The 72,089-nt window shown below is 35.4% G+C and overlaps 1 protein-coding gene and 1 pseudogene across 1 annotated transcript; one reads left to right on the top strand and one right to left on the bottom strand.

The window, feature by feature from the left end:
* Positions 1 to 16,893: 16,893 nt before the first annotated feature.
* On the top strand, positions 16,894 to 17,981 carry LOC145116815 (protein LURP-one-related 12-like). Its single transcript, XM_079053130.1, has 2 exons — positions 16,894 to 17,298; positions 17,385 to 17,981. Exons 1-2 carry the CDS (start codon positions 17,038 to 17,040, stop codon positions 17,781 to 17,783), a joined length of 660 nt encoding a protein of 219 aa, XP_078909256.1. The 5' UTR covers positions 16,894 to 17,037; the 3' UTR covers positions 17,784 to 17,981.
* Positions 17,982 to 21,859: 3,878 nt separating this feature from the next.
* Positions 21,860 to 28,169, bottom strand: LOC145113454 (serine decarboxylase-like; annotated as a pseudogene).
* Between the last annotated feature and the right edge of the window lie 43,920 nt (positions 28,170 to 72,089).

The raw sequence follows: 72,089 nt of genomic DNA on the forward strand, positions 1-72,089 counted from the left end.
CAAAAATGTATAGGGATCTAAAACCCTATTACTGGTGGCCGACGATGAAGCTTGATGTTGCTAAGTATGTGGCCGAGTGTGTAACATGTGCTAGGGTTAAGGCACAACATCAGAAACCGTATGGGAGTTTAGAACCTTTACCTATACCCATGGGTAAATGGGAAGACATCACCATGGATTTTGTGACTAAACTACCCAGAACAAGGAACGGTCACGACATGATTTGGGTGGTCGTTGATCGCTTCACTAAGAGTGCGCATTTCATAGCAGCCAACGAGAAATAGTCTATGGATAAACTTGCGAATTCTTACGTGAAGGAAATTATGAGGCTTCACGGTGTTCCGTTAACGATTGTATCCGATCGTGACAGCCGTTTTACCTCAAGGTTTTGGAGGAGTCTACAAGAGGAATTGGGTACCAAGTTGTGTTTGAGTACAGCTTACCATCTGCAAACCGATGGTCAAAGTGAACGAACAATTCAAACATTGGAGGATATGCTGAGAGCATGTACCCTGGAATTCCAAGGTAACTGGGATGAACACTTACCTCTAGTAGAATTTTCCTATAATAATAGTTTCCACTCAAGCATCAAGATGGCACCTTATCACGCTTTCTATGGAGAAAAGTGTCGAATGTCGTCATGTTGGCTGGAAGCTGGGGAAAAGCAGTTTATGGGACCTGAAATAGTCCATCAGACTGCTGAAAAGTTGAAAGTGATTAGAGAAAGGATGTTGGCAGCTCAAGATCGACAAAAGAGCTATGCTGACAAGAAAAGACAATCGATATCATTTGAAGTTGGAGATTCGGTTTTACTTAAAGTCTCGTCGTGGAAGGGACTTATAAGATTTGGTAGAAGGGGAAAGTTGAGTCCAAGGTTTATTGGACCGTTTAAAGTTCTTCAGAGGATTGGGAATCAAGCTTACAAGCTAGAATTACCAGAAGAACTAGAGGGTATTCATAATACCTTTCATGTGTGTAATTTGAGGAAGTTTACGGGAGATGTGCCCGACATAATTCCAATTTCTGAATTAAGGTTGGATGAAAACAAGAGGTTAATTGAAGAACCTGAGGCAATCGTTGACCGTAAGACTAAAAAGTTGTGACGCAAGATGGTCGATTTAGTGCTTGTGCATTGGAAATATACAAATGGGCCAAATCTCACCTGAGAAACGGAGAGTGACATGATGAGTCGCTACCCGTATTTGTTTACTGATGTGTGATTCCGGGGACGGAATCATTCTAAGGGGGAGAGAATTGTAACGCCCGTGTTTCTAGGCTAGGCATTAATATTGACATAATAGTCTAGGTTAACCTTTGTAACTCATTTTGAAAAAATAAAAAGGAATTATGTGAATATTATGTGTTTTATGCTTAATTATTAGGGTTTAATTAATTAAGAGTAAAAATGAGCGTCGAAAATAAATATTAGATAAAGCCGATATATATTAAGGAAGTTGTAGTGGTCGTGACAAGGATTACGGATATATAAAGAATACCGAAATCCGAGTTATAACGAAGAAGTTATGACCTGTCGAAGTTTCGCGACAAAACCGGCACGGTGCCGAATGTCGTAAAAAGTGAGTTTTTGATAAACTACTTTTTAGCCTTAGTGATCTAAACAAAAGTCGTAGTGTTCGTTAAACCAAGAGTGTGTATAAAAAGAACGCCCAAATCTGACTTCGTATGAGGAAGTTATGATTTTTCTAAGTTTCAGCTTAGCAATAGAGAGCTAAAAACTCGAATTTTAGATCGAGTGATTTTTAGCCGACATAACCTAAACGAGAATCGAAGGTCTCGTCAATAGTAGCACAAAGGTAAAAAGACAGACGAAAACGGACGTCGGATGAAGAAGTTATGATTTTTTAACGGATTTCCTATCCCGGTCTGTTAAAAATATTAATATAAAAATTAAATTCAAAGTTAGCCGACGAAGTCTAAACGAAAGTGGTAGCGTAACTTTACCTACGCATGCATATAAAGAACGTCAAAAACGGAGTCCGTATGCGAAAGTTATGGATTTTAGAAGTTTTGGCACAAAAATCGAGAAAAATTCCCAAATCCGAGAAATTTCACAAGGTGGACTTCGGTCACGTCACCTTTGCTGCATGCGTGCCACGTGTCCGAAATTGCTGTGTCATCAGAAGTGTGTCCGAACCGGAGAGCCATCCGAAGTGGTCCAATAAGAATCCGACGCGTGTCCTTTCTCGCGTGTCCGACCTTCGCACGGTGTGCCACGACTCCGAGCCTCGGACCTAGACCTCGGTCCAATCAGAGGCCAACAGCTCACCCCTCACACGTGTGAGCCATCTGCATGCCTTCGCCTCCTGCTGCCACCTGCCCTCGCTGCTGACTCAACCTTCTTAGCCGACCTTCGGACTCGCCTATAAATAGAAGGCTTGCGAGCCTTCCCGGGTAGTTTTGGAGATTTTGCCCTTTTCACCCCTTTTTCAATATTTTTACTATTTTGACATCCCCCGAGCCCCGATATCAATCATAGCACCCAAAACACGTCCCGAAGTGCCCGAGAAGCCCGAGAAAATTATCTTTTCGGTTTCGAAGTCCGACCCTCGCAGAACCCGGTTTCTCAATAAAACTCCCGGTTTTATTAGAAACGATCGTTTTAGGAAATGAAGTGCTGCCCGATTATCATTAAATCATGTGAGTGTGTAGTTACTTTCACCTTACACATAAATATGAAGTATTTTATATAAAATACGTGCTGTGTGAATATATATTGTTTGTTTATTTGAGATGGATGTTGAAGGAATGATTTATACAGGTTTTTAAATAATTTAAACTGTATATGTATTTTTATCTACAAAAATGTTGGGTAAAACATGGGTAGATGAAATAGTGGGTGTGTGATGAAAGGTGAGTTGGATAAACTAGATGATCAGTGATATAGATCATGAGTTGAGGGTGAGTGGTGAAATATGAGAAAAGCCCTTACCCAAACGTTGGCCCCCGTCATTCAGCAGAGTATCGATGACAACCATGGATTATTCTAGATGATCTGTGGAACACTAGCAGGCTCACAACCTGTGGGTGTGTGAACTATATGTTCATCAGTTGTACTCTAAAAACCCATTGACATGTATTACAGGGGGGATTCCCATGAATAATATTGTCGATAAATAAGAGCTATGGACTTAGCACATGTTGAATAAACCTTGGCAGCTATGAACTTAGTGCCTGTTGTATAAACCTTGGCGACGATGTGACTTCATGCCTATTCCTTAGGATGAGTCCTTAGGAATGAGTGATAGTTGAATCTTAGGGTAAATCCTTAAGAAATAAATAAGATAATGGGGTTGGGGTAATTTGGTTTATTGATTGATGTTTAAGTATAATAAATTTATTTATTGTGGGTTGAAAACCCTATATGCTCACCAGACTTCCAAGCCTGACCCACTCAGCTTTTTATATTACAGGTAGTGGACCCCGAGCATAGTCGGATGATGATAATGAGAGATTTTTGGATTATAGGCCAGTAGTTGTAAATAACTGTTGTAAGGCTTATAATGTCTTGTTTATGCTTTTGATCTGTATCGGAACATGACATCCCGAGGTTTTGATATAAAAGGAAATTATATATTTCTTAAAGAAAGGTTTTGATAAACTTTTATCATGTTTTGTTTTGGGGACCAATTCCGCAACATCTTTTAAAAGGATTTCTCTGATTTTATTTTAAAAAGCATAAATTAAATCGGTCTTTTCTGGCCGAGAAATTAGGGGATGTCACATCAAGTTAGAGACTTGATTCCCATAAAATGTAGCAAATGGAGTGTAGCTTCTAGATCTGCTCCCTCCCTATTGAGCCTTATATCTTCTTCTTCCTCCACAAGCTTCAAAAGTGCACAAAGATCACTCAAAATGGCTCACACACTCAAGGAAAGCTCTAGGGTTTCGTGGATTAGGGTTTGGGACAAGGAGGCTCTAAATGTAATATCCCAAAAATACCAGCTAAAAATTTCATTTTTAAATTAGGTTAATACATAAAAACATCGTTACAAAACATTCATAATATTAATTCATGTCTGAAAACCGGTAACATCATAGTAAAATATTCAGAGTACATCCCAGAAAATCCATAGTACGGAAACAAGAGTGTGTGTGATATGCCGCTACCGCGCCGGCTCCTTTCCCCTAGCTGAAGAGGTACCTGAAAACAAAACTATAAAACGTAAGCACGAAGCTTAGTGAGTTCCCCCAACGAAAAACTCTAAGTAAAGTTTAAGGTTCCTAAACTTTCTAGGATCCTAAGCGTAAATCATTTGGTTATCAGAATTCAAGTATACTAAAAATAATTCACTAAGAAAATTTTGTCTCAGGATTGTTTGCAGGAACCAAGTTTTCCGGGATCCTGATTATTTAAGGATCCTAATATCGTAACAGTCATGTAGAAAAATCAAGAGAGAGATATAAAAGGAAAACACAACCATTGCATTCAAAAGGAGTTGCACACCAACCCAACCAAAAGATTAATTGTTTTATATTACTGATAAAAAACAAAAACTACCTAAACTAATTTCTTGCTGGCCTAGACCTTAGTCTGGTCATCATCGGCCGCACCCTTCTTCTCCCCACCTTCGGTCAGCCGCAATATAGGATCCTGATTGGTGGTAGTAGGCTTGCCAGTCAATTTGGCCAGTGCCTCGCGCCAACCGTCCACATCCCAGGAACCTACATGCTCCACATCCTCCACAAGATGGATCTTGGCCTTCCAAACAGCCACCGCAACACTGACCTTTGCATCAGAGATCACTTCCTCCATCTCGAGCAGGTGATCCTCCTCCTTCTCCGCCTTCTCCTTGTTGAGCAAATCCACTCTCCTCAACAGATCTTCGTTGGTCGCTTTCCACATCATCTCCTGTCCCTGAAGGGCTTGTTCAGCCCTCTCCACTCCGATCCTTAGATCATCAGAAACATGATCAGAGACCTAAAACAAAGACACAGTGGGTCAGAAAAAGGTAGAATAAAAAATAGAACAAGAATAGAACCAACACTTACAGCTTGGGAGTCGTCAACCTGGATGTCCTCCAAAGGTACCACCGCTGAGTCGTCCACCAGGCACTTCCGCAGCTGGGAGACGTGGAAAGTGTTGTGGATCTGACTGAGTTCGGCTGGCAGATCCAGCCGGTATGCCACCTTGCCCACTCGGGCTGCAACCCTAAACGGTCCAATATACCTGGGACCCAACTTGCCCCGCTTCCTGAATCGGATGACGCCCTTCCAAGGCGACACTTTCAGGAGAACCATATCCCCAACCTGGAACTCCAAGTCTGATCGGCGCCTATCGGCATAACTCTTCTGCCGACTCTGAGCAGTCTGAAGCCTGCTCCGGACCTGCTGAATCTTCTCTGTCGTCTTGAGCACTACTTCGGTGCTCCCCATGACTCTCTGTCCAACCTCGCCCCAACATATCGGGGTCCTGCACTTCCTCCCGTACAACATCTCGAAGGGAGGACAGTCAATACTCGCGTGATAGCTGTTATTGTATGAAAACTCGGCTAAAGGAAGATAGGTATCCCAGCTACCACTGAAGTCTAAAACACACGCCCGCAGCATGTCCTCCAGAGTCTGGATGGTCCGCTCGCTCTGGCCATCCGTCTGCGGGTGGAAGGCTGTACTAAAATGCAGACGAGTGCCCAGGTCGTCATGAAACTTCTTCCAGAACCTGGAAGTGAACCGCACATCCCTATCCGAAATCACTAAAAATGGCACCCCATGCCGTGCCACTACCTCTCTGATGTAGATATCGGCCAATTTCTCGGCCGAGATGCTCTCCTGAATCGGGATAAAGTGGGCGCTCTTGGTCAACCGATCGACGATGACCCATATCGAATCCACTCCCCGCGCGGTCCTAGGAAGCTTGGTGATGAAATCCATCATGATGTCTTCCCATTTCCACAGCGGGATATCCAACGGCTGCATCTTGCCGTGCGGTCTCTGGTGTTTGGCCTTGACCTTCCTGCAGGTCAGGCACCGCTCAACGTACCATGCTACATCCCGCTTCATGCAGGGCCACCAATAGTCCAGACGAAGATCCCTATACATCTTCGTTGCCCCTGGATGAATGGAGAATCGGGATTTGTGCGCCTCCTCCATCAGAACCTGGCGCACGCCTCCGAGGTATGGAACCCACACCCTGCGGTGTAATGTCAATAATCCCCTGCTGTCATGGTCGAAGGAGGAAACTTGTCCCACAATCCGCTCACTCTTCCGATGTTCCTCCTTCATAGCCTCCTGCTGAGCCTCCCGGATCCGCTCCAGAAGCGGAGTCACCACCGTCATCCTCAAACAGATATCCCTGATCGGTGCTGCCTTGCGGCTAAGCGCATCGGCCACGACATTGGCCTTCCCTGGGTGGTAGAGGATCTCACAATCGTAATCCTTTACCACATCAAGCCACCGACGCTGCCTCATATTCAGATTTGGCTGGTCCGTGAGGTACCTCAAACTCTTGTGGTCCGTGTAAATCGTACAACGAACCCCATAGTGGTAATGACGCCAAATCTTGAGGGCGAACACAACGGCCCCCAACTCCAAATCATGCGTCGGGTAGTTCGCCTCGTGAGGCTTCAGCTGCCTCGACGCGTAGGCGATGACATGCCCTCTCTGCATCAATATTGCGCCCAAACCTGAGGTGGACGCATCGCAGTATACAACAAAATCCTCCATGCCCTATGGCAAGGCTAAGATTGGCGCCTCGCACAATCTCTGTCTCAGTGTCTCGAATGCTGCCTGCTGCTCAGGCCCCCAACGAAAGACCACGGCCTTCCTCGTTAACCTGGTCAGGGGTAGTGCTATCTTGGAGAAATCCTGGATGAATCTCCGATAGTAGCCAGCCAATCCCAGGAAACTCCGAATCTCAGATGGAGATTTCGGAACCTCCCATCTCATCACGGCCTCACCTTGGTCGGATCCACCGAAATCCCGTTCTGGTTGACAAGGTGCCCCGTCTTGTCGTACTTGTAGCAGCCTGACGATCCTAACCTGCATGGTCCCTCATGCGACTTGCCGCATTTCCTGCAGCGGCTACGACTCGGTGGGCCTTTTGGGCCCGGATCTGATCCCTTGGGCTTCTTCCCCGAAGCCCCAGTCATCTGTCCCTCCTCAGCCTTTCTCTTCAGAATGTGACCCAGATCAATCTCCCTCTCCCTTGCCCTGGCAATCATGGACTCCAGGGTAGGGCAAGCTGAAAAACTGACATGCTCCCAGATGTCGGCTCGGAGCATGTCGTGGTAGCGGGTCCTCCTCATGTCCTCATCACCCGCGTACTGAGGTACCAGTAACGCCCTCTCCCGGAACTTGGCGGTGATCTCCGCCACTGTCTCTGTCGTCTGTCTCATATCCAAGAACTCCCGTGCCAACTGCTGGAGCTCCACCGCAGGCGCGAACTCCGTCCTGAATCGTGTCACAAAGTCCGGCCATGTCATAGCCTCAATGGTCGCGGCTCCCAAAGAGTCACAAACTGACTCCTACCAATCTCTAGCTCTGTCACGTAGACACCCTGCTGCAAATCGTACCTTCGACCCCTCGGGGCAGAAGCTGATCAGCTGTGCAGACTCAAGGTCTGCAATCCATCGTCTGGCAGCAATGGGGTCCTTCGCCCCATGGAAATCTGATGCACCACTGCCCCTGAAGTCCTTAAAGGACAGTGTGCGTGGTCCTGACTGGCTAGCCGCCATATCACTCCTGAACGCCCTGAGACGATCCTCCATCAACTCTACAATACCCTCCTTGATCGACCCGAAGATGATGGGAGTCGACTCAAGGATGCCCCTGGTAATCTCTGACGCGATGAACTCGCGTAGACCCCCATCAACTGGTTCGGACCCTAAACCCGAACCCGATCCTGATCCTGAGCCTCCCGCTCCCTGTCGTGTGGTCACCATACTGCAAAACATAGCATAACCACCATCAAACTATATTCCACTAACGAGGCTCACATACATATCACAAGTCCCCGGTCTCGTCTCGGCCCTTTTTGAATCGAGTACGGATCCTCCGCTTTCAGTAGTACGAGCCCATACTACCTTCCACGTCTATCCGTACTTTCCTCAAGAATTGCCTCAACTCAGCCAAGTCCTTTCTACTAATACTGCGGTTCTCGTGTTACTCTCGCCCTAGGCTTGCCCTAAGTAATCGCCATCCCACTCTCTGCCATCAGCTGCACAAGAAGTCCCTGCTTTCTTTCCCTAACTAGCTCGCGAATATTATTACATATTACTCAGACTAGATAATTCTTCGAATGAGAGGTCCTACCCTACAACGGTTGGACTCAGACAAGAGCTGCGAAGCAGGGCTAGACCCAACCTTCTGAAATTATTTAGTCATTGCAATATGTAACGTAACATATTCGTTTACTAGTTAGTGAGAGACAACTAGAACTCCTAAAAGCACATAGCAAGCAACATTCGTGCATTGAGTACACATAATCAAGTATATACTATTATGGCTATCATACTGACTGATCTGTACAAGCATGCAATTCTCATAAAGCTGGAACACATAAAGCAGGCACATAAGGCATCATTCCTAGATCCTTAGTCCTATTCTAGCATGTTGTTCTACTGAAACTGGAACTGATAATCATAACAATAACTTGTATGGGTACTTTGGGGAAAACTTACTTGAGCTCGGCCGGTCGCGCACATCACACACCTTGTTCTTTCTTTCTCGAAACTCTTTTACTTAGTCTTTAGAAAAATCATTTCTTTATAAAAATCTTTTAATCCCTCGATTTGAGTCCAGACACCCCCGAAGGTGTGTCTGAATCCCTCAAACCAGGGCTCTGATACCAACTTGTAACATCCCAAAAATACCAGCTAAAAATTTCATTTTTAAATTAGGTTAATACATAAAAACATCGTTACAAAACATTCATAATATTAATTCATGTCTGAAAACCGGTAACATCATAGTAAAATATTCAGAGTACATCCCAGAAAATCCATAGTGCGGAAACAAGAGTGTGTGTGATATGCCGCTACCGCGCCGGCTCCTTTCCCCTAGCTGAAGAGGTACCTGAAAAAAAAACTATAAAACATAAGCACGAAGCTTAGTGAGTTCCCCCAACGAACCTCATACCATACAATCACATAGCATACATGTCTGCTGGGCATTTCTGGGTGCCCGACCTTCCCCTTCGGTCCTGTCGACCGGATACTGCCTAGCATATCTGGGTGTTGGCCTACCCCTTCGGTCCTGTTGACCGGATCGGGGACTGTTTCACCCCCTACTACTACTACCACATAATAACATATCACATAACCCATACATCATAATCTGCTAGCACATAAAGCATATCAGATAGTAACAAACCTAGATGATTATCACACAGACAGTCATCTATCACACGACTCCTACTAGTGGGCCGGCATTGTGGCCTTAGACCCACTTTTACTGGAAGGTAACTCACCTCGAGGGTAGCTGCTAAAAACCCGCTCAACCTACGCCTGGCTGCCGCACCGGTAACCCTCTGGCTATAAATCTGTAATCATGGATTAGGTACTCATAAATACCCCTTAGGTCAAATGACTGGTCAAAGTCAACTTCTTGGTCAAAGTCAACTCTCTGATTGACTGGACTCGCCGAGTCCATATAGCGACTCGCCGAGTCCTTCTACGTCTAGCCCGACTCTGACTCATCGCGTCCCTGTTCCCACTCACTGAGTCAGCCTGACTCGCTAAACGGGGACAACTAACAAACCCGCGACTGGACTCGCCGAGTCCAAGGGGGGACTCGCCGAGTCCGACGAACAGATCTCACAATTCGCTCCAATCTTCCATCAGAACATCAACCTTGGAGATTTGGAGATTCTGGGACTATAGCTACACGTTAAATTGCTAATTCCACGTGCGACTACGAAGGGTTGGACCTCCTACACTTAAACCCTTCTTATCCTAGTGACAGTTCATATGACTCGCCGAGTTTGAAGAACAACTCGCCGAGTTCAAGGCTATATTCAAGGGACTCCCCGAGTTTGAAGAACGACTCGCCGAGTACCAGGAAATCTTCATAGGACTCGCCGAGTTGTTCATCCAACTCGTCGAGTCTAAGGCCATCTTCATGGAACTCGCCGAGTGCACTTTGGCACTCGCCGAGTTCCCTTCGACTCTTCACCCAATCTGGCCAAATCTGAGACATGCAACTGATCCAACTCATGGGTCTCAGTTCCTAGGGTCTGGTTATCACATATACACACGAAATCTGGGGGTTTTAAGGCTTGAAGATCAACCATTGGGGACAAAAAGGAACCTAAGAGCTAATGAGCAAAGTGAGGGTTTTATTACCTGATTTGATGCCTTCCCCAGAGTAGATTTCGGATCTACCTTCACTTCTGGAACACTCCAACTTCCTCCTTCTTCTTCTAAGCTCCAAAACCTTCTTTGGAAGATCAAAATCACTCAAGAACACTAAAGGAGCTAGGGTTGTTCTCTACTGCTCTCTGGGAGGAAAATGGGACGAAATGAGTGTTTTAGAATGGGTAAAATAGGGTGCAATGTCTGAAAATAGAGTTTCATCCAGACAGGTGGACTCGCCGAGTCCATATGTCGACTCGCCGAGTTCCCAGCTTAAATCCCGTGTCCACCTCGCTGCTACTCGGCGAGTCGGGACGCAGACTCGCCGAGTTCATGGCAAAAATTTAAGAAAATACTTAAATAAAATCGTACCAGGAATCCGGTGTTACACTAAATGAGGCCAAGGGGTGGGGATTAAGATGCTTAAATAGGGTGCAAAACCCCCGGAATTAGGGTTTCGCTCTGCCAGGCCTACTCGCCGAGTCCAGAGCTCTTGAATCGTCGAGTAGGTGGTTGAATCCCGCGTCTAAGACTAACTTCTACTCGACGAGTCTGGGGCTTCCAACTCGTCGAGTAGCCTTTCAAACAAGAATAGTTTGTAAATAAATGTGTACGAGAGTCCAGGCGTTACATTATCATCAGAAGTCAATAGCGATCCTAAGTTCTTTTCTAAGTTGAGATTTATCCTCAGTAAATTCTAAGGTTGAAGAGCTTATGAAGCTTAAAGAAAAAACTTGAAGACAATCAGGTACCATCTATCCTTATTCTCGGAAAACTCTAAGTAAAGTTTAAGGTTCCTAAACTTTCTAGGATCCTAAGCGAAAATCATTTGGTTATCAGAATTCAAGTATACTAAAAATAATTCACTAAGAAAATTTTGTCTCAGGATTGTTTGCAGGAACCAAGTTTTCCGGGATCCTGATTATTTAAGGATCCTAATATCGTAACAGTCATGTAGAAAATCAAGAGAGAGATATAAAAGGAAAACACAACCATTGCATTCAAAAGGAGTTGCACACCAACCCAACCAAAAGATTAATTGTTTTATATTACTGATAAAAAACAAAAACTACCTAAACTAATTTCTTGCAGGCCTAGACCTTAGTCTGGTCATCATCGGCCGCACCCTTCTTCTCCCCTCCTTCGGTCAGCCGCAATATAGGATCCTGATTGGTGGTAGTAGGCTTGCCAGTCAATTTGGCCAGTGCCTCGCGCCAACCGTCCACATCCCAGGAACCTACATGCTCCACATCCTCCACAAGATGGATCTTGGCCTTCCAAACAGCCACCGCAACACTGACCTTTGCATCAGAGATCACTTCCTCCATCTCGAGCAGGTGATCCTCCTCCTTCTCCGCCTTCTGCTTGTTGAGCAAATCCACTCTCCTCAACAGATCTTCGTTGGTCGCTTTCCACATCATCTCCTGTCCCTGAAGGGCTTGTTCAGCCCTCTCCACTCGGATCCTTAGATCATCAGAAACATGATCAGAGACCTAAAACAAAGACACAGTGGGTCAGAAAAAGGTAGAATAAAAAATAGAACAAGAATAGAACCAACACTTACAGCTTGGGAGAAAGAGACCAATTTCGGAGCGCTTCCTCAGCCTTAAGGCTCTCCAAAGATAGACCAGCAGACTCAACGGTTTTCCTTTTCCGGGATCTCAGGGTCTACCCTATCAAGTGAATGGTCAATCTTTTTGGAGGAAGAGAAGATGAGCTCTTCTCCTTTTTCACCATCAGATGATCCTTCGACATGGTTGTGTCAAGATCAGCGAGTGTGAAGCGAGCACTGGAGCGAGTGGCTTTGGATCCTATATAAATATATAACGGAAAACTATTAATAACCTTCATCACAAGCGAAAGGAATCAAGGACCCTTGCCTGTCGACATGAGGTCAGTGGCAGAAGAGCTTTCTTGCAGAGTGGCTTGATCAAATTGAAAGGATCTCTCAGCTTCAGACAGGGCTAAGAACTTCTCGATCTTCTCTTCATATCTCTCAGCAACAGGGACGAGCTCTTCGATTTTGAAAGCTGCAAAAAAGCAAACAAAATAAGAAGATGTGAATTCTAGGATCCTTATATTAATATAAAAGAATCCTACCCTTCTTGACCCAGGCATCCGACAGGATATCCCCACTAGGAACAGAGTCACGTTTCACAAAAAGGTACTTTTATTTCCAAGCTCCGTCATTATGTTTGGTTTTCAGGGCCAGAGGAGATCTGTGGGTTTTGACTTTAAGGAGAAAGTGAGAATTCCCAAAGGTTGTGAGATCATACATGCAGGCCAGTTTAGGAAGACCTATATCAAGGCCTTTTGACTGATTTACTTGGTCAATCCAGTATAGGATCCTCCAAACAATCAGCATGGCCTGAATATATGAGATCCCAGTCACCCTAAAGAATTCGGAGACAATCCCAGGGAAAGGGAATTTCAAACCCAGGGAGAAGGGGTATTCGTGGAAACATACCCAGGCAGGAGAAACAAAGTCAGGTTGGATGAGGGGTCGAAGGGCATAAAAATGGCTTTAGGAGGGAAGGCTCCATTGAGTCTCAAAGACTCAACATCATCATAGCCGAAGGAACACGTCTCCTCGTAGGAGAGAATCCCTTGGTCGGTGAAGTCATCTTCAGGGAGAGCTAAGATGTTTTTGCGCGAAATGGCCGTTTTTCTAACCATGATGGAAGAAGTAAAAACGTGGAAGAAAAAGAGATAATTACCTTCTAATAAATCACCGGTAATCGAAAGGCAGAACAAGTAAAGAAAAGAAAATTGAGACGAGTAAAGAATTGTGGAACTTATCACATCTATTTATAGTGAGGATTTGAGGCTGATTTGACCATTAACGACTAGTTATCCACCCGTTGGATTTCAAAATTACCTAGTCGTTAAGGGTTAATCTTGAAAATTACTTTTCTCTCTCCTTTTTACCTCTTTAATTTAAGTTATCCCTTTAATATTCTCGAAATTAACTCCTATATTTTCAGGAATAACTTGGGGGCAATTGTTAGGGCCAGGATCCTCAAAGCATTCAGGATCCTCAAACCTCATCAGATATTCATGATCCTCAACTATCTCAGGATCCCGACTATTACCATTATTATTATTTACTAACATTTATAACGGTTATATTTCGTTCTTAACAAACACATGTGCAAAAATAGTCAAGAGAAGACTTATTCTCAACAAAGTTTCGTCTCAACTATGTTAAAGACCCGGAATACCAAGTCAAACAACGTTCACAAAACTGGTCATAGAGGATCCCGATAATATCGAACATCTTGTTAGCTAGCTTAGACTATAAATTGACACATGTATCTCACACACGACACATACTGCTAACTCCGAGCTTACTCTACGGATTTTTTCACTTGTTCTTACTGAAATACTCTCTGTAATCACCATTTTATATTGATAAAATCATCAAGGCAGGCGATCATTATCACCTCCCAAGGTTTTATGTCGGAGATCCTAGCAAGGATCAAGGGATTTCGTTGTAAACAATCGTTTCATTCTCTTTACCTTTTTCTATTGCACAATTCGAATATCACAACCTCTCATTCAATTTAGTTGATTGAAACTTGTGTAATTTTTAACCAAAACACTTGGTATGTACAAAACCCTCTAGCTGACTCATGTAGACGATCTCAGATAGTTTCTCATTAAGGAAAGAGGTTTCAACATCCATCTGCCAAATTTCATAATCATGAAATGCAGCTATAGCAAGCATAATCCTGATAGACTTTACCTTAGCTACTGGTGAAAAGGTCTCATCATAGTCAATCCCTTGGGTTTGAGTAAAGCCCTTTCCAACTAGCCTAGTTTTATAGGTGTGTACCTTCCCATCCATGTTAGTCTTCTTCTTGAAGATCCATTTGCACCGACTATCTTTTGACCAGGCACATGATCAACCAAGTTCCATACCTGGTTATCATACATGGACTGAATCTCACTGTCCATTGCCTCCTTCCATTTAGCAGCCTCAGGTCCTGCCATTGATTCCTTGTGGTTAGCAGGTTCATCCAAATTTACCAGTGTACGATCACTGACAAACATGTCACCATATGCAGTAATATGGAAACTATAGAATTCAAGTGGCATGCTAACCCTACTGGAACGACGAAGGGGTAATGAGTTGTCAATTGGCTCAACTGGAACCTCTTCCTCACGTTGAGTGCTAGTGTTGTCTGAGGTTCTTTCGTTGGATGATTCTTGAATTTCCTCAAGATCAATAGCACTCCCATTGTCATCTTTGAATATGAGCTCTCTCTCGTGAAAGACACCTCTTCAAGCTACGAATACCATGTTCTCACTAGGTCTTTAGAACAAGTATCCAAAGGAATTCTGTGGGTAGCCAATTAAATAACACTGCTCGACTCTGGGTTCAAGTTTTTCATACGTATCTCGTCTTACGAGTGCTTCACAACCCCATACCTTGATATGTGCGAGCGATGGAGCTTTCCCTGTCCACATATCATAAGGTGTTTTGGCAACCTTCTTTGTTGGAAGAAGATTCACAATATGGATGGCTGTCTCTAAGGCATACCCCCATAAATGAATAAGAAGAGAAGCTTGACTCATCATGGAACGAACCATATCTAGTAAGGTTCGATTACGCCTCTCAGCTACACCATTGATTTGTGGTGTTCTGGGAGGTTTCAATTATTAAACGATTCCACATTCCTTGAGATAATTGTGGAACTCGATACTAAGATACTCACCACCTCTGTCAAATTTGAGCATCTTTATCTTCCCGCCTAATTGATTTTCGACCTCGTGCTTAAACTCTTTGAACTTTTCAAAGGTTTCATATTTATGTTTGATTAAGTATATATAACCATATCTGCTATAATCATCTGTAAATATCATGTAGTATCGATTAACATCTGTTATGGGGCCACACACATCCGTATGGATTAGGTCCAACAATCCTTCACCTCTTTCACATCTTCCAGTGAAAAGTGATTTTTTCATCTTGTCCAAGAGACAAGATTCGCATTATTCATCTATCCTAAGATCAAATGATTCCAACACTCCATCCTTTTGGATTTGGGCGATGCGTTTCTTGTTTATGTGCACAAGACGACAATGCCACAAACATGCTTTGTCCATGCCACTGGACGAATCAATATGAAATACATTATTACATAGGTTATCAACACAAGTCACAGTTTCATACACGCCATTACAAGGTAAAGCTTTAAACATAAAAACATCATTATTATAAGCAGAAATAGAACCAACTTCATTATCAAATGAATATCTAAAACCTTGTCTGAATAGTTCATGAAATGAAATAATGTTTCGCGTCTTATCTCTTATCTGACCAATAACAACAATTAATCAAATTAAACCTAACACCACTACTAAGCACAAGCCCATATGTTCCAATTAGGTTTTTCATTTCTTAGATTTTTTTATAATTCCGCTTCTAGATAAACTTTATCTCCATCTCCATGAAAATCAATTCACGACAGCTTGTAATTAAATCCGTTGGAACTTATGTTTGGAATTAATGACATTTTTTATCTTCAAACAATGATATTTTAAAAATATCGAATTATTGCATATATTCCCTATAATAATGAATTACTTACTTTTTCTTTACTTGAATTCCCATACTTTTAAAAATCCTTCAGCTGATGTCGACCTCTTCAACTAAATGTGATGTTAGATGTTACTTTTTGGTTGTTTATATTGTTATTAAAAAATGTTTTAATGATTTTTAATGAAATCATTATTTTAAAAGAAATTTAAATTAATTTTGTTAAAAATCTGTAGTTTTATCAAGTTCTATGGGGAAACTCATGAAAAAGTTAATATTGCAGGAATTAAGCAATATTTTCTATTATACATATTAAGATCTCTAATCCAAATCCTACATCGAATAAAAAAAAAACTAATTTTCTCCAATCCATGGTCGCTTTGTCTTCCTCACCAGCAGACAACAACAACAACAAACCCCTTTATGCAACGAAGTTTGATGAAGAAATATCTAAAGTCAATACGATTGATATGGAAAAAAGGAAGCTAGATCATTGCATTTGCAATTTGAGAAAAAAAAAAAGTCTTCGGCATGAGAAGAAGAGGGGACAAATATAACAGTTTGAGGGGTGTTCTACAGTAAAACACTGCATTTCTCTATTTCTCTATGTTGCAACTATATGAAGAAAATGAGAGACTTAATGAGGTTTTGGGTAGAGTGATGCTGTGATGAGAAAAAAGAAAAACTGCAAGTTGCAAATTATTGGAAACTTTTTTCTTAATTATAATTATTTAAATTAATGTCTTTTTCAAAACATTTTCACACGGGTTTATCCCTTAATTAAAAGTATTTAAAAAATCATTATCTTTTTTTTCCTGCTAAATTAGATAAACAACTTAAGTGGACTTGCTAATTTTTTTTTTTTTAAATTATTGAAAAATCACGTAAAGCGTGTCTAAAAAATCTCAATTTTTTTTTAGCTCACTTATGCGTCCCCTGTGTCGGGTGTGGGGTGAGCTGTGTTACGACTTTGACACCGTCATTTGTATGTGAGATTCGGAAAGTCGCTTAAATATCAATCTTTCATATTCCCGTTTCAATACCAACGTTCCTCTCTCTCTCTCTCTCTCTCTCTCTCTCTCTCTCTGGGTTGCATCTTCTACTCCACTGTAGCCCCATTTTCCTTATTTTACGTGGTCCAAATCAACGAAAAGATATCAAATTTTTGAATCTGTAGCTCCAAAAGTCATGTTCCGCACCAGAGTCAGCGATTCCAAAGAAATGAACACCGGCAGGGTTATCGTTGAAAAAGGATTTGTATACGAAAAGGAAACGCATCTGACAGTTATGAAAACCTCTCTGTTCTTCGCCGGCGATGGCTTCGCCGTTTACGATTCCAACGGCCAAGTCGTCTTCCGTGTTGACTCATACGGTCCAGACAATCGTGACGCAGGTGAACTCGTTCTCATGGATTCCTCCGGTCGTTGCCTCCTCACCGTTCGCCGGAAGGTATGTTACATGTTAATTGTGTGCTGTTGCTCCGATTAGATTTACTTTCCATATGTCAAGGATTTCACTAACCTATTGATTGACAGAGACCAAGTCTACATCAACGGTGGGAGGGTTTTATAGGTGAGAGGATGGAAGGTGATAAGCCGATATTCAGCGTGAAGAGATCTTCGATCATCGGGAAGTCAAACATGACGGTGGAGATGTTCGGCGATCGATCGGAGGAGTACCATATCGAAGGATGCTTCTCTCAGAGGAACTGCACGATATATGATTCGGCGAAGGAAACAATGGCGGAGATTAGACGCAAAGGGGATGCTTCGACAAATGTAATGCTTGGAAAGGACGTATTCTCGCTCACACTGAAACCAGGTTTCGATGGTGCGTTTGCAATGGGATTGGTTCTGGTTCTTGATCAGATCAACGGTGATGATGGAGGTGTTGATTTAGACCCTACCGCTGAAGAATGCAGTTTGTCTTCTTAGTTAAATTTTATTTAATGTTAAAATGGAAATAAAGTTTGAATTTCTCAAGTATATTGGTGGTTTTGAAAAAATTGGTACCATTAAATATCAACGGCGTGGATAGGGGTCGCAACGGGTGGGTGTAGCTGATTCTACCTCACTTCTCGCCTCATTCCACGTTATAGTAGTGTCCAAAATTAAATTATAGTTTTTTACATACAGTTTTGATGTGGTAAAGTTGTGGGCCGGTTATAAAATATGTGGTTGTCAATCCTTATTAAATTATATCTTTTGTAGGGTTAATTCAAAAGAAATACATAAATGCTTCTAGAATTTCTTTAAATTACATAACATATTTTATCACGTCTCTAAAGGGTGTGCGATATGGACTACCATATATGATCTATGTCATAAAAAGGTCCAAATATATTAACGTATATATAAGTTTAAATTTAATGTACACATGAGTTTTGATGAAAAAAACGATGCTAAAATACATGGTGAAGCTAAAATGCTGGCAAATAATGAGCTTGGTAAATTTGTGTTTTTAGTACCAATAGTCATTTGGTATCAAATACAAACTTGGTCAACAAACAGTTACAATTAAAGGATATGTATCGATCTCAATGTTGCTAATAAAGAAATAACTATCTTGATTGAGTTCTTCAAGGAGTTTAGAAAAAATAGGGTTTTCTAAAACGATTGATGATGTTAAGAAACTTTTGATTAAAATGAATATTGATCTAGTGTTCCCTCGAAAGAGTCTTGTTCATAAGAAAAAACAATTTGATAAGAATTCTAGTAACCAGGATGGTGTACCTTCAGCCGAGAAGAATTTTAAAGTTAGTTATATATATATATATATATATATATATATATATATATATATATATATATATATATTATTGATTAAGCGAAAGTTTCCTTTAAAACAATATTTGAACAATACAAAGAGTATGAAAAGAGTGTTAGTTTTTGTTTCTAAAAAATTTGAAGGAATTTGATGCCAAATGTCTTAACTTGTGTTGTAGTCGTCCGGACGCCGCACTTAGATATGATGAACCATTGATGTCAATTAACTTTATTTGGAGTTAAGCTTCTTTACTGGCTGAAACTACAAGCCCACAATCTTTTAAAATATATATAAAAAAAATTGATTGTTTTCTAATACAATTATTGCATACAGTCTTTGTGGCAATTACAGTAACAATGACATAGAGAAAAAAGTTTCTTAAAGCTGAAGTTGTTAAAGTCATACTTACATTCTAAAATATCGTAATAAATACTTAACGGATCGATCGACAACAATAATTCTTGAGAATGGTATATAGGAGAGTATTGATTCTTAAAACTTGGTAACCAACTTTGCTTCAAAAAATGTTATGAGAGGCTTGTGATTTATGTAACTATGAAAGATTATATATCGTATTATCGATTTTTTTATCGAATTTATCAATTTATCGTAGCACGAATTTTTTTTGTTTATATATAAAAAGATATATTTATGACCCATTTTATTTTTTGCATAAGGTCCTTAAAATCAATAAGACGGTTATGTAGTTTAGCTACAATGAGTTTAATAAAATTGAGATTTTCTAATACATGTCGTAAAGGCACAAATAAGAAATATTAACTATGAAAAATATTACCGTAATTAAACGTGAGATACGTTAATTTTATGTAATATTTCTCAATTAAAAGTGTGAAATACATTAATTATGAAAAATATTTCGTATAATTATTGTATTTCACATTTAACTATGGTAATATTTTACAAAATTAATGTTTTTTATAGTTGACCTTAAAACACATATTAGAAACTCTAAAGTAATATTTCATCATTACGTATATCACTGTACGTAATGTTATCATAATATTGAGAAATTTCACGTTCGAATATGAACAAATATGTTACTCCCTCCGTCCCAAAATAATAGTCCACAGATAAAAAACATACAGTTTAAGAAAACATTAATTACCATTAACTTTATTAAATGAAATGACAGTTTTACTCTTCTGTTGCATTTAATTTTATGGTAGTTGCATTTAATTTTATAGTAACTTAACTAATAATGAGGGGTATTATGGTAAAAGACATATTTATTTTTAGAATTAGACAATTATTTTGGGACAAACCAAAAAGGAAACATGGACTATTAATATGTGACGGAGGGAGTATTATATAAATTGTTAAAAAATATTTCTTTTTATTTCCCTTTTATATAATAGGAGCATGGAAAGTTCAACGTCAACGCTAATTAATGTTGAAATCTAGAGTATGGTCGCATCCTGAAATAAAGTATACGTATAAAATCCAGAGTATTATTTAAAGAATATTCATTAAGATCATACATTATGTAACGTGTTACATGAGGTATATATATATATATATATATATATATATATATATATATATATATATATATATATATATATATATATATATATATATATATATATATATATATATATATATATATATATATATATATATATATATATATATATAACCCGTAGCAACCACGGTTATAAAATAAATTAAACTTTCATATCAAAAAATCAAAATTATTAATTAATTATTTTAAATAAATTATTACTTAAGAGATATTTTTTTAGTTATATAAAATTATAATCGTTGATTTAAATAAATACGTGAAATTATATCATTTTATAATATGTATTAATTTTATTTTATTTTTCAATCTAATGTTATTAATTTAATATAATTAGAGTGAGAAAATTTAAAATTTGAAATTTGAAATGAAGAATCAATTATTAAATTAATGTAATTAGAATGGAAAAAATTAAAATTTGAAATGTATAATCAATTATTAATTTAATGTAATTAGATTGGAAATTTAAAATTTGAAATTTGAAATTGATAATTAGTAGGTTGACAAGTGGCATGATAAGTGATATATAACATTAATGAGGAGTTCTAATTGTATGACACTTGTCAATAGTAGATTAAACATATTCTTTTATTAAACTAGGAAGATATATATATATATATATATATATATATATATATATATATATATATATATATATATATATATATATATATATATATATATATATATATATGGTGAGGTTCAATAGAGAACCATAATTAACCAAGGAACCAATGAACCAATCTTTTTTTCAATTTTTAGAACTTATTTTTTATCAAAAAAAAAAACTAAAAATACAGAAATTCATAACTTTTTATCCTTTTTCTAATGATATCAAATTCGAAAAAAAAAATCGTCAAATTCACAATGTGAATCTTTGAAAATTCACAATGTAAATCTAAATTCACATGGTAAATTCGAAAAATATATTTAACATTCACAATGTTATGTTATGAATTTAGATATTTTTAGTTTTTTTTCGATAAAGAATAAGATCTAAAACTTGAAAAAAAAATTGGTTCCTTGGAGAACCAATAATTATGGTTCTCTATTGAACTTTTCCATATATATATATATATATATATATATATATATATATATATATATATATATATATATATATATATATATATATATATATATATATATAGGGTTACGTTATTTTGTTTTATTAACTATTGTGTGCTATAGAATGCATAGATCTGGACCAACGGATGAAATTAATCAATAGACATGATTTGAAAGTGTATGATACTACAATGGGATAACATGTACCATATAATCACACAAATTTTAGCAAAAGGGTATTTTGGACATTTAACTATATTTATAAAAGGAAATTTTCGGATTTAGTGATAATAAATTCTCCTAATTTTAAAAATCTGATTTTTTTTAATTAAATCAATTTTAATTCTAACGTAATTTGTAAACATAACGGATTTTATTCTGTCAGGATATTTTTTGTTAGAATGATGTTCTTTTAGAATTTTATTCTATTAGAATATTATTGAAGAATAACAAAATTCTTGATTCTGAGGTTGAATAATAACAACATTCTAATATATTCTTATACATCTGAACTTAAACACAAATTCATACATATTCTTACAGACTAAAAGTCTTATACATTTTAATATAATTATACATATTCTAAAAGAATATCAACAAAATTGAATAAATTTTTTAAAATATAACAACATTCTGCTAGAATACTCTTGTTCTCCATGTTTTCTTCATTTTCCACATCAATGGTAGCCCATCAAAATCTAAATCCAAAAAAAAAACATAATAAACTTTAAAATATTATAACTTTCAGTATATTCTAAAAGAATAAAACTATAAATTCTAATAGAATGTGTTAGACATTAAAGACTTTTAATTTATTCTAACAGAATGGCATTGGACACCCGACAAATTTGTGACCCGAAACACTCACGGATCCAATCGATTTCTTGAAAGATACCTTTGGTGCCTGATTGTACACGAAAAAATACATACACATTATGAAACTTATACAAAAAGATTGTTCCCTTTTTCGGACTGAATGAACTGAATAGACTATATATACTTACAAGTTTAACAAAAGGCATCATTAGTCCAATCAAAACCCCATCACAGTGGATATAAAATCGGTCATGTGTGAATCTGGTTTCTTCAAGGGTCTTTATGACCAGATCAAGATCATCCAAAGCTCCTTTCACTGTTGTTCCTGTAAATTCGTTTGAAAAAAAAAGTTAAATAACAGGATAGACAAGCTTTTTAGGACTATTTCACAATCCATTCAATACATTCTTGCTGCTTTAAAAATGGAATAATGTGATTCGGATGAAGCATACAAAATCCCATCAGGAAACACTTCTCTCCTGTTACATTTACATAATATATAAAATATTGAAGTTTTAAAAATCCAAGAAATGAGCTAAAAGCCTAAATTCATACAAATTACCCGACTAGTATGCCATGAAGATTGCCCTCTGTACCACAATTTGTAATGTAACCCCAATATTCGTTCTTTTCCAACTCCCATAAACGAGCAAACCAGTCTAATACACCAACCACAAACTACCTGGAATGGACACCATAATTGCTCTCGATGAATGGGTCCCCAAGGTTGTTAATGGAGAAATGTTACAACTGAGACAACGCAGCATAATCGAAATCCAGATTATAAGGATACCCTATTAAAAAAAGTACAACTTTCAGGAGCAAATTTGACATCAATTGTGTAGCCAAATTGGGGTTTTGAATATAGAACAAGATCATAAACATAAAGTTAGATTAAATAAGAGGCAAAAAGATTGTTAACCAAATGATGTTTTGTCCTTTCGAGCAAGGATTTTCTATATCTGGCCAACACGCTGGCCATATAAGCTTTTCTTTCTCTAGTAACCTCATCATCGACATCAGGCTCTGTTACCTCAAGGCAAGTAGTGTGCACATTTCTTCCAAGAATTATTTCTCTCGATTTATCTTTCCCATTAATCGATTTTACACCGTTTATGTGGGAAGCATCATCAGCAATCAGCGGCGGAGGATCATTGACCAACGTGATGGAACCGGTGGAAGAAAGGGAAATAAGCCACAATCGATTGCAGTGGGGTTGGACATTAGTCGACGATCGGAGAAGACAATAGGAGAAGTAAGGTGGCTAGGTTTAGAAGAGGAGGATGACGAATAAAGGGATCTCTCGGTGATTTTGTAGTGTTTATTAACAGAATTTCCATATTTAAAGATTATTAATGATTTTAATTATTTACCATATTTATCATAAATAAGATTACTATTATACCCTTTTATGATTTATTATTGAATTTATTTTTTCTTAATTCTGATTGGTTGTTAGAGGCACAAAATACTTGTTGGAAACATTTGAACATATCTCTTTCTCTCTCTCTCTTTATATATATATATATATATATATATATATATATATATATATATATATATATATACAAGGTATAAAACCCGTATAATACACGGGTTGATTAAAAAAAAGTATATATCAAAGTGTAAACAATAAATATTTATTAAAATACAATTTTTAAATAAGGGATGAACAACATATTAATTACAATTATTATCATATTTATTACATTTAATACTTTACATATATATAAGTATAAGTATTATGTGGCTTTAATTTTAAAATTTGAAAAATCTAGAAATTGACATGTGAATATTATTTTATTTTAAAAATATCACAAAATGACAAGTGTTAAAATTTATGAGAGATTGACATGTGGCAAAATTAATCTTCATTTATTATAGTAGATACATATATATATATATATATATATATATATATATATATATATATATATATATGTAGAGGTTCATTTGAGACCATGTTAATTTTGTAATAATGGGGACGCGATCCTAACCATTTATTTTGGAGATAAAAAATAAAATATATATATAAATTGCAAAATAAAAGGAAAAATCCAAAATTTCTTTTTTTAAATATTATTTTCGTTATATAATTTATCCAAAAAAAATTTTTAAAAATAAAATAAAATAAAATAAAATAAAAAAAAAACACCGTTTTTTCGAAATATGAATGAAATATTCTAATAGAATATTACACTGTAAATAATCAAATCGAATTTTTAGAATGTTATATTATTCTAATATTCTACTAAAATTGATAGATATGTTAAAATATTTTAATATTTTACTTGAATTGTTAGATTTATTAAAATATTATAATATTCTATTAGAATTTTTTGAATATTTATAATTTAATATTCTAGTTGAATATTCAAACATTCTAAAAATTCGATTTGAATATTTACAGTATAATATTCTATTAGAATATTTCACGTATCTTTTGACAAAAACGACAATTTTTATTTATTTATTTATTTTTATATTTTTTGATAAAATAAATGACGAAAATAATATTTAAAAAAATTCAAAATTTTCATTTATTTTGCATTTTAAAAATATTTTTTTTTATCTCCAAAATGAATGGTTAGGATTGCGTCCCCATGTCTCACAAAATATGATGATCTTATGTGAACCTAACCCTATATATATATATATATATATATATATATATATATATATATATATATATATATATATATATATATATATATATAAGTTCAATTGAGAAAATAAAAAAGGTTGAGAATGAGGGAATCATTCTCAGCCACTCATTTATTTTTGCCGCAAAAGCCTCCGTTGTACCAGCATAAATGGATAAGGAATACACATGTATTTCCAACAAAACATGTTTCCTTAAACTATGCTAATCATTACCTTAATATATACAAAAACATAGTTTTTTTTTCCTTTTTTTAATTTTTAAGAAGCTATTTTTATCGAAAAATGATTCTAACTTTACCAAAATTCATGATTTTTTATTCTCTACAAATAGACATCCATATTGATATACTTTTTAGATAAAATAATTTTTTTTTATAAAATAATTTTTTTTATAAAAATGCATCAGATTTTTGCTACAGTACATTCGTTATTCACTTATGAATAAAAATATATAATTATTTTTTTTTACAGTTTAAGTATCATTTATAGTACTTATTCATATACGAATAACAAATTAACTGTAACAAAAATCTGATAAATGTTTTATTCATATATGAATATAAAATATGACGACAACTAATACACGTTTTATTCATATATAAATATAATATATGACGAAAGATGATGTAAAAAATATATTTTAAATAAGAAAACTATATGACGTGTCATATTCATATATGAACGATACTTAAACTATAAAAAAAAAACATACATTTTATTCATAAGTGAATAACGAATGTACTGTAATAAAAATCTGATCAGATTTTTATTCACTTATAAATAACGAGAGCTGAAACACTAAAAAAAATAAATTTTTTATTTTATCTTAAAACTATATCAATATGGATGTCTATTTATAGAGAATAAAAAATTATGAATTTTGATATATTTAAAATAATTTTTCGATAAAAATGGCTTTCTAAAAATCAAAAAAACAAAAAAATAGTATGTTTTTGTGTATATTAAGGTAATGATTAGCATAGTTTAAGGAAACATGTTTGGTTGGAAAACACATATTTATCCGTTATCCATTTCTGCCGGTACGTCTAAATGTTTTGCGGCAAAATAAATGTGTGGCTGAGAATGATTCCCTCATTCTCAACCTTTTTTTTCTCAATTGAACTCTCCTCTCTCTCTCTCTCTCTCTCTCTCTCTCTCTATATATATATATATATATATATATATATATATATATATATATATATATGTAAAAGTTCAAATGAGAACCCCCTAAAAGGTAAGAACCATTTAAGAACCATTTTAATAAAGGGCATTTTTATCAAAAACTCTTTCTATATTCTGACTTCTCTAACATTATAACTATCAGACAAAAAAACAACTAATCTGATGCACTTGCACTCTCTCATTAAGCTTCATGAACTCAAAGTCTAACACCACTTCTGCCACCTACCTCCACCACTTACCTCCGCCACCTACCTCCGCCACCGCATTTTTGTACCACCGTCGCTACCAGGTCATTAGATTTCAAGCATCCTGTTAGGTGCATTTTGTGCACCTTTTTGCACACCTTTTAGTCCCTTTTTATTCATCTATTTAGCATAGTTATTCTTCATTTTTATTGCATTTCATCATATTCATGTTAGTCTCTAGAACAACCTTATTTGGACACTTTCATGTTCTTTTCAGGTAAATCGGAGGTTAGAACGCGCTTTGGGAGGTGACGGGAAGCATTGGTGAAGATTTCGGGATGATCGGACGAAGAACGGAAAAGTTGGAAAAATCGAGTTTGGATTCGGAGTCAGAGGGGTACACGGGGCGTGTTGGATTTACATTGAAAAGTGGGCACGGGGCGTGTCTGATCAAGAAGAAGTTGTTGACCATGCTGAACACGGGCCGTGTCAGTTTAGTGCAAATCAACACGGGCCGTGTTGACTGCTGAACACGACCCGTGTTAGTTTAGCCTATTTTGACACAGGTCGTGTTCGACCCAAAAACTAACTTTTGGCAGTTTTTCCTATCTTTCATATTACGGGATGAGGGTCATTTTTACATACACACAACATATCAGAGGACATTTTGAGAAGGGATTTCGAAGGTTTTTGCAAGGGTTTGATCAGTAATCATTTGGAAACATTATTTCTAGTATTTGTAAGTTGTAATTGCACATTATTTCCATCTTTTAAACTTGTGATCTTGTTCTAGCCATGTGTGGCTAGAACCCTAGTTTCTCCAATTTCATGTTTTGACTTCTTGGTAGTGACTTCAATCATATGACCTGATGTTTGTTCTTAATTTCTACCTAGTGAATTTGATTTAGCTTTAATCGAATGTTTGATTCTAACTGTGATTCTTATTGTCCATTTGAATTAGGGTTAGGGCATTCAAGTTATCTCTTTTACAAAATCCGTAATTGTTTTGTGAAATTGAACAAGTAACAAGCATTAAATTGATCTCTATTGAATGAATTTAGTGTAAATCTTATTCATACACTTTTACACTCCCGAGCTTGTAAGGAGTATTGGGTGTTGTTGGGAACATTCACATAAAGCTTCATGCAATCTTTTAATCTAACTCTAAGAGCTTGTTTAGATTAGGTTAGTAAGGTTAGGGTTAATCAAAGAGCTTGTTTTGGTTAATTAATGTGGTGAATAGGAAGTGTTAGAGCTTGTTAACACTTTCAAGTACCAACTTAGATAGAACTGAACGAATATTGTGTCATCTTTGAATCACATTGCAAAGTTGTCATACATGAAGTTGGAGCCCTTACAAATTCTGAATTTAATTCACTCATTTAGCTGATTACTTGTGTTTTTAATTTGTTTGTTTAATCATTGCATTCAACCCCCCCCCCCTCTTTAATCCTTTGTGAACAAGTACCTTGCGCAAAGAGGTATAAACCGATTGTCCCGTGTCTCTGTGGATCGATCCTACTTGCCTTGTACTACCTTTTAGTGAAATATAGTAGTGTTATTTTGGAGTATATCGTACCCATTTGTTTGTTGGGTCTGACACACCTAACAATTGGCGTCGTTGCCGGGGACACGGTGTTACTAATTGTTTATGCCCAGATTTTTGTGAGCAGGTACATTTCTATAAAAAAAAATAAGTGTCGCTCAGAAATGAATACTCCTTACATTGAAGACCAACTTTCTGAGCTAACTCAGTTAGTTATGATGATTGGAAATGACCAAAGTGCGCAACCCACACCTATTCATTGCAATTTTTGCACTCAAAAAGGACATCATTCTGATATGTGTCCATATCTACAAGGAGAATGGGAAGAAGTGCAAGAAACGGGAAGCTACTACTGGCCAAACCAATGGAGTTATGATCAACCTCAACATGATCAATGGTGGGAAAGGAACCAAGCTTGGGGAAATAACCAATGCCAAAACGCATCCCAAGTTTGGGGAAATGACCAATACCAACTAACTCCACAGTTCCAATAACCATATCCTGCACCTCCCCAACAACCTGAAACGTCGGGCATGTCCTTGGAAGACATTGTCAAAAGCATTGCCACTACCACCCAAATCTTCCAAGAAACAAAAAAAGCTAGCCTCAAAAGCTTAGAGCAACAAATTTGAAAAACTTACTCAATCTGTGAGTAAAATGGAAGCTCAGAGCGAATTACCATCGCAGACTGATGAGGACCCAATGACTATCGTTTCTACCGTTACCTTGAACGATATGAAAATTGTTGATGACCCAAGATTGCAATTTGATGACGAGGAAGAAGAGGAAGAAGTAGAAGTGGAGGAGGATGTCAAGGAAACTATAGAGGATGTGTTGGAGGTTGAAAAAAAAGAGGTTGAGCCACCCACTACCAATGAGAAACTCCTTTCACCGGTAGACCAACCACAAGAGCCGAAAACGACAAATTTGTTGGACCCTTCAAGGGATATGTACCCCGAGAAGGAAGACACCCAACCGGTCATCAAATCGACCACTTTATCAAAGAAGGAAGATTTAACCACCTTACTGGACAAGTACAAGAAAGGGGTCGGCTGGACGATTGTTGTCATTAAGGGTCTAAGTCCAACATGGTTCCCACGCAAAAATAAAGTCAAGTATAAGATAAATGTTCCATTGAAGGAGGTGGCGAGAAGGTTGATGTGTTGGAAAGGCCCACATACTTAGAATGAAGCATATTCCGGGGCCAAGTCGAGCCAACGACTTAAAACAACGGGCGGCTAACCAGGAGGCAAACCGGGGGTATTTTTGTCTTTTCCTTCAAAACATTTCTGTTTCTTTGAAGTTTTTAGTTTTTAATTTTCCAAATGTGTTGCAACATGTTTTTATGACAAGAAAATGAATCTCGGGCTCCAAAAATATTTCACGGATAGCTTGGGGAAGATGAAGAGGAGGTTCTCACCACAATTGCATAGGTTCCAAGAACGATTTGGTAAATTCTTTCCATATATTTAATCGTTCATATTTTGCTTAAAAATCAAATTGGTGTGCATTTGTGACTATTTTGGACTCTTACCCGACCCGACTACCATCCCACACCACCTTTCGGTGATTAGGTTGTTTCACCCTCTCCGAGCATCGGGGACGATGCTTATCTTTGAGCTTGGGGAGGGGTAGAGTTGTACAATAGGTTCATCCATGCATTAAAAAAAATTTAACCTTCTTAGTTTCATTTTTTTCTCTCTTGCATTTTGCATTTACAAAACCCAAAAATATTTTTAGTTCATATTTTTGCATTCCATCATTTTCATGCATTATAAAAAAAATTACGAGATGAAGACAAACTTTACATTCGATAGCTCCATGAAGTGGGAAAACGAGAAATCAAATGAAAAACAAAATACCCAAAGCGACCGGATAGTTACCAGAAGTGTAGAATCAACTGTCATAACTAGGGGGCCCAAACACCGTAATTCAAGACCCCAACCTTAGATAATAATAAAAAATTTGCATACTGAAACGTTTTGTGGGCGGTAATAACAGCTTTAGGATAATTTGCTTCTGAATGTTTAAAAAGAATCTTTATCGACAACTCTGGACCTACAGAACACGGACCTATTTGTTGACACGCGTTACCCTTGCGGTAACAGAGAGCTTAAGTATCAGATCCACACAATCAAGAAAGAAGAACGGGTGCAACTGTAACATCTAGCACTCAAATCAGAATTTCAAGTACTCAAACAAAGAAATTACCAGAAATTCAAAAGTTGATTGAAGAATTCAAAGCTCAAAATGAAGATACAAATCCAAGTTCAATCAAAATCAAAAGCCATCTCAAAGTCAAATCGGGAGAATGAAGAACTGTGTGATATGATACTTGTGGCTCTCGAAAAAGTGAAAGCATAGGAGCTGGGGCCCTTCGGGTGGGCTCACTGTTTCAGCAAAAGCTGATTCGCCGTGACGGGTTCTTAAGGATGCGTCGATTCTGATTCTTGGCCATCTAGTCTTAAGAAAATGAGATTCCAGACCGTGATATGTGGAAGGTAGCAGGATGGTCACCTAGGTATTAATGATTGGAGCACCATTGATGTAAAGTTTGATCATATTTATATATATTTATAAAAAATAAATAATTTACTTGTCTTCTTAATTTTTTTTTCTTTTGTTCATTTTGTTTCTTAAGTATCTTTTGTACATATGTTTCTTTTTCATAGTTTTCATTGCATGCATTCATTCTTAGCTTTTAGGATCTTTCTGTCCCCGTTTGTTCTATATTTCATTTTGCCATCTAGAAATCGTCCTGTTTGTCCGGTTCTTGTTCTTTCTTGAGGACAAGAAAGGTCTAAGCTTGGGGAGATTTGTTAGGTGCATTTTGTGCACCTTTTTGCACACCTTTTAGTCCCTTTTTATGCATCTATTTAGCATAGTTATTCTTCATTTTTATTGCATTTCATCATATTCATGTTAGTCTCTAGAACAACCTTATTTGGACACTTTCATGTTCTTTTCAGGTAAACCGGAGGTTAGAACGCGCTTTGGGAGGTGCCGGGAAGCATTGGTGAAGATTTCGGGATGATCGGACGAAGAACGGAAAAGTTGGAAAAATCAAGTTTGGATTCGGAGCCAGAGGGGTACACGGGGCGTGTTGGATTTGCACTGAAAAGTGGGCACAGGGCGTGTTTGACCAAGAAGAAGCTGTTGAACATGCTGAACACGGGCCGTGTCAGTTTAGTGCAAATCAACACGAGCCGTGTTGACTGCTGAACACGACCCGTGTTAGTTTAGCCTATTTCGACACGGGCCGTGTTCGACCCAAAAACCAACTTTTGGCAGTTTTTTCTATCTTTCATATTACGGGATAATGGTCATTTTTACATACACACAACATATCAGAGGACATTTTGAGAAGGGATTTCGAAGGTTTTTGCAAGGTTTTGATCAGTAATCATTTGGAAACATTATTTCTAGTATTTGTAAGTTGTAATTGCACATTATTTCCATCTTTTAAACTTGTGATCTTGTTCTAGCCATGTGTGGCTAGAACCCTAGTTTCTCCAATTTCATGTTTTGACTTCTTGGTAGTAACTTCAATCATATGACCTGATGTTTGTTCTTAATTTCTATCTATTGAATTTGATTTAGCTTTAATCGAATGTTTGATTCTAACTGTGATTCTTATTGGCCATTTGAATTAGGGTTAGGTCATTCAAGTTATCTCTTTTACAAAATCCGTAATTGTTTTGTGAAATTGAACAAGTAACAAGCATGAAATTGATCTCTATTGAATGAATTTAGTGTAAATCTTATTCATACACTTTTACACTCCCGAGCTTGTGAGGAGTATTGGGTGTTGTTGGGAACATTCACATAAAGCTTCATGCATTCTTTTAATCTAACTCTAAGAGCTTGTTTAGATTAGGTTAGTAAGGTTAGGGTTAATCAAAGAGCTTGTTTTGGTTAATTAATGTGGTGAATGGGAAGTGTTAGAGCTTGTTAGCACTTTCAAGTACCAACTTAGATAGAACTGAACGAATATTGTGTCATCTTTGAATCACATTGCTAAGTTGTCATACATGAAGTTGGAGCCCTTACAAATTCTGAATTTAATTCACTCATTTAGCTGATTACTTGTGTTTTTAATTTGTTTGTTTAATCATTGCATTCAAAACCCCCCCTCTTTAATCCTTTGTGAACAAGTACCTTGCGCAAATAGGTATTAGACAGATTGTCTCGTGTCTCTGTGGATCGACCCTACTTGCCTTGTACTACCTTTTAGTGCAATATAGTAGTGTTCTTAGGAGAATATCCTACCCCTATTATTTGTTGGGTTTGACATGCCTAACACATCCAGATTTACCAACTCATCATATATATTCAAATCTGGTTGGATTTTCACCGGAAGCCTCAAGATCCGCCATCAACGACCACTGTCACCTTCATCTCAGTGTTTTGAATGTGTTTTCGTACCACACTACTACCGTAAACCACCAGTGTTTGCAAGATCTGATCTCTTCCTCCATCGTCGCTCATAACCACAACCTTCTTTCACCATCGATGATGACCGCCACCAGCCTCTATCATACCAGATATGTGTAGATCCGGTCTGATTTGCATAAATCTGATTAGATCTGACATTTTGAGCGATTTCATAAAGTTTTTTGTTTTCCGGTGAGCTTCCTCACACCAGATGGTCGGAAAAGTCACCAGTCGCCATCAAATTCTCGGATCTAAAGACAAATATGCAATGATTTCTCGGATCTGGTCATATCTGATGTATTTGGTGCATGTTCAGATGCTAATATACTCGTTTTTTGTTCCAGAACTCTTGGACTCGTTTTTTTCTTTTGTAGTTCCATCATCGGAGAAATCTCAGTCGCATCCTTACCAGATCTGTTTTTTTTACCACCTTCCCCTTCTCTCCAACTCGCATTCTTCTATTTTTCTCTGATCTTTAGTCAAAACCCACCTGATTGTAATCAAATCTGATGTGTTTATCTATTTTCAGGTTAGATTTGGTGTTTGTGTGTGTTGTATTTCACGATGGCCGACGACGGCTTCATCACCGCATCAAATCTGGTCTCCGATGATGATGTTTACATAAGACAGTTCGGCAAAAAAAGATGCACACAAGGTGCTTGATGAAATGCCTTAATGAAATTAGGTAAGTTATTAAGTTGTGAATGCTATAGTGAAGTTTTTTTAGAGTTTAAAAAGTCAATATGGTAAATTAAGCGATGAATGAGTGAGAAACTATTAATATAACATTGTCTTATATATCTGATCAGATTTGGTGTTTTATGGTGATTATACATCTGATGTGTGTGATGCACACAAAGTGTTTGATAAAATGTCTCAACCAAATGTCGAAAGTTATTAAACTATGAATATGTGTTTTCAATGTATTAATTTGTGAATATGTAATTTATTAAGTTGTGAATGTGTATTTTTCTGATGCACTAAGTTGTGACTTAGTGTCTGAAATATTGAATTAAGTTGTGATTTAGTGTTTGAAATATTGTATTAAATTGTGAATTATGATTTTTTTATCTAGATTTAGTTTTTGAGGGAAGGATGTTGGTGTTGTTTTTACCGGTGGTTGGTGGTGGCGATGGTTGATGGTGACATATGCTAGTTGGCGGTATTGATGTTGGTGGTGGTGGTAGAGTAGGGATATATTTCTATTTCTCACTCTTCTTCTTCGCTGATGATTTCAGATAAGTTATCCTCTTTTATGATTCATGTATATGTTTTTCTTTTGATGTTGGCTTCTGAAATATAAGATAATTTATGCATGTATTAAACTATGAATGGGTTGTTTAGTACACTAAAATATGATATTATACTTGTAAATGATTTGTGACTGTATTGTATTAAACTGTGAATTTTATGTATTAAGCTATGAATTTTATTTACAGCTTAATATAATAAATTCACAGTTTAATACACATAAATGTCTCCAGATATGAACGTATAAATGTAAGTTTTAGTTGAGAATATGGTTGTGAATATATATAATTTTTACATATTAAACTGTTAATTTATTGTATTAAACTGTGGATTTTGTATATTAAAATTTGAATTGATTTCATTAACCTGTGAATTTTTTATGAATATTCTATTTGCTTCTTTGAGAAGAAAGAAGCATTATACACATATATGATTTTCTTTAAATTTAAATAAATTATATAAAATTTAAACTATGAATATTATGTAAATTAAACTTTAAAATAAGCACTAGCCTCTAGATCTAAATGTTTAAATGTAAGTTTTAAGTTAAGAATATGGAATTATATGTACTAAATTATTAATTTATTATATTAAGCTGTGAATTTTATGTATTAAATGGTAATCGTCTGTATTAAGTTGGGAATTGCCTGCATTTGCTGCTAATTTTTTATAAATTTTGTGTTAAAATATGAATTATTGATGTATGAATTTTTGTATTAGTTGCCTTTTGACTATATTTATTTTTTATGTGTATACGTATGTAAAAATGCATTAGTTTTTACAATTGTTTTGCATTAAATTCAAAATGAGTGAATTGATAAGTTTATTAAATTGTGAATGTAGTATTTAAGTTTTTAATGTTTGACTTTATGTACATATCTGTTTTTGGAAAGAAATATGGTCGCGATGCTGACACGGGTGGTTGGTGGCGGTGTGTGGTGGTGGTGGTGGTAGAGTTTGGGTTTGATTTCTCTAAAATTGTAAATTAGTGTAAAATGGATTGTATTAAGCTGTGAATTCTGTGTATTAAACTATAAACAGACTACATAAAGTGGTATTTCATAAAAATTTTGTGTTAAAATATAAATGAATATATGAATAAATATATTAGACTATAAAATTACGATTTTGCCATTTTTTACCAAAAAGAAAAAAATCGGGATTTTAACATATTGAATAATACTCACAATACATGTTTACTAAGAAAAAGGAGGGTTCTTAGGGTTCATAAAATTTTTTGGTTCTCATTTGAACTACTTGCTATATATATATATATATATATATATATATATATATATATATATATATATATATATATATATATATATATATATATATATATAAACACACACACACTAGTCGTTTGTCCGTGCAAAGCGGCGACAACGAATAGTTTTCGGACAACAATTAATTCATTTCAGTGAATAATTTCTTTGCGGCTATCAGATCAAACCATAAAAATCATTAAGTATTAACCATGGTACAAAATATTGATAATTCTTTAGTTTTTACAATCCTCAAACAGTGTCACTTCCTTGCAAAATTTAATTAATCACTTCCTTACAAATTGTAATAATTTTAACTCCAAATAACTGTAACAACTTAACTTATTCCGGAATTTTGACCCATTTGATGAGATGTGGGTTTGTAATATTCAACGAAGTCAATGCGACGACAACAATTAGTTTCATTTCGGTGAATAGTATATGAACTGCAAATATAAATACATTCTTCTTTTCTTGTTAAAAATAAAATTTTATTGTTTTTTAGGTAAAATGAATAAATATAAGTTGCTTTAGGTTAAAAATCAAAGTATGTTGTTTTTTATTCAAAATGAACATACATTGTTGTTTTGGATTAACAACCGTTCAACATTGTGAAACCCAAACAAATAATTTTTCCCGTAGTGTATATAGATAATCCATGCTAGAAAATTTTGTAATTTGCTACATAATATGACAGGACTTGTTCTATATTTATTTATTCAATGTTGTATAATATACTTTCAATCAGTGATTGTTTATTGTGGTTTTGTTTATTTGCAAGTATTTAGAATCATTGTTGGTAAAAAAAAAATAATAACTGTTAATGTTTAATTATATTTTTATAGAATAGCAACAAGGATATTCTTTTGTTCAACTCCCAATTTACACCAAAAATATTTCTTAATTTGATAAAGGGTAATTTTAAAGATCCCATGTACCAATGGTAATTTCAAAGTCATTAATCTCTTACATAGCTCCAAGTTGACAGAAAACAAAGAACCCAAAGTGAAGGGGTTCTGAATTATTTAGAAATAAATATTATTAAAACTAAACTAAACAATAAACAAATAAAATAAGGTAAACATGAGATATGAACCTAGGACCAAATGACCAATGGTGTACCACACGCATTCATTACCAGCAACTTATACCCATTTCTCAACAATCTAGTTTCATTCTTGACCTGGTTACTGAAAACCAATATGACACCATTTTTTTTTGACAAATTTCATATTTCAAAGCTTCGATTTGCTTATTTTAAATCATTTAATTAGATCTAAACCATATATCTATTCAACACTAATGTTCATAAGTAAACAATTCAAATGAAATCATATGAAAAATTAGTAAGCTTATTTTTAAATACATCTACAAGTATAGTAATCATCCATTGTTCTCCTAGACTTGTTACAACCTTTTTCTACTACTAAATTTGGAGGTGGAAAAAAGACATCCAAGCATCATTCGCTTTAAAAATGTCTCAAAGTTCATGGGTCCTTTCCTTTCACACATACACACATACACATCTTTTATTTGATTTTGAAGAGTAGCAACCACCATTATGTCAAATACGTTGTGTAGGAATATTAACAGTCAAATGCCTTAACATAGTCATCTGTATTTATACAAGAAACATAAAAATATTACTATGAAATTATAATACAAATTTACATGGATAGGGTATGCTTCTGGTGATAAAGATGAGAATTTTACAAAAGAAAACCATTATCTCTAAACTGAATGTAAATAAGGTTTCATTGCTCATACCTCATTCCAAAAAAACGGTATTCAAAAGCTTAACATCAGTAGGATGCTAAAGCCAGATCAGACCCAAGTTAGAACAAAAACATAGAAAAAAAAACTGAATACAGAGCCTTTAAAACGAATGAGTTAATTCTAGTCTTGGATGCACCATAATATGCCAATCAGAACAGTTAAAAGGGACTCAAATTAGCAACAACGCTGACTAGGAAACAAAGGAGCTAAACATCAATATCAAGTACGAAACAAATGTATGAAGTACCTGAACGGACTATTCTACGGTTCCAAACTCCAGTGGCATCAACATGGACACTATGGAATGCAATATCAGATTCCAATTCTATTAGAATCCTTGAACTGTACATTCTATTATAGTCAATAATATATGATTGGGACAAATCACGAAGCATGTTCATATAAGAGAGCTGATTACTGAGATATATGCAAAATTACCCAACTACCCTTAGCTTTAAGCAACAAATTAGGAACTTACTTTCCATTGAGCAAAATTAACTGGATATCTTTCCTGGAGTTAATTTTCACTTGCTCACCGGCATGATTATTTTCCAAATTCCTCCTAGAAAGTCATCACTATTTAGGAAACAAATCAACTGAAAAGTATGCATCACCTTTAACTCTGTAGGCACGGCCATTATCAGGGGTCTGTGATAGATGTAAATGTCAATCATAAATGGGAAGTATAATAAATGGCAAAGTACTTTCATTTCATATAATTTTTTCAGTCACTTCAAGGAACATTAAAAAGATATATGGTTATGCATATCAATGATTTGGGGCATGAGATCAGAAACACATGATTCAACATTAGGAGAAAAGCAATGAATATATACCATGCCTCGATGAAATTCCTTCACAAAATTGTCTACTTAATCCAACCATTCCCAAATGTCGATCCTCTTGGGTTTCCATCTCTTCCTGGTCGTGGAAACCACGGTGCTGGGTGGTTGAAGAGGTAACAATAACAAAGTGAGGATGACTAAATGGCCAATTCAAAGATGAAGAGGTCGACCATGGACATTCAAAGTTCCAACTCTTCAATTAAGAAGAAGCTTTTATGTATTGCTTGAAAATACAATGATTTAATAAAAAAAACATAACTTTTTTTAAAATCAGAATTATAAATAAAATTTTGATGCTATATTTCACAAACAAAATGGAAGTACGTTGCTATATCCTGCATTTAACCTTCATCGGTCAAGATGCAACCAATAGTAATGTACTTTTATCTCTTTGTGTAATTATATCATTTAAGTTTCATATGTAATTGTTCACTTTTACATTTTACAGGGAAGAAAATAGTTAATGGCACATTTGGAAATGTGATGATGAATTATTTGTCAACCAAATGCAAAAATTGGTAGAGGTGGAGACTATATTGGGTGGGGTATGATTGAAGTCTAAAAGAGGCTTTTGGGTTTTGAGCAACAAACTTTGTTTCTACTTATTGAATGCAAACATGTAGGCAGAGTTTAAAAGTATCCATACTATGCACCATAATTGTCCTTCATGTGCTAACTATTAGATGTGTGATGAAAGAAAACTCATTCATTTCATATGTATATATTTTTTTAATAACTATTAATAATGTCAATACGCATTCATTTCATATGTACACTAGGAAAGAAATACAATAATTAAAAAGATATATCATGTTGATTTGAAAACATAAAGGATGGTCAGTGCACAAATGAGGATTTGAATAATTAAACATTTTATAAAACCCAAAATGTATTTAAATGATCAAAATTCTAACCAAAAAACAAATAGTATGAAACAAAGTCTTAAAATTCTAAACCGAAAAACCAAATAGTATGTAAACATAATATGAAATCAATAGTACTCAAATCACCCAACTACTCAAAAAAAAATCATGAAAATCATATATTATTTTTCTTGCTTTAGAATTAACAGTTTTAGTTTGCCTTCTCCAGAAGTAGGATCCGCCGATAAAACGTTAAATGAATCGGATTTTAGCACCTACATTTGTAGTACATAAAAATGTTAGTTGATCAACTAAAATATAAAAAATAAAATTTAATAAGTGTAGTCTTTGTAGTATTATTCGTAAAAGAATGTTACCTGATCGATGTAATTTTTTTTTTCCAATTCAGCAATGATTGTATTATCAGCAGTGAACTTCGAGATTGCACAACCATCAACTTTGTTCTTCAAATTATCATGTGAAATTTGAATTTTGAACGCCAACTTTTTATCCAAAAGTACCTTCAAAGCAGATGGATAAATTTCCATATTACCCTCCTAAAAAAATGAACGGTTATAAAAATAGATAGAAAAAAAAAGTAAAGATTAGTTTTGTGTAAATGAAGTTAATATCGATAACCTCATTAAACTTTTGAAGCAACTCTTGTGCGGTTTTTTCCAGAAGTTTCTTTGCGTCACGATCAAATTATATAAGTGACACCACACTGGTAAAATCTTGTACTTTAATGGTGATTTTGAAACTAAAACCATTGATATAAACAATTTCAGTAATATAAAATTAGAAAATTTAACAGAAGATTATAAAAAAATATATAAAATAATTATTAAAAACCTTGGAACAATAGATATGTCTTTGTTTGTCCAAGTTGAAGTGTAACAATAAAAAAAAATTCTTGCTTTTGTTCCTCATGCATTAAAACGACTTTTATGACTTTCTCTTGACATTTAGTACAAGCCAAATAGTATCATTCCACATCAGTACACACATGCTTAATCATACCGACAACAATCAAATTTTTTTTTTGAGAAATATTAATGTATGTTTAAATTATATAATAAAAAAAATAAAATGAAATATGAGGGTAAAAATAATCCAAAAACTATTTAACATAATGTATATTTCATAAATGAAAGTTAAGTATATAAACCTCATCTACTTGTTGGAGATCAACAATAGCATGAAAATCAAACTTATGAAGGAAATCGTTATTTTTATAGTAGAGGATGGAGGACGAAGCGTTGCTACAATTAGCAGATGTGTTTTGAACCATCTTTCTGCTTGTGAAAAAACTAATGATTATTAAAAACATGTGACTCAACCAAGTAATATGGACCAGGTAAAATAGGCAAAAAGGAACAATTCAAACTCGTAGGATCAAAGTGAATAAAGTGTGATTTAATAAAAAAGTAAAGGAGTAGACAATTTTTGTTTTATTTACTATATTAATAAAATATATCTAAATTTTTAATTATTTTTTTCAAAGATTAGCATATGTAGTAATAACATAAAAACTTAATGATTTTTTTAATTAAAATCCACATATAAAATAAGTATTTGTTTATTAATTGTCCATATTTTTATAAAAAAAATCAATTAATAAATATTTACATTTAAAAATAATGTAACAATCAAAATATGGAATTTGTTTATATTGTTTAATGCCTCATTGCAATGATCCTACCAACACCATAGAAAATTTTAAGGTGTCCCGGTCCATATTGAGATAGGTGTCCGCTTCCTTTTTCCGAGCCGCACTTCCAAACTCACATTTCCTTCACTACCAGCCCCACCAGCTGCACTTGCAACACGTGAGAGTGCGGCCCGCTCCTCTAATTTGACAATCAATATGTCAGTGATCCGACCAATGATACCAGGCAATCCCTCGTGAAGGGCTCGTGAAATCTCAGCGACAATCCGATCACGTGGTTGACTCTCCTGAAGACACGACGCACAAATCTCCTTCGATCCCGAATGACTAAAGCTAACAAGAGGATCCCCCTCCCTGAAGGATCCTAGGGATCCACAAGCCTTGGGCTCCAGATGAGCCCCTAGCTGCCCTGCTATAGTCTCAACCCGAAAGGTCATGAGACAACTATCCAATACTTCCAAAATCCCTTCCTCGACTGACCCCAATATCATAGGAGTCTGCTCCATCATACCGTGGGTAATCTCCGATGAGATGAACTCTCGCATCTGCTCGTTGATCGACTCAACATCTGCACCTGTGTCGGAACCCGACCCATAACCACCTTCCTGAGTGCTCATCTCCAAACTGAAAAACCACGAACCACTGATCAAACCATACTCAAGGATTCTCCTCCCCTAAGCTTATTAGATTCTCCAATACTCTCACCGATTTGAGTATGGATCCTGTGCTTTTAGTAGTACAGGCCCAATACTACCTTCCACACCTATCCATACTTTCCTCAGTAATCCTACCGAATCCTCTAAGTCACTTCCTCAAACCAGAGTGCCAACACTCACTAAATCGCACCACTAACCCACTGAAGCATATCCTAGGCTTTCCTAGGTTCCCGACCTCACCCAGCCCTCAGCTGCTGAAGGATTCCCATTAATGTCAACTAGCTACCTCATGAATATAGTCACATGCAACAAAGATCAGATAATCCTTCGAGTAAAAGACTCAATCCTAGAACGGTTGGACTCAGACGAGAGCTGCGCAATAGGGCCAAGTTCATCACTCTAAGATTATCCAGCATGTGCCACATGTGACTTATCATATTCACTTAATAGGTAGCTCACATTGCTAAGAGTCCCACAAAGCACAAAGAAAGCAGCATTCAGACAATGGAAAAACTAACCATTCAAGCCATTCTATCCTCTTATCAGGAGTCTATACTAGCATGCAATACTAAAGCTCATACAATCAGGCATATAAAGGCATCTCTCCTAGCATGAAATACTGAGCAGATCCTTAGCCCTAATCTAGCATGCAATTCTCATAGTCATATCATATCACATAATAAACGTGTATTGGTACTTTGGGAACCACTTACTTGAGCTCGGCCGATTGGTACTTTGGGAACCACTTACTTAATAACTTTGTTCCAGACACTAATAACATTTCAATTAAAACTAAGATCAGAGTCTAATCCCAAAGATCACATATTGCGGAAAAACATGGGTGTATTCACTGCGATCGTCCCGAGCTCCTTTATTTAAAAACTGGAGGTACCTGAAACCAAAACTGAAAACCGTAAGCACGAAGCTTAGTGAGTTCCCCAAATATCACATACCATACATATCAATCATATCCACACATGCCATACATAACCATGAGCCATACATATCAATCATAATCATATAAGATGCTATGTGCCGCACATAGTCTTGCCGTTATGCCACAGGCCCCCTCGTGGTCTTTCTTGTCAAGCCGGGGGCCACCCCCTGGGTCTTACAGACAAGTGCCAGGAGCCACCTCTGGGTCTTCCATGCAAGTATCACAAAGACAACTAGCATACAATCTACTCTACTTAGCTAATATCATACAGTATGCCAGGAGCCGCCTCCTGGTCTTTCATACATAGTGGCAAGGGTTAACCCCCCGAATCTTCATACAATACATAAACCAAATGCGTCGGCATTGGTGCCTTCGACCCATACAAACAGTGAGGAGACTCACCTCGAATGCTGAAGCTCACTGCACAAAATCCCTAGTTGCTGCCCTGACGACTTCCCAAGCTAAAAATTGCCAAAACAATATCCAATTAGCAGTTGCATTCCAAACCATGATCCGTAATCCAAACTTGGGGTAAAATGACCAATTTACCCCCAGTCCAACAAGACTCTCACTTAAAGCCCAAGCCAAAAACCAATAGGGCCCAAAACTGTAAAATCCTTAAAAGCCCACTAATGGCCCAATTCTCCAAATTGGGCCTTACGCAAAAGCCCAACAATTCCTTGTCCAAAAATAATTCTCCAATGGTCCAAAGGTCCAAGCCCATTGGGCCCAAACAAGGCCTAACTACATTAGGCCCACTAAGGCCCAATTCACCATCCAAGGCCCATTAGGACAAGCCCAGCAAGGCAAGCCTAACTAGAAGTCCATTACTCTAAAATCCTTAGTCCATTATGAGCCCAAACCAAAGGATAAGTCCAAGACCAAGCTAGCCACCCATCAAAGAGTCCAAAACTTGCACAGGAGATGCTCACATCGTGAGGTCGTGATTTCTACCCAGAAACTTCCTCGAATACGCTTTCACATCGTGAGGTCTTATTCCTCACATCATGAGACCAGATCTGACCAAAAAAATGAGCATTAAGCTCCAAATCCATTAAGCTTTAACATGGGACAGTCTAGAGGGTCTTCCTTGACCCTAATGACCATAAAATCGAGGCTTTTTAGTCATGTATGTCCAATACATGACTCAAACACCAACTTAGGTCAAAATGAAGGAAAAAGGACCAAGACTCAAGCATGGAGTCCAAAACCATGACCAAAATCCAGATCTAGAACTTATAGGACTTAAGATACCATCATAATCCATAAAGTTGCCAACTTTATGGATTCCATGCATGCTAACCAACATTACAAGCCATATAATGCATGGAAACTTAGATCTAGTAAGCAAGGAAAGGAAAAGCATGAGCTTGAGGACTTACAAAGGTCCAAAAGCTCCACAACTAGCTGATGATAAAGCCAAGATGCCAACAAATGCACCACCCATGATCTTCTTCTCCCTCAATGAGTTTCAAAGACCCAAAATCTCTAGAATAACACCAAGAATGACCAAGGACTTCAATAGGGGCTGAGATTAGGGTTTCCAAAGGTCTTGGAGGTGAAGGAGGCTGAGGAGAAGCAACCCTAATCACCTCATACCTTTAAATACCCGAAAATAAGGGTTTTGGAGCATCAGGTGCGTCTCACGTCATGAGCACTTCATGCTCACGTCGTGAGCCTTAAATAAGCTTGGTCAACAAGTCAACGATCACTCACTCGTACCACTCCAATTTCAAACGGCCATAACTTCTTCGTTTCAACTCCGTGTTTGACGTTCTTTATATCCACAGAAAGGTGGCGAGATGCCCTATGCTCCTAACAACACACTATGGCCTTAAAACTTCCCGAACAAAGCCCAAAATCCATAGAAGACCGAGTTATCAAATTACGAATATACCTTGGGCTCCAGAAATACCATCGAACACTTGGACCACTTAAACCATGACAACCACATCCGAAATGGGCCAAATCATTCCTTTCCTGATGCCCTAAGCCTCATGCCAACTGATGACTGGGCCGCAGCCCCAAGAAACGAAGAAAATCTGAAGCCGAGTGTTACATCTTGAGCTTGAAGATCCGGGGATAGCTCATCATTTGCAAGCTTTTTGAGTTAAAAAGCTCACATCTTGATGATCCATGATACTAGATCTACTTATGTTGTTATTTTATGCTTTTTGAGTCCTTGGAGTGATGGATGAGCTTCTTGACTCACTCCAGAAGTATTGATGATAATCTAGGATTCTTTTGGTCCCCTTCTTCATAAAAATGCAGCATTTATGGTGTATCTTGGACCATGCATGTGTGTAAAGTTGCCAACTTTACGTGTTAAGTGGTCTTATAGAATAAGATTTGAGAGTTTGGCTTGAAGTCTTAATGGATTAAATGCTTAATGAAGTGGGGTGGTCAACTAGGGAGTATGTTGGGCGTACCAAGTTGGTACGTTGTGCGTACTAGCACCAGAGGGTGTACACTAAGCGTACGAGCTAAGTATGCCCCGCGTACTCAGTAGGGGGCTTCGGATTTTGGGCTTATCAGTTTTGGGCCATGTTTGGAAATTAGGAGATTAGGGTCTTGTTGGTCCATCATATTTCGATTATTGGGCTGATGTCATTATGTTGGGTTCTTTTGGTTGAAGGCCGACAAAGGGATTTGGGCCCAATTTGGAAGATTGGACCATGATTGGGCCTTTTTGAGTAGTTGGTTGGGCCTTGGCCTTGGGTCAAGTTAGGTAAAGGTTAAAATGGTCTTTTGCCCTAGTTTAGACACTTAGTTATGAGTCGGGATCCAATTATTAATTGGATGTTATTTTATGATAGTAGCGCGGGTATTTTTGGACCAGCAGCCAGAGATTTATCTGTGAGACTCAACAACTTGAGGTGAGTTTCCTCACTGTGTTTAGCGGGTTGAAGGCACCAATGTTGGCGCATGGTTTGTTATGTTAGGATGCTAGATGTATGCATGACTCTTGTATGTGTATGCACTGGTATGTATACCGAGCAGGGCTCGATGTCGGGCGAGGCCCAATGTGTGACATCCCCATTTTCACGGTCAGAAAAGACCGATTTTGTTTATGCTTTATAAAAATAAGAGTACCTCTTTTAATAAAAATGTTGCGGAATTTGTTCCCAGAAAAACATGATAAATACGTTATCAAAGCATTTCCGAAGAAATGTGTTTTTATTCATTTTAAAACATTGGGATGTCATCGTCAATACAGAAACATAAGCATAAACAGAACTTACATTCATTATCACTAGTGATCTACACCTCTTTAATCTCTCAGTGTAATATCTTCGTATCGACATCTGTGATTCAAATAAGCTTGAGTGGGTCAGGTTGGGAAGCCCAGTGAGTACATAGGGATTTCAATCCCACAATGTCATATCATATATATAATTTAGAACTCACCAAAATATACAATTTTACCATATATATAATAGCAACTCTTAACCCACCCCGTTAATCCTCACAACGAGACTATCTATACTCCCGGACCTTAAATTTTACCTCTTACTTAATCCATACTCTCGGATCTAATCCATGCTCTCGGATCAATAATTGTGCCCATTCCATACTCTCGGATTAGGGACAAGTGTCTATGTGTAAATCCATTCTCCCGGATTAACGACGAATGACTATGTCCTATCCATACTCCCGGACTAAGGACGACTGACTAGGTCTTAATCCATACTCCCGGACTAAGGACGATTGACTATGTCCAATCCATACTCTCGGACTAGGGACAATGACTATGTCTAATCCATGCTCCCATATCAATGACATATACTAAAGTTCTATTCTCTGAGTATAACTCACTCGTACTCGTAAGAAAATACTACCCAATATTCCTCATAATTAATTTAGGTTTACTCTTTATCCTAAATCATCATATATAATCAGGTATGTTCTTTAACACGTATTTCAGGCAACATCAATTAACTCGCACATAAACATATAATTAATACTTCAATCAATACTTGTATTAAAATCATGTTCATGAAAGGGCTATGCACTCACTTGATTAGGTGGTCACTCGGTACTCGGACAGCACTTCGTTATCTCAAAACAATTTTCCCTTGACAAAACCTAGTATCAATACCACTAGGGTTTAGTCTAACGTTAACCGCAACTAATTAATAGTCTAGCTATTATTATTATTATATAAGCGTTTAAACAACACTCTATATAACTCATAACAATGGCCTAAATAATTATTTTAAGGTCCTAATAATGTTACTATATTAAAACATAAGCTATACTAAAGATAGGGTAGGCATAGCTCACTTACAACGAGTTTTTCGCAAAACCGGGCTTCGCTGGAGCAGCGTTCCCGAGCCGAAAGGCTTTTTTCTCAGGACTCCGGGAGCCTCGGGGCTTCCTTCAGGTGCTAGGGGGTTTACCTAGGCTTAGGGGGGGGGGGGTTAGGAACCCTTAGAGTGAGAGTATAGAGAGAGAAAGTTGAAGGGGAGATGTGTGGGAAATAAAGGAACCCGACACCTCTATTTATAGGATGATTTCCTGATGGACTCGCCGAGTCGGTTCATTGACTCGCCGAGTCAGTGCCATGTGTCATCACCTGATGGCTTTTCTTGGGGAGAAAGCCTTGGCCCATATTCAACCACGTCACCCCTTTTGCAGCAGCACCCTGCCGACTTCTAAACCCCGTAACTTTCGCATACGAGCTCCGTTTTCGACGTTCTTTTTTTCTACGCGTAGGTAAAAACAAGATCTACAACTTTTATTTAGACTCCATTGGCTAATTCTCGACCGATCTTGAATTTAACAGTAGGAGGAGATTAGACTGTTAAATGACCGCGAAAAATTCGTATCTCCTTCATACGGACTCCGTTTTCGTCTGTCTTTTTACCGTTGAGTTCCTATTAATGAGATCTTCAACTCTCATTTAGGTCGCGTAAGCCAAAAACCGCTTGAACTAAAATTCGAGTTTCGGGTCGTGCACTGCTATGCCAAATCTTAGAAAATTCATAACTTCCTCATACGAAGTCAGATTTGGGCGTTCTTTTTTTGTATGTTCTCGGTTTAACGTACACTACAACTTTTGTTTAGATCACTAAGGCTAAAAAGTCCTCTATCGTAAATTCACTATTTACGTCTCCCGGTGCCGTGCCGGTTTTGCCGAAAAACTTCGACGAGCCATAACTTCTTCGTTATAACTCGGATTTCGGCGTTCTTTATACGTACGGAACCCTTGAGACATATTCTACAACTCAGTTAAGATTATTTATTCTAAATAATCTTTTGTCGAAAAGACCCCTATTATCTCTAAATTGACTAGCCCGGATCAACGGACGTTACACAATGACTGTATTGTATGCTATTATCTTTGTGATTATCGCATGTGTTAGTAAGATTATATGTTTATATGCTTATATGTGTATCGGGCGGGGCTCGATGATAGGTTGGGCCTGGGGATTGACAGATCTGTAAACCGAGTGAGGCTCGATGCCGGCGGGGCCCGAGGCCCAGTGGGACTCGATGTCGGGCGGGGCCCGATGAAGGTTGGGGGGCCAGTCTGTGTTTATTATGTATGGTATGTCGTATTTTGGGGAACTCACTAAACTTTTTGCTTATGATTTTCAGTTTATTTTCAGGTACTTCTGGTTCAAAATAGAAGAGCTCGGTATGATTGCAGAGCACACACCACCTCGTTTTGCATTTTGTGATTTACTCTGATATTTTATGATGTAGTGATACACATTGATCTATCTTGTTTGTATGATGTAACGCTCGCAGATTCGCGTTAGTCAATTTAGAGACAATAAGCGTTAAAAATGACTTTTTGATAGAAGCTTGTTTAGAATAAATAATCTGAACCAAAGTTTTAGTATATGTCACAAGGATTTCGTACATATAAAGAACACTGAAATCCGACTTATAACGAAAAGTTATGACCCGTCGAAGTTTCGCGATTAAACCGACATGGCTCCGTGTATCGTAAAAAGTAAATTTTTGAAGAAATACTTTTTAACTTTAGAGATCTAAACGAGGGTCGTATTAGACAATAAACCGAGAGCGTACATGTAGACAACGTCCAAATCAGACTTCGTTAGAGGAAGTTATGATTTTTTCAAGATTCAGCATAGCAGTACACAGCCCGGGAACCGAATTTTAGATCGATCGATTTTTAGCCGACACAATCTAAACGAGAATTGAAGATCTTGTCAATAGGAGCTCAACGATATAAAGACATTCGAAAACGGACGTCGGATGACAAAGTTATGAAATTTTAACGGACTTTAACTGTCTAAGCCTGTTAAAATATAACTTTAAAAAGAAAGTCAAAAGTAGCCGATGGAGTCTAAACGAAAGTTGCAGATCTCGTCGATACCTACATGTGGATATAACGAACGTTAAAAACGGAGTTCGTATGCGAAAGTTATTGATTTTAGAAGATAATTAATTTTTGGATTAACAAACGAGTGACACGTGGCAAGATCTAGGCCACTACTTCTTCCCCACGGCTTTGCACGAGATTGCGACACCTGGATGGAGTACGCCCGACGTACCTCTTAGGTACGCCCAACATACTGCTGTTTTACCCATTACGCCCCACGAAATGTTGAGTACGCCCAACGTACTGGGCATTGGGTAGCCTATAAATAGAGCTCATTTTTCACTCTTTTCTCCACACCTTCTCAACCAATTCTCTCCCAAACACCCCCAAACTCTCTAATCCTTTCACTAGCACCTCGTAGGTGTTAGTAGTGAGTCCAGGAGCGCCAGAAGGCCCCGAGAAGAAGAATTTTCGGCTCAGAAGTTCTGCCGGCGTAGAGCCCGGTTTCTCGCTAAACCCCCCTGTAAGTGAGTTATGCTTACCATACTTCAAGTATAACTTATGTTTAAGTTCATTATCATTATTATAAACCTATAAACAAGATTTATCAGTGATTCCAAGTCGTTATATTGATTGATCTACTTAAGGGGATGATGTCTAGGCTGTGATTTAGTGAGGTGTTTAAAGTGGGATTTTCAAACAGTATACTTCGTATACCAAACGGACCCTACCTCCGATATGATCCTACCTGGTTGTTCCTTACTTCATATATCTTGAATTAGACTTTGAGTTAATGATGAATCTAGACTATTAATTAGTCGTAATAAATATTAGACTCAAACTTAGCGATAATAATACTAGGCTACGTCAAAGGAAAAGACAGTTGCTAGAAGCGAAACATTGTCCGAATTTTAAGTCGTCACTTTAACAAGTGAGTGCATAGTTAATTTAATCTTACATATAGATATGAAATATTTAATATTAATACATGCTATATGTGCTTTTTATATGTGTTCTTGATATTTATGCTAGGTGAACGATTTATACATGTATTACGTGATTTAAACTGTATATGTATTTTTATACCTATAAATATAATGGGTAAAGATGGGTAGATGAAATATGATATGGATGATGAGAGAAGAAAGATGACATAGATGATGAGAAGCCTTGAATTTTAAGCTAAGCTAGTCATCTAGCAGAGTATAAATGACAACTACGAACTATTCTAGACAATCCAGTGGAACGCTAGCAGGCACGCAACCTGTAGGTGTTTTTGAACTACGTGTTCACCAGATGTACTCTAAAAATCCTGGAAGCTATGTACTTAGTGCCTTATAAATGAACATTGGCAACTATGGACTTAGTGCCTTATAAATGAACATTGGCAGCTGTGCCTAATAGATAACATTGACAACTATGGACTTAGTGCCTGTTAGATAAACCCTGGCAGCAATGGACTTCGTTCCTATTCCTTAGGACAATCCTTAGGAATGAATAAATGAAGAATAGATGATTCTTAGGGAAGATCCTTAAGAATAAAAAAGATAATAGGGATGGGAAATTGGGTTAATTGTTTGATGATTAAACATAATAATTATATTATTGTGGGTTGAAAACTCAATGTACTCACAAGGTTTCCCAATCTGACCCACTCAGTTTATTGTATCACAGGTGGCTATATGAAAGATACATTCTGCTGGGAGATTCAATGAGTATTAGGCCACTAGGTTATTTACTGTAAGGCTTGTAATATTTTGTTATGCTTATGTTTCTGTATTGACGATGACATCCTAATGTTTTAATGTAAATAAATACACATTTCTTCAGAAATGCTTTGATAATATCATTATCACGTTTTTCTGGGACAACTTCCGCAATATTATTCTTTAAAAAGGATACTCTGATTTTTAAATAAACATAAACAAATCGGTCTTTTCTGGCCGTGAAAATGGGGATGTCACATATGACGATGTTTTGGATTACCGTTTTATTAAATTTAAAATGAAAATTTTGGGTCTTATTTTTGGTACATTACACTGGTAAAGGATTATTTTCATATATTTTTATTAAAAATATACATATTTATACCAATAACATTTATTTTTCTTTTAATAAAAGATGTCTTTTTGATGTTATTGGTTTAAAATTTAATACTTTTTTATTATAAATGATAAAAGATAGGTTGTTATTTGTAAAAATAAACAAGTAAATAATATGTAAATAAGTGTTTTTTTTGTCATATTTATATTTATGTATGTAACTAGAATTTAGTGAATTTTAAGAAACATTTTATAGGTTTGTGACGTTGTAGTGCTATAAAAGCTAATGCATTTAAAAAAATATTCATTTACCTTTATACAAATTAATAAATATTTTTATAAAAAGGACACTAAAGTTACATTAAATAAACAATCTTATAAGACCCTTTAAAACCTTGTTTCAAAAGAAGTTATTTTAAATAGAGGTGGCAAATAGGTTTTGAAATGAGTTTGGTTTAAAATATGAATTACAAGTGATTTCATATGTAAATCACAAACAACATAAAGGAAGGGGTCCATGTAGCTGCTGCGCCCGCCCCCCTCTTAGTCAATGGGGCAGCAGGTTCGACATCTACTACAAAAGAGAGCATCCACTTCAGATAACCACGCCTCTGCTAGGCAGCGTGTGGAATGGCTGAGAGCGGACCTTATTGGATATATAATCCAAGTCGAGAGTAGAGTTACGGGAACAACCGTCTGATGGAAAACGACTTTCACGTTCGGTTCAGAGAGCACTTTTTTCGTTGAGAATTCCTCGTTCTCTCTCGATAGACGAGCGGCGAATGATTCATATGTAAATCACATGTGATTAATATGTAAATTATATGTCATTAACATCTTAATTAGATGTAATTCACATATGAATCACATGTAAATCACATGTGATTCACATATGAATCACATGTAAATCACATGTGATTCACATATGAATCACATGTAATTCATATGTAAATCACATGTAATTCACATGTAAATCACAAGTGAATTACATATCAAGTACATGTGATTCACATGTAAATCACAAGTGAATCACATATAAATTACGTCTATATGCACACATGCATTTTGTGTGATTCGTTAATCATTTTTTAGAATTTTCTTGTGAATTTCATATTTTAATGTTAAAAGATACAATCACATTCTAATATCACATTATATAATCACATGTGAACCTTACATGATATGATCACATGTGAATCTTACATGATATATACATATGCATTTTTGTGAGTGCTCTTGCATTAATATTTTTTTTTAAATTTTCTTGTAGGTTTGGAAAAATTTGTGGAAAATATTGAAGATGTGAAAAACGATAAATTGAAAAAGATATGAAAATATTGACACGAAGACATGAAAACGCTTTGAAATTTTGTAGCATTTTTTGATTTTTATATTTTATTGTGTATAGAATAAAATACTTGTACTATTGTGTTCACAGATTAGTAAATAAAAATGAGTTTTTTTTTAATTACTTACAAGTATTATAGTATAAGAAATATATATATATATATATATATATATATATATATATATATATATATATATATATATATATATATATATAGACACACACACACACTTGACAAAATATGCATATATACACCTAAAACATTTAATTTTTTGGTTAAAAAATTTATAGTTTTTTTTTTATTTAAATATTCCAGTTTTTATTTAAAAAAAATTATTGCTTTTAAAAATTCACTGCTTTTTTAACAAAATTTCAGTTTTAAAGAAGATACTTTTTTTTTTCAACTTTAAAAAAAAACATGTTTTCTAAAAAATTAAAAAATTTGTGTTTTTATAAATGATCGAAAATTATTTAAAAAAAAGAATATCAAAAATTTTGATTTCTTTTGCTAATTTTTAGCCTATTAATTAATATCTCAATTAATACAAAAAAATTAAACATTAAAGGAGATTCTGAAGATAACGAACTTGCACTTAATGAATTAATTTGATTTAAGGCTCCATCTTTAATTTTCGAGTTTTGAGAAATTATGTGTTCTGAACGGATATATATATATATATATATATATATATATATATATATATATATATATATATATATATATATATATATATATATATATAGACAGACATACACACACACAAACGTTCAAGTATGTAGTAAAGATATTAAAAATAAAAAAACAAAAAAAAGTAAAAAAAAATAACTGTTATTCTAAAAAAACGAAAAAACGTAAAAAAAAAATAAAAAAAAAGGAAAAAATAATTCAAAACATCAAAACCGAATATATATCTATTCAATTTTTTTTTTGAAATTTTTTTATCAAATAATAAATAATAAATAATAAATAAACGAAAATAAATAATAAAACCCACTTAAATGACTTTCTATTGACGTTCAGCGCGCGAGATTAAATTATTGAGTCCGTATTATTTACCACGGACGTAGGTCACATGCGGACGCACCATGACGAAGTATCTGAGTTTTTGACGTTTGTGCCGTTGATGAAATGAGTGGTGGAGAACTGTTCTCGCTGTCCTCACCATTTTTTGAGTCTTAATGATAACCGGACCCTATATATATATATATATATATATATATATATATATATATATATAGGGGTCCGGTTCCAGTGATAACTCTTTTTTCGGTCAGGACTGGTGCAGACACCTTTAAAAAATTTTAAAAAAATACAAATCATAAAATCGAGCATAGTACTATATTGGAGAGAAAAACAATTGAATTTTTTTTTGGATCATTCAAATTGAATCATGGATCATAAAAATGATCAATGCTTCAATTTTAATGATTCAAAATTTTTCTTCCAATTTTTTTTTCTCTCCAATATAGTTTTATGTTCGATTTTATGATTTTTATTTTTATTTTATTTTGTTTTCAATTTTGTTAAGGTGTCTTCACGAGTCCTCACCCGATCCTCTCTCTCTCTCTCTCTATATATATATATATATATATATATATATATATATATATATATATATATATATATATATATATATATATATATATATATATGAAAAACATAAAAACCCTAAAAATCATAAAAGTACATAAAAAAATACTCGGAGATCACAAATCTTATTTTTGACTTTATATTCTTAAAATCGCTGCTTTTTTTGGAAAATATAAATTACGAAAATAATATTTAAAAAAAGAAAATTTGAAAATTTTGAATTATTTTGAATTTTAAATATGTTTTTATTATCTACAAATTGAGTGGGTAGGATTGCGTCTCCTCGTCTCACAAAATATAGTGGTTTCAAATGAACCTAAGCATATATATATATATATATATATATATATATATATATATATATATATATATATATATATATATATATATATATATATATATATATAATCTAAGGTAGGATAAGTAAAACCAATTGAATTGGTATACGTGAGAATCCTTAGGCCTTAAGTGTAGGTAGGCCCAAAAACATTCAATCAAACTATCAAGGTAGTTGTTGGAACAGAAGAAAAAGAAAGTGAATTATTTATATCGGACATTTTTCTTACGACCAAATCCAATCTTTTGATCCATGCAGAAAAGATAAAAGAATTCTAAGTTGTATCTTTCGGTAGGGGAGGATCCCACCCGTAAATTACATGAATGGTTCCTATGGTTTGGGGTAATTTGCATGTTTGGTCATTAACTTATTTTTTTTAACTTGGATGGTCACCGCAGTTTGTTTTTATTGTGCGTTTGGTCCCTGTCTTACATAAAAAGAATATTTTGTGCTTGATTTTTTAATTTATTTAAATAAGGTGAGATAGGTAAGGTAATGTGAAGTGAGGTGGAAGTGGGGTTGGGGTGTGTTTATTTAAATAAATTATAAAATCAAGGGTAAAATAGTATTTTTAGGTAAGACAGGGACCAAGCGTGCAGCAAAAATAATAATAGGGATCTTCCAAGTTGAAAAAAAAAGTTAGGGACCAAACTTGCAAATTACCCCAAACCATAGGGACCATTTGTGTAATTTACTCTTAATTTAACTATTTTTTAAACTAAATAATCATATATGGATTTTTCTAAAAGGCGGAAAATATTATAACTAACAAACAAAAATCCATATTTATAGTATTCATACAAAACAAACTAACCTAATTTTTGTATCAATACAAATGTCTAGAAAATGAAACTAAGACAACAAGTCGACGTCAGGTAAAAGGTTCTATATAGGTTACTTTCCTTATCGTGTCACATGGATTTTAACCAAAGTTATTTCATACTTGTATAGGTTACTTTCCTTATCGTGTCACATGGATTTTAACCAATGTTATTTCATACTTGTATGTGGAATTTATGGATACAAAACAACCAAGTAATCCAATCTCTCAACAGAAAAAATCGTTTAAAAATTTAACTACCAAGAGATATTCTACTTGGATCAAACGTGATCAACCAAAATACCAACCACATAGTTTTAAATGATTTATCTTTAGGTTGTATTGGTGATCCTTTTGTGTAGAAAACTTGAGATCAAAATAGATATTCTTCATCAATTTCTACATTAGCAACACGAACAACTGTCATACTCCAAGGAATAAGGCGACAACACTAAAAACACTCCTAAATTCACATTAGGATGGGGTATGAGAAGTAGATGCCAATAATCATGCCTCCATAGCTGTAGAGTGACTAATTCACAAAGATGACATCCTGCATATAACTAGATATATGATATTGTGCATGTGATACATGAGGTTGGGAGGAAGTAGATGCCCACTATAGCATTGATGAACATACATATACGAGTGATGGATTCACCGATTTTGCATGTAAGGGGAGGAGAAGGGGATCAGGGTTTCAAGTGAGTTGTCATCGTAAATCCCTAATTTTCTTTCTTAAATACTAACATTAATGGGTGGGGTTTTTTTTAAAGTATTTCAAGTTGTAAACACTCTTATGTTAGTATCTTTTTTTAATTTTCAATTTATGATTACATAAAAGATAAAAGGAAAATTTATATCAAAAGATGGTTTAGAAAACTTATGAATAGTATTAGTACTACTCTACCTCATCCATAATTTATTTCTTTTTTTTTAGAATAAACCTTAGATCCTTCAGGCTTTCAGCTTCCCTCTCCTCTTTTGTAGTTCTAGTGAAATCAATAAGTGATAGCCTTTTGATAGCCTTGTGTGAAGGCAAAAAAGTGTGAAATCAATAAGTGATGCCTTGGACACGATTGAAAATGAATAAATTCTAACATGCTTAATATCTACTAGCAATGTTGTGTTCAAGAAAGGATTTACAGGAATGTTTGAAGAGAGATGAATACTTTCAAAAAAGAGTGAAATCAATAAGTGATGCCTTGGACATGATAGCCTTTATGTAACTCATATTAGTCCCCCCTTTCCCTCCCTCTTGATAAACCCTCATGTGGGTTCCCAAGAGAAAACATGATCAAATGTTTGAAGATTCACACTTCTCTTGATAACTTTGATAATCAAACAAAAAAATAATGGTTATTAGTTTATTGTGGAGACCAATTTTGGATTTCTTTATACATTTCATCAGCTCCATCCACTCATTGAACCATAGTTCACTAACCTGCTTTCCAGAATATCATGTTTACTCGTTATTAAACTCTGAATAGTGATGAATAATTTCAAAACATGATTTCTAAGATGATTTGTACATCTTACAACAACGATTTCATCATGGCACCTTCTTGTATAAACGCACTCATAACATTAAATATTTATCTTGAAGTTAAACTCAACAACCCTAGTTCTTCTCAAAATAAATATATTGTGTTGGATGATGGTTTATTGTTGTTAAAAATTATATATTGTATATAAATAGGCCCACCATCGGTTAAAAGCTCTTGACAAATAGGTTTTCTTCTTTCAAAATTATGTTCCATTCTTTGGCGTTGTTAAATACTTTAATTTTTATAAGAATATGAGTAAGTTGTAAAGAGAATCATGAGATGATTAACATTTCATTGGTTTTTGAGTTGTCTTAGGTAATTAGTATGCTTGAGGCATCTTTGGTAGATTTTGAAAGTTATACTAATGAAGTTGGCTTCTTAAATTTAAATAATAAAAGAGCATCATCAGAGTGCTCCCACCACTATAAAGCCTCCCCTTAAGCTGATGGAGGGTGGACAGTATGAAGGGAAAAAAATACTAGGATTGGCTTGTATTTCTTAAATGGCAAGACAATGTCTACAAATCCCGCCCCTCAACATAACAATCCTCCTAATTTTGAGTTGTCTTCCGTATTTCGGAATAAAAAAATGAATAGGTACCAGGACAAGGGTCAGTCGTCACGAAAGCTAATGAATCATGGGGAGCCTAAAGTTCGCAAAACAGGTTCAAATTTTAATATGAATTGGCGCCATGTGGCTCTTAGGAAATCTCGTACTAAGAACAACATTAGAGTCAATCTTCCCAAAGTAAGAGATTATGCATATAAGACAACTCTATGTTACAAATGTGATGGTTATGGTCATATGCAATGGAATTGTAAGGCTATTCTCGGAGAAGTTCAAAACTATCACAAAGGAAGAAAAGTTGAAGCAAATTCTATCTAAACTAGCACACTCCTTGAGACCCTCGATTTTGTGGCTCAAATAGAAGAATAAAGCTATTGTTCAACTACTAGATTATATTATGTTTTTCCTTTTGGATTATGCTTACCTATTTGGATATTATCTAATTTTAGATTATGGTTTGTTTTATCACGATCAAACTTCTCGAAATAATTTATAGTCAGCTCCTTTCGATATAAATTATTTTTACTTTTTGGCATGCATATTGGGTAAGTTGATAGTGGTACCACCTATACTATCCTAAAATGCAAGGATTACTTTATCAACATTACGCTTAAAGTAACTTCAATGACAATGATTTCAGGCTCCTCAACCCTTGTTGAAATCTTTGGTAAAGCCCAATTTATGTTCTCAAACGGTAATCATTTAACCATAGATGAAACCTTATATTGTCTAAGTTCCATTTGAATATAGGTGAGTTTTAAGGATATTCAATAAAACAAGTTTCACCTCGAAACTGCTCGAGAATTGATATTGAATACCTTTACATTACCTCCACTTAATACGACCAAAAGCATATAGTGGATCAGTTGAGATGTTTGTTAATTGGTTTGTATGCTACCATGATCCAAAATACTAAAAGAAATTTAATCATTCGATGAGCACCCGTTGACGAGGGAAATTACATTTTATGGCATGACTGACCAGGACACCCAGATCAAAATATGATGCTTGGAACAATAAACGCATCCTATAGGAATCCTCTTGGAGTAAAGAATTTTGTGATTAAACCTAAAAGCCTATGCCATTCATGCTAGATTAGAAAGACAAATCTCAAACCGGTTCACGTAAAACTTACAAAAGTGGTTTCCCATTCTATTAAGAGAATTCAAGGGTATATTTGTGGACATATCTAACCAACATGCAAAACATTTAAATATTTCATGGTATTGATTGATTCATCAACAAGATGGTTACACGTAGCTTTGTTGTTCACAACAAATGCAACATTTCCTAAACTCCTAGCTCAAATCATTAAATTGAGGGCTCATCATCTATATTATCTGATAAAGTCAATTATACTTGATAATGTCACAAAATTCACATAGAAAATATTCAATGACTATTTCATGACATTGGTAATTTATCTTGAACACCATGTTCGGTATGTTCATTCCTAAAATGGTCTCGCAGAAGCATTTATTAAACGAATAAAAAGAATCATGACAAATTTGGTTATGCACACCAAACTTCCCATTTTTGCAGAGGGTTATGTGATATTGAACATGGTTGTATCGGTTTGTTTGAGGTCCATTGCCACCCACCATTTTCTACATACTATTTTGTAACTGGATATGAGCCTGATGTCTCACATTTACATGTGTTTGGGTGCTTAGTCAATGTTCCAACTGAACCTAAAAAGCGTTCAAAAACTGGACCTTATAAACGACATGGAATATATATCGATTATAAATCTCTGTCTATCATAAGTTATTTAGAGCCCTTGACAAGCTTCTCTTTAATGTTAGACATGCAGATTATGAATTTTATGAGACAATATTTTCGTCGTTATGGGGAGATTTTAACGTTAACGTTGATAAGGAACGACATGAAATAACGTGGAATGTACCTAATTTGTATCATATGGATCCCCTTACTGTACATAGTGATAAGAAAGTGCAAAGAATCCTAAGTATACTAAATGTTTCTAATTAACTACCAGACGTATTCAATGGCTTAGAAACTGTCACGAGATCAATTATACCAACTGTAAATGTGCTTGCAAGAATAGACGTCCCTATGTGACACCATCTTCCGATTGAACATGTTGCATCGGTTGTAGCCACCGTGCAAAGACCATTGTCATTAGTTGTCCAATATTCCACTTTTCCCAAGAAAAGAGGAAGATTGGTTTGTTCAAAGGATTTTCTATCTCGATAGAGGAGATGTTCTATTGAATCCGTTTTGCCACACAAAATCCTTAAGGATCATGGTGATGTATTAGAGGAGCCTGTTTTTAATGAAACACCAATTTCTCATCATCCCGATAATCTTAAAATATTTTTCAAGTATGCTATATTAGATGATATTTTAAAGAGAAACGAAACTGTCATTGATGACATGTTCATATGCGTAGTTTCCACTGAGAATACGAGCAACGATGACATGAAACAATGTACAATTATTGAGTGCCAACGCAGAACAGACTGATCTCAATGAAAATAAGAAATTCATGATCAATATGATTCCTTAGCGAAAAAATAGTCTTTGGACATATTGCTCTAACACCACCCAATGTTAAACCCATTGGTTTCTGTAAGGAAGCAGAATGAAATGATGAGATGATAATATACAAAGCTCGCCTCGTGGAGAAAGTTTTATGTCACGCATTAAAATCGATTACGAGGAGACATATTCTCCTGTAATGGAAGATATAACATTTTGCTACTTAATCAGTTTAGTAGTTTCCAAAAAACTGAATATACAGCTCATGGATGTGGTCAGAGCCTATCTTTATGGGGATCTTGGAAAAGATATACATATAAGAGTCCCTGACAGTCTTAATTTGCCTCAATAAAGTAATTGTATACGACAGAACACATTCTCTATAAAACTAAGACGAACACTTTATAGATTTAAAATTCGGACAGATGTGGTATAACCTTCTAAGTGAGTACTTTATCACAATGGGATATTTGAACAATGAGATATGCCCATGTGTGTTCATAAAGAAATCTAATTCAAGATACGTGATTATCACAGTCTATGTAGATGATATGAACCTTATAGGAACCTTGAAAGAATTGTTCGAAATTACAGATCCTAAAGGAATTCGAGATGAAAGATCTTGGTAAGACACATATTTCCCCAGCCTGCAGATCAAGCAACGTAAAAATGAGATTTTACTCTATTAAGAAAGTTACACCTAGAAGGTGTTGAGATGCTTTAGTCATTATGACACAAAGTCATCATCTACTCCCATGATCGCTTGTTCTATAGAAATCAAAACATACCCATTCCGTCCAAAGGTGTTGAGACGATTTAGTCATCATGATGCAAACACTTAGTGTTAATATTTGTGTGCAATAGGTGCATTATTGTTCTTGGCCCAGTCTACTGGACTACACTTCTCATTTTCTATGAACTATCTTGCTCGACACAACACTGCTCCAACCTGTTTCCACTGGAATGGTACTTACATGTAATGTTACCTTAATGGTACTACAAAAATGGGTTTATTCTATCCATACATGTCATCGAGTGGATCTACCTTGAATGATACTTGAAATAATGCAAACCTTGTCGGTTATATAGATGCAGGTTACTTATTAAACCCACATAAGGGATGTTCCTAAAATGGTTATGCCTTTACCATCGGTAACATGACGATACTCTGGAGGTCTTGGAAATCGACTCTAGTTGCTATTTCAATGAATCACTATGAACTACTCACGATCTGTGAGGTGACTAGAGAGTGTGTATGAATATGAGCTATAATTGGTCATATATGAAGTACATGTGATTTAGCTTATGATCATAATCAACCATTTTTCAAATATGAACATAACAACGTTGTTATTAATCAAGAATAACGTGGTTACATCAAAGGAAATAACACCTAAGTACATCTCGCCAAAATTATTCTTTACATATGAACTACAAGAAATTCAAAAGATTGAAGTGCAACATTCTAGCTTAGAAAAGAACTATGCAGACTTGTTCACCAAGTCACTACCAAAGTATTCATTCCGAAAAGATGTTAGAGCCATTGGACATATGAAGCTATCTGAGCTACCTTCATGACATGTATCATGCACCTAGTTATGTGCAATTAATGATTGCATTATGATGTATGCTTAGCACCTTCTTGAGTGCATATGAGGGGGAGCATCTTGATAAATGTTTGTTTACTCTTTTTATCTTTAGTTCAAAGGTTTTGTCCCATTGGGTTTTCTTTGACAAAGTTGTTTTTAACGAGACACAAAGTGTATCCCATTCTCATTAAGAATTGATCATATCATTTAGAGTATCCAGTTAAGTACTTCTTTAGCCATAGTCTACTCTTTTTTCCTTCATTTAGATTTTTGTCCCATTAGATTATATTTTTAACAAGGCTTTAATGAGGCAGTTCATATATGCTTATTTCCTTTACTCAATACATCTAGATCGTACTCATTTATCCTTCGACCAAAGTTTTTCTACCACAGTGTTTAACTCGAAAAGGTTTTTAACGAGATGAATGTTTGATGTATTATTTTGAAAATACCCACGAGGGAGTGTTGTAACTCATAGTCCACCAATGATACATTTAAGTCTTTCATAAGTATAAGTTACGTACATAACTCTTACAAGATTTGGTACCCAACCTTTTTCCTATATATAATGGGTCTTTATATACATGTAATTACACTTGAATATATATATATATATATATATATATATATATATATATATATATATATATATATATATATATATAATGAGAATACCGGAATTAATCACTGAGTCGAACTAGTTTGTCATACAATAAATTATATATATATATATATATATATATATATATATATATATATATATATATATCCACACATGGTTAGGAACCGTTGAAAACTCAAAAAAATTTGTAAAAACCAAAGAACTTTTTCCAAAACTAAATTCCCAATTTTTTTTTTCTAATTTATTTACCAATCATTAAGACATTCATTAAGATCTCAAGTTTTTGATTTTTTTCTTCATCAAAACGTCTTTTTTTAAATGTGCATATATGCAAATTTACGATGTGCAACATATACACGTCAACATTTGCAAATATACACATTTTTGAAATATACATTTTTTTATTATTTTTTTAAAAAAATGCTTAACACGCAAGGACTTAGGGAAAATACCGGCAATAGTAAAAAAATAGGGGGTATTTTCAAAATATAGACACAAAAAATTGGATTTCCGGATATAGACATGGATTCCGCGGAGGTAGCTCCGTGGAATGAGAAAATTGTAAATAAATCAGTGTATTAAAAAAAAAAACTCAAGATCCATTCCGCAGAGCTACCTCCGAGGAATGAACTCATTCCGCGGAGGTAGCTCTGAGGAATGGATCTTCATTTTTTTTTCGGGGTTTATATATTCATTCTCCAACTAATTATTTTCAAGAAAAGATTATCATACTATCATAATCTTTTCTTGAAAATAATTATTTGGGGAATGAATATAAACCCCGAAGAATCAATGTGAAAAAAAAAATTGAAGATCCATTCCTCGGAGCTACCTACGCGGAATGAGTTCATTCCTCGATGGTAGCTCCGCGGAATGGATCTTGAGTTTTTTTTTTGTTTTTTTTAATACACTAATTTATTTACGATTTTGCCATTCCGCGGAGCTACAGTAGATTCCGCGGAGCTACCTCCGTGGAATGCATGTCTATACCCGGAAATGTCAAATTTCATGTCTAAATTTTGAAAATACCCCCCATTTTTTAACTATTGCCGGTATTTGCCCAAGGACTTAGGCCCCCTAAAACTTATTTCTGAAAAGAATATCACAAAAAAGTTCACGGGTTTTCACGATTCTCAAACGATCCTATATCTGTCTCCCTCCCTCTATCTCTCTTTCTATATATATATATATATATATATATATATATATATATATATATATATATATATATATATATATATATATATATATACCACACACACACACACACACACACATATATATATATATATATATATATATATATATATATAATTAGGTTCATGTGAGGCGTGCCTATGTTTGTGAGTCCGTGAGACCTCTTTTTGTATTTAAATATTCTAATATTCTAGTATTTATAAAAAATATAATATGTGTAATATTCAGATATTATAAAACAATATTGTTAACATATTATACATTGTAATATTCTAAACATATAATATTATAATATTACACCTATTTTATTTTACGAACTATAGAATATTTGGATATTTCCCTAGAAAAAAGTGGTTTTACTGTATAGCAAAATTAGGTATGTGTAAGGACCCAAAATCTAGAGAGATTTCACTTTTAGTTAAATATGGACCAAAACGGAAAAATGGTTATTTATGAGAATTTTATAAATTTGTGAAGCTGTGACTTCATGAAATTGACCAAGATAAGTTTAAGTCGCTTAGATGGGATTAGATAAGTGATTTGAAGAGAAAAAATGCATGAGAAGATGCATTTTCGCTAAAAGGGTAAAATATGCATTTTTATGCTTTTTAGGCTAAGTTTGTGACTGAATAGATGAAGACCTATATTAAGTTAGTGAGAGGTGACTTAATGTAGTTTTAGAACTCATCCCCCACCTTTGCGTGGGTGTAAAGATCAAAGAAAACAGGTTTAAGACAAAGAAGATATGAATGTTTGGAAATTAGAAGAAAATGTCTCAAAGCTGGAATGGAATCAGATAAGGAGGTTGCTATCATACAACCACCATCGCATTGTGAGAAAGCCTACAATGGTGTAGTGGACCCTGTCTCCATGGCGTGGTCAGAAATCCACCACGACGTGGTTACGCAGTCATGAAACAAAATCAAAAGAGCTATGATCTCATTATGGTCATTTCTTAGGAGGAGTTGATTGGAGAGATGGTGGATGTGATTTTAATGCCAAAAGCATGGCAAGAGAAGCTAGAGATGGTAGATTTCTAGGATTATGATCCTCTCCACATTATGGTATAGATTTCTTCATTTTATTTATCTTTGAGCTTTAACGATGAATGTGTTAGTTTGGTTAGAATGCTTGGTTTGATCAACATATACCTTAAGTATGATGCTATTGAGAGTGCCTAGAAGCTTTAATCGATATTTAGAAGTGATTTCCATGGTGAAACCAATCCATTAGGAGTTAGGGTTTGAAACCCTAACTGGTAAGGATTCATTGGTTAGAATAGGTTTAGAGATGGAAATTGAGTATGTAGAATTATGGTCAATTGAGTGGTCATTTTGAAAAAGAGAATCATTAAGCTCTTAAATAGGCTACAACATGTTCTAAGGGACTTCACTAACTAACCAGGTGAGTTATGTCTCTCATTCTCTTTTTAGATAATGTTTATATGATTTATATTATTTATATGAATATATTTATATGCACGTATATTTCAGAACTATTGGCATTAGACTGAATGCCCAATTAAAACTTTTTCTTTACACTTTAAAATATCATTTGTCTTTGCTGCGGAAAATCTCAGTTTAATTAAAAATTTTGAGATAACAAACATCGTTTTATAATATTAAAATACCAATGATGTCATAATTATTATGTGACATAGGTTACAACGTAAAAAGAAAGATCCTGAAAACTAATATAAGTTTATTTCTTATTTCACTCGACATCCTAATTATTTTCTAGTAGCCTTAGTTCTACTACCTGTGATGCATATAAATTGAGTGGATCAGGTTTTGGAAAACCTGGTGAGATACATAAGGTTTTCAAGCCCATGATATTTTTAGGATAATAAATCATATTAATAATCCAGTAAAATAAAAATTTCCAAACAATATAGATATATAAACCTAACGTAAATATCAATAAGACACTCTACCCAGACATACCCAGTCCAACCGATTCTCACAAATCGTAGTTTAACGATTATCTAGAAGAATCACCTAACCTGATAAATCGTTTGAGCAACTGTTTGACTACACAGCTAGGGAAGTTCTTATCTAGTGTAAGTCATTTAAAGGAAACCAATGTTCAGAGTATTTGATAAAGATGGTATCCTATTTTATCTACGTCTGTGGGTTATGATCCAATACTAGAAACGTAATTCACAAGACCATCTAGAATAATCAAGTGTTGTCATCTTACTCTGTGAGATGACTCAGACATACCTGCCGGTTGTCTGATCTGGACCTATCAAAACTGACTATCCAATAAGAGGAGGTCTAGTACACTCCACTTTAAATCTCACACATTACCCAAGTATGAGACTATTCATATGTTCAACTTACTTTGAACTAAAACCTCATTTATGAGTATTCACTTATAATTATACAAGACTATAATAAAAGAAATTTACTTCGAATAAAGTACCTTATCATATGTTACTAATATAATAAGATTAGTACAATAATACAGATAATAAACAATTAATATATAATTAACATTCGATTGAAAAATAGTTTTATTATAATTATGCACTCACCTGGTTAAAGGTGAAAACTCTATGATGATGAACTCACCTGGATATAAGCTTGCCATGTCGTGGTGACATAGTTCCAAGTCGGCTAAGAGCATCCGAGGCTTGCCACATGGCGCGCTTTCGGGCCGCCACGTCAGCATCTTACCAGGTATTTTCCAAATCTTAGAAAAATATCATCTTTCACATACAAGCTCCATTTTTTTATGTTTTTTATATCCACACATATGTATTTTCGAGTACTACAACTTTCCTTTAGATTCCATCAACAAAATTTCACTTTTTTTTTTTAATTTCATATTTTTATAGAGATTACACTATTAAAATCTGTGCAAAAATCATAACTCCTTCATATAAACTCTGTTTTCGAATGTCTTTATATCGACTGATTTGTATTTACGAGATATCCAATTCTTGTTTACACTGCTTTGGCTAACAATCAAACAATTTTAAATTTCAATTTCTGTATCACGTACTGTTGTGGGGTGTTGTACCGCAACTTCAAAAAATAATAACTTCTTCATACAAAGTTAGATTGGGACGTTCTTTATATGTACAAGTTCGTAACCAGGATTAGTACGATTTTTGTTTAGAGTAGTTATCCTAATTAATATTTAGTTTTTAATGTTTATTTTAGCCAAAATTGCAAAAATGGTCCCTGTGTTTGTCAAAATTATGTGGTTTTGGTCCAAAAAAGTTTGGTGATGCATAAGTGGTCCAATTTCGGATACATTGTGTGGTTTTGGACCCTATAGTTGCCATTTTTTTTTGTGGTTTTGGTCCACTCCATCCTAAAATGACTAATATGCCCCTTTAGTAATTCTTTTTTAATTTTTTAATTTCCTTTATTATTCTTTTAATACATTTTAATTAAAAAAATCAAAAATAAAATTCCACCCATCACCCCTATCTCTATTTCCGTATCTCTCCCAAGAACATAATCCCACCCATCGCCTGTTCATCCCGTCTGGCCACCATCGGAAAACATCCCCAAAGCTTTAGTCGTTGCTGATACTTCATTTGCCACCACCATAAGAAAATCGGAGCACATCCATTTCGGTTTGTCTACTCCATCTGGCCTCCAACAATGATATGAAAACGCATATATGAATTTCGGAAATTGCATGTCGGACCTCCATCCTCGCCCACCATTATAGGACCTCTATCATCACTCATCTATACTTTGTCACTGTCGAACCCTGTTGCTACTTCTCCATCCATTTCTCTTACAAGTCTACTCAGATTTGCTCAGATATGTCAACCATCATTGCTACCTCTACTTTAATGTAATCCCATCGGGTGAATGTCAAAGTTTTAGAGGGAGAAAGAGAGAAGATAGGGAAAGATATGGGTGGAGGAGATGAGAGGCGATGTTTGGGTGTTGTTGGAAATGCATATGTGTAGGGGTGGATAAAGAGGGAGATATGGAGGAGATGAGAGGCGACACATTCATTGGTGGAGAGACTTTGTGTGAGTGAGAAAGAGAAAGAATTGGGCTTAGAGGAGAGCAGTGGTGGTATAGGTGGTCGCCATTTTCATCTCCTAACCACTGAAGGCTTCATGTCCGGTGGGTGATACGATTAAGGCTTAAAGTCCCCCGTCGTCTCTATTGACCCAGTTCATTGCTCCTTCCTCGATATACAAACATATTGGTGGTGTATGAAGGTTTCCGGGCAGCATATGGCGGCGGACGGTGCAAGCGGATAGTGGTAGAAGCCAGGGTGTTCTTGAGTGTGTATCTTCCTAAGAGAGTGAAAAAGATGTGAAAGGGGTGGAGGAGATGAGAGGTACCACAGGAGAGAGAGAGAGAGAGAGAGAGAGAGAGAGAGAGAGAGAGAGAGAGAGAGAGAGGGTCATTCTATAATTTTTAATTACTTAAAATCATTAAATTAATACAAAAAATAAAAAAACAAATAAGAGGGGTATAATCGTCTTTTTAAGTGGATAGGGACCAAAACCAATAAAAAAAAAAAAATCCAATTTTGGACCATTGGTGCACCACCAAAACTTTTTGGACCAAAATCATAGATTTTTACTAACCACAGGGACCATTTTTGCAATTTTGTCTTAGCCTTAATTAATAAGTTTTTACACATTATATCTATAAACACATGTATACTTGAATAATTCTCCTTCATTTATTTCCAAAAGATATCAATCACTGAACGACGTAAATACAATTTTATAACTATGCCCAGCGAGGAACATGAACGTTACATGTAGATTATGTTTTATGCTTAAAACACTAAACATGGGTCAAGCTGGGAAATTCTAAAACTTAGATAAAAATAAGCATTCACCTAATTGTAATGCTACCTCTATATGCGTGAAAGTAGTAATCTTGAAAACACATAGTAATATGAATGTTTATGTTATATTAGGGGTGCTTGTGATAATCTCAAGTGTTCACGAGTTTTGAGGTGGGAAAGAGGATATTTGTGACAACAGTGAGTCAATCCTTATTGAAGTATATGTACTTTGTTTGGGAATTCCATATCTTAGAGAGATTGTAATGAACCTAGGATGTTATAAGATACATGTGCCCTATTTGAGGTTGATTTGTATGTTGTGTATGTGGCGTGTTTCAATGATTTGAAGTTTAGAATGTATTGCATGCTAGAATTCATTATATGGTATTTTGAAGTGTGGGATGTGATAGGTCCATGTTAGAAAAAAGGTTTGTGTTGATTGAGATTGAGGAATGCATGTTGTGATTTCTAAAATTATTTGTCTACGATGATTAGTACAAAGCATACTAATGAAATAATATACTATATTGATGATATGATGATATGTGCATGATATTGAGATTGAGGAATGCATGTTGTGATTTCTAAAATTATTTGTCTACGATGATTAGTACAAAGCATACTAATGAAATAATATACTATATTGATGATATGATGATATGTGCATGATATTGTATGTTGATGTAAAATGTTTAACTTGTAATAACTAATTTGCATGTCTACATAATGAGTAACTTGAGTAGTAATATGCCCTTAAAAGATGATAATAATTATGCATGATTACCTAAGAAGGTTTAAATCCTTGTTGAAGAATTAATAATAAATTAATTAAAAGGTAAGGCACTTGGTGGGGTTATTGGTAGTAATATAGACATAGGTGTGTATCCTATTCAGATTATATGATGGCCTAGTAGGTTGAAAAACACCTATAGGATAAGTGCTTAAGCCAGAATTAACATCGAGTGGTTTTTCTAGACAATCACTCGGGACATGGTCCATATTTTCCAGAACTGGAGTGCCGTGGACGATTTGAGGACGTCGGCATAAACACCATGTGGGATTTAGGAGGTGTAACCTAGTGAAATTGGCAGCACTTGTACCAATGCTTCATAATAATCATTGGCTCGAGCTGGTCATCTTAGTAGAAAACAAGATACTTACTACGGGGTTACTGATGAATATATATACTTGCAAATAGGAATTATTATGATATGAATTACAAAGGTGATTAGAGGAGAGTAATTATTAATTATGAAAATGAGGTATAATACTATCTTATAATATTATAATTATGAATCAAGTAATAACTAGTTACAAAGATGAATAATAAAGTGTAACTATATATAAAGGGTCTAAAGAAGAATCATATTTGATCATGATCGTGTTGGTTATATGATGTATCTGATGTCATGCTATGCGAGTGTTTGTATGCATGTTTATATGATTTATGTAATACTATGTGTTAAGAGATGAACTTAATGATAAAGAGATTATGGTGCGTAATTTAAGTTAATCTCATGGATCTTTGATGAAGCTGATTAATAAAAGATATCAGAATTATAAGGGAAACATAACAACAACGTACATCATAAAATATAAACAACTTAAAGAGACACTTGTTGAATCATAACTTGGTTTGCAGCCAAACACAAGTTATTAAATGATGAACAACAAAGTATGAACAAAAAAGTATGAGTGATAAGGAGACTTGTATTTCAAAGTGATACGGTTACAATGAAGATGGAATCTGACACACATTTTATCGATTACAACCTGTCCATTTATAGATGGAAAAAGTACAAGTCTATCAATAAGATAATAAAAAAGTAATCATGATTTAGACGACCATGCTTCCCACTCTTGGGACTGGCAAAACCAACCTAACACACAAAGTCATAAAAGGTGATCATTACTTTTCTAACAATGTTGTATAACACAAGATAAAAGATTTCAACTCTTAGGACTTCCTTATCTTTGGTCTCTAAGTCTTCAGTCAAAACGATACAACTCCTCGTTATCACTTCTCATCATAACACTTCACTCCTCTGTCAAAAATTTCTTCGCATTGCTGATACAATCCTTAGCTACCAAGGGTCACTTTCTTGTATCAACAATTTCCCCTTAAGTGACATCGCAACTATCCTCTTCATCGATTAAGTTTGATAAACTTGACGATGAGCCACCAAAATTTCCTGTCTTCAAAAATCCTTTTTATTCTTCTCGTTAATTCAAACTTCACTTTTTCAGTAGTGAACATGGACTTCTCAACATATGAGATAGTTTCTTCAAGTTGTTTCTTTGAGCACCGATGAAATGTAGTGGTTGGAATGAAGAAGTTTTCACTATCTCTGGAGATTTTGAAAACAATGCCAAGATCAGGAAAGTTTGTGTCTCTGAGGCTTAGATCTTGAATTCCTTCGGTAATTGTTAGAGCATGTTCGAGAAAGTCACAGTCTCTGTTATATACTAGTTTGAGAAAATCACAATCTTTGCAAATTCTCACACAAGAGCTTTAAGAAAGTCACAAGCTCTTGCATATGTTGGTTTCATTTTGTGGTATTTTTCTATCTTGTTCTTGAAAACTCTTGTGATTAGAAAGATTTCTTCATGATTCATGAAGATGAAATCAGCCTAAGTATGATGGTATTCTTTGTTGAAGAGATAAAGAGAGAGAGAGAGAGAGAGAGATAGAGTGTGTGTGTGTACTTGTAGTAGGTTGCACCTTTGAATGAGTGAGGTTTGTATGTTTTGACCGCCTCTAGAACATCATTAGACCAAATTTCCTCAATTTTCTTTCCATACTTGTTGTGAAACAAATTTAACCTCTCAAACTCCATTGGAAGACTGCAATTGTCCGGGATGTGAAGATCAAATGGTTCGAAGACTGGGAAATATTTTGCATTAGGAGATAAAGGAATATCCCAATATCCATAGGTAGGAGGACCAAAAAATGTCATATGAGGTACATAGTCTTCATCTGTAAGACTTCACATAGGATTTACCCATGATTGGATTAATGACTTATCCATTCGGATGTCAAATCCTTGGGCTTTCCATATGTATTCGACCATCATGGCTAGTTTCTAGTATTCTTTTCACCGTCTGGTGGCAGTGGACTCGTTCAATTTATCCGATGATATTGAGGGATTCAAAGTTCATTCCTTGATAGGCGAGGTCTTCTTCGGGGATGGAGGAGGAGTTGGAATTTTCTGCTTTTGGGGAGAAGGAGGTGGTGTTGGAGTTTTTTCTTTTGGAGGAGACTAAGGGGAGCTGGAATTCTTTGTGGATAAGGAGACTTGGAGCGTTTTGAGGAAAAGCTGACTTCAATGGTTGTGGACTTTCCCCCTTTTAAGGAATCAGACATTCCCTTCTCCTCAAACAATGCTTTCAACACCTCAAGTTTTTTGAAGGACTTGGTGAAGTTGATTAGAAGTTGGCCACTGATGTCATTTATTGTCATGAGGCTTAGTTTCTTGATTGTTGGAGCATGGAAATGCTCTACAAATTATGAGTGATAGTTAGGTTATTTTATTCCCTTTATTGTATTGTTGGTTTATCTCTCTCTATAAATAGTGAGAGTTGGTCATTGTAAAAGTAAGAGTGCAATAAAAATGTAGTTCCTAGTGAGAGAAAGTGTGGTGGGATCTCTTCCACCAAGGGAGAGTTATCTCTCCCAACTCATGTTCTTCATATCTTACTTTATCTCTTTTCTAGTAAAAATCATGGAATTACTCATCTCTTTTATGTTCTTCATATTTAATCGTTAAATCTTAATATGTTCTTATTATTCCACATCAACCGATCGTCAAAATGGGTTTCAATAATTGGTATCAGGGCCGTACCTTGAAGGTTTAAGCGACTAGTTCAAGGGAACGACTCTTGATCGGTGTTTATCTTGAAGATTTTTCCAATTTTTGCAAGAATGTTCGGGTTCAAACCGGAAATATTTATGATGAGTTTTTCTATTTTTGAGGGTTGATTCAAGCTTAGAAGAATAAAAAGTTGCTGCTGTCTTGTTCATTTTTCTGTTGAAAAATCCAAGTTTATAAAGTGTTCTTATGATGTTGTTGAAGAAAAGAAGAAGAAAAAGGGAGAAGAAAATTTTTATGGTCTTAAAAAATGGTTGAAAATTTTGCTGAGTTTTTCTATTTTTAAGTGCTGATTCAAGCTTAGAAGATTTAAAAGTTGCTGCTGTCTTGTTCATTTTTCTGTTGAAAAATCCAAGTTTATAAAGTGTTCTTATGATGTTGTTGAAGAAAAGAAGAAGAAAAAGGGAGAAGAAAATTTTTGTGGTCTTAAAAAATGGTTGAAGATTTTGCTGTAGACATTTTATTTTTTCCTTGGAAATGAGACACAAAATTTTGGGCTTATTATTGAAGAAAGTGGAGAATTTTTCTTTGAAGATTTGTTCCAACAATATTTGAGTTCATCTCAAGAGGTATGAACTTCTTTTGTTCTTCAAAAAGTTGTTGTGAATCTTTAGAATAGAATTATTGGACGTAATATGGTGTTTGAAAAAGATACTTGTCCTCTTTACTCGTTTTGGAAAAGAGATATCCACTTTATTATCCCTCCTAAAGCAGAAACAATGTGACTTGACCAATCCCATCACCTTTTTTCCCTTAACTTCCCTGCATACTCAACCTTTTTCCCTTAAACCATGCCTTGTCCCCTCAACGTTTTGCCTTCCTAACACTCCGCCTCATCCCCACATGACTTAGGAAAGATTCCCTTTCATAAACCTAAAGTAATGGCCTCTTCGGTATCAATTTTTCATGAAAAATGGTATTTTTCGTCGTCAAAATACCCTTCGTCGGTTCCCAGAACCGTAGACCAAAAATTGCCCTGCTGAAGTCTCCTCAGAAGCCCCGACGGTACCCCTCTCAGTCTTGGTATCAGAGACCTTCTCAGCTACCAGAGACCTTCTAATCTACTGAAGACCCTCTCAAACCAATTACCGAAGACCTTCTTACCCATATCCGAGATACCGAAAACTCCTCTCTTCTTTGCCTTCACACCACAGACTTCGCCTACTACATTCTTTGACTTCGCACTACAACCTCACCCTCAGCTTCCTTACCTTGCACCGATGACTAGTATCACAGACTTCCCTCAGCCTTCCGCCTCTTCTCTTCATCCTTTAGCTACTACCGCAACCTAACTTCTTCCCAACCGCATACTAACCCAACCTTCTCACCCACAACCCACCATCCTCGGTAGCACTTCCCTACCCCTTAACCATCAGCCCTCCCACCGTAAACTACTCCTACCTACGCACTGCAGTCTGCTCAAACCCGCATAACTCCCTCCCTCTCTGGTACTTCCTCACACTTCAACCCCCCTTCCTCCTCCTTTCTTCAGCCCCTCTCATAGCAGCCCCCCTTCCTTTATTCTTTTTGCCTTCTTTTTTTAAATTAACACCAATTTATATTTTTTATTTTTTTAACACCAATTTTTTTTTTATTTTAGCCAATTCTTTTTAACAACATTTTTTTTTATTAAAACCAATTTTTTATTAATACCAATCTTTTTTTAAAA

Source organism: Lactuca virosa, chromosome 5, assembly GCF_052849685.1.
Source record: "Lactuca virosa cultivar CGN04683 chromosome 5, Lactuca_virosa_CGN04683_v6, whole genome shotgun sequence".
NCBI lineage: Eukaryota > Viridiplantae > Streptophyta > Magnoliopsida > Asterales > Asteraceae > Lactuca > Lactuca virosa.

Coding starts and splice junctions, on each gene's coding strand:
- LOC145116815 (XM_079053130.1), top strand. CDS start 17,038: ATGTTCCGCACCAGAGTCAGCGATTCCAAAGAAATGAACACCGGCAGG. Junction 17,299..17,384: donor TCCTCACCGTTCGCCGGAAG/GTATGTTACATG, acceptor ATTGATTGACAG/AGACCAAGTCTACATCAACG.